Source organism: Astatotilapia calliptera, chromosome 2 (genome assembly GCF_900246225.1).
Source record: "Astatotilapia calliptera chromosome 2, fAstCal1.2, whole genome shotgun sequence".
Classification (NCBI taxonomy): domain Eukaryota; kingdom Metazoa; phylum Chordata; class Actinopteri; order Cichliformes; family Cichlidae; genus Astatotilapia; species Astatotilapia calliptera.
Genome location: NC_039303.1, coordinates 23,787,313 through 23,851,959, shown reverse-complemented (window position 1 = coordinate 23,851,959; position 64,647 = coordinate 23,787,313). Strand labels below are relative to the sequence as shown.

The following is a 64,647-nucleotide window of genomic DNA, read 5'->3' as shown; positions in this document are numbered from 1 at the left end:
TTCAGCACAGAAATCTCTCTGCACGCTGCAACTTTCAAAAATACAGTTAAACAGACAAAAACCAAAAAAACCAAAAGAAAAACGGGCAAAGCATCTATACCACGTTTGGACAATTTGTTAAAATAAAATAGAGGTTTACACTGTTTGATTAAACATTTTAGGTGTGTAGCAGGCTCTCGCGGAAATCAGTTTAGTGTAAACTGCTGAAGAATGTGGTATCCACCTTATTATTAGTAAGGTAGCCACCTTGTTTGTTGGAGTGGCTGGTGTCTAAAAAGATCAAAGCTGGCTGCACTGATGTGTAAGGAAGGATTTCCTGCAGCTGTAGGATCAGACTCATCTGCATGGTGCGGTAGACTCATCCACCCACACACACATATATTCACTCATGGATGCACACACACGCACGCGCGCGCACATACTGTTCCTCCTTTTGCCACGGGGATAAGGGCACACCAATTAGTATGCACCAGCTTATTTACCAGAAAAAAAAGCCCAATGGGAACACAAAGGTTCAGAAGGCTATGGCCGTGCATCCTGCCTGGACAAACATGAAAGTTTCACTGCAGCGAGAATAATTATGCAAGCATGAGTTTTTATCAGATTTTCTTGGTAATGGACATTATAAAAACACAAAAACGCTGACATGGCATTCTTTCTTTGAAGAGGTTAAAAAAAAACAAGTAAATTCTTCCTCGCTGGTCCTGCCACGTCATATGAGTGATGCATCACTCTAACTGAAATATAAGATTTCCAGGAATCTGGAAAAGGGGAAAGCCTTGTTGTCTCATTGGCTGCACGTTATGTACCTGGTTTTCTTGGAATTCAAGAAATGAAACTCTTTCTGCATTTAGATATGAGCCATAAAGTAGTTTAGTATTAATGATTTGATAAGGTTAATCAGACTGTGTTGGTACAAATTTGAGAGAAAATGCTTCAAGACACCTAAAATATTAATATTTTTTTGTTTGTTTTGTCACATTTTTTGTGAACTTCCACACCAGTGTGATGGAAGATGTATGCATCATATGCACCATACGTGGACGGACATGGATTTGCATTGTGTGTTTATGCTTGCTGATTACTCTTTTGGATGTCAGTGTACTTGTTGTTTAAACAAGGCACTGGCTACCAGTGTGCTGTGCTCCGGAGTCCTTGGTGGACTAGACTGGAAAATATATTCTGTTTTAACAACTGTTGTGCAGATATGAAATGCATTTGTTCCAGCGCTGGGAGCTGCTTGTGCTCCCCAGTGTTTACCTGTGTGGTCACACTTCAGTGGTGTTTGTCTATATATTATTATTATATAGAATTTCTATCCTTTTTTGCTTTTCAGCTGTCTCACCACTTTCCTCTTTCCCGGTGGCACCTTATCAGACACATCCTCTACCCACGCTTGTTAATCCTCCAGGCTCTCTGCTCTCTCTTACCTAATTTTTTTTTAAATCTTTAACCTCAAAACCACTAGAGCCCAGAACAGCCCACCAATTGTCTACTGTTATTTTAATGTTCTAGTGTTACTTATTACTATGGAAATTCATCATTAAGAAGCTTATGTTTATGTTTTACTGATGTTCAAATCATAAATGTTTTTGTGATCCTTATTGAGAATAGCCATCCAGCCACAGGCTACTGCTACATCAGACAGTCAAAGTCAAATTCTGCATCTGACAAGCACAAACATAATCAATAACACAATAAAAATGGGATATGGGTGACTCTTCTTCACATATAATAAATTATAGCTTTATAGTACTGAGCTAAAGTCTTGAGTCACCCTTCACTTCTTTATATCTTATTGGAAAATGAGATAGGTGCAGGGATTTATTGAAATGAGTAAAAAAACAGTTCTCCAGTCTTCTTGAATGACATTCAAAGCTCTTGTTTGGATGTCGGCTGCTTTTTGTTCTGTTCTCTGTAAAGTTTACATTTGAGCTCTTGGGAGGCCAATCTATGACTGATAGTGTTCCATTGTTTGTTTTTCTATCTCTTCTTACTGAATTTGAAGTGTTCGTTATCATTTTCATGCTAAAGAATGAAACTGTAGCCAATCGCATTCCTTCATCGACCTCCACAAAATGTACCAAGTACCAAAAAAGCAGAGTTGCTGTGAAAAAAAGTGGCCTCTCTATCTTTGCTGCAGACAACACAGTATTAAAATGTGGCAGCTCTACATTAAGAAATAAATATTAAAGAAAACAAAACAAGTTCATCACAGCACATGGAAACACACACTGAACAGTAAGCTTCAAAAGTTCCTACAATGACCACTAGATGGTCTCTTGGTATTTGGGTAAGTCTTACTACACCTGGTCAGGTTGCTACAGAGTCATTCAAACTCACCTATAACTACGATATGAAGCAACGGTACATAATTAAACATGCATACATACCTGAGTGAAAGTGGACCACAGATAGTTTGTATAACAGTGAATGTCCACAGGCTTTGTCGTAAAAGGGTTTTGAAAAAACTGACATTCATTTTTGATTCATAATTAATAGCAATTAATTAAAATATCTAATCAAAGGGGTGCGGTGAAGATCCTTGTTCTTGTCACTGAGGAAGCCACACTCTTATTTTAGTATTTGGTAACTGAAAAAATGTTATACTTAGCATGCTTAAAACTCATCACCATGATTTTAAAGCTTGCTGTAACGTAAAGGAAGTTTACTCCTTGTCAGCTAAAACACCGATAATATATGGAACAGTAGTGAAGTGACACATCTTGAGAACCTAACAGTTTCACTTCAAGAGGGATGAAAAATATCACCCTGTTAGATCTCAAATGAGCTTATAACAAACTGTCAGCCTGCAGGTACAGTCAGTTAATGATTAAAACAAAGCTTTTGTTTTGACAACTTGGGAAAACTGGGGCCAGAGTTTTTTTTTAAAAAGAGAGAGACTTGATCTTTGTTTCTGACATAAACCTCAAACTCAAGATTTTGACTTGTTGCTTAGTTTTAAAATGTGAAAAATATTTGCTTGGACTTAAATATTATCAGGAAAACCCCTATCTAACCAGATTGGCGTGGTGAAGAACCTTGTTTTTGTCACTGAATTCAGAGGAGTGTGTCATAACACACGGGCTATGAGGGATGCATCAGTCAGATGTTACTAGGCATGCAACGCCAACAGAACATTTCCTGTTATGCAAACAGTAGAACTGACATGTAATCTGCTATAGGTAACCTTCAGCTGCTGTTAGTAACAGGGTTGCTTCATGCTGAAGGCTTTAGGATTAGACCTGATGCTCTTTACAGTAGAACCACAGAAAAATAAGTGACATTATGTGACCTTATAAAGTTAGATGGGAGTATATCAGAAGGAGAAGAAGCTCAGGTGAAACTGTTATACCTGTCTCTCTCTCATTCACACACCTGTTTCTCCTGACTTTCATTCCTCTTTTCTCAAGTGCATACCGAAACCTCTCCAGGCTCTCTTCCACCTGCTCCCTAATTTCACTACAGATCACAATATTGTCTGCAGACATCCCAGTTCAGTGTCTTGTCCACAAACTCTTCAGCTCACCTTCATCTCTCTTCTGATGTGATATTAAAGGATCCACAATGATCTACCAATAATAATACAAGAAATAGAATAGTTGTCATTACAAAGTTGACTCCCTGGTCACTTTATTATGTACATAATATCTGTTATTAAATTAGTTGATACTAGATGTTTGAGGAGAATCATTAAACTTCTATGAGTTGATATGAAGGTAGCAGTAACTAAAAAAAAGAGTGATTACAAAGAAAGTATTCAGAAGACCATCTCTGAAGACCGTACCAGAGGCCAATCCTGTCAGCTAACAGCCGACAGACGACTGAAAAAATGTTGTCTGGTCTTATGACTCCTGATTTTTGCTGAGATATTTGAGTAGCAGATTCAAAATTTGGCATAAAAATGAAAGCATTGATTCATCCTGCGTTGTATTAATGGTGGTGGTCTAAAGGTGTGTGTATTTTTTTTTGGCATGCTTTGGGCCACTTAGTACTAATTGAGGACTGTTTAAACACTACAGCTTAGCTAAGTATTACTGCCACCACATCTATCCTTTTATGACCACGGTGTACCTGTCGTCAGGTGGCTGCTTCCAGCAGGATGATGCACCATGTCACAAACCTCATATTATCTCATTTCATCAATGGGCTCAAAGGTCTCAACAGTCAGATTTTAATCTCGCAGAGCACCTTTGTGGTAGAGTGGATGTTAAGCTGACAAATCTGAGGAAACTATGTGATGCTACCATGTAAATATGACCATAATATGTGAGGAATGATTTCAGCACCTTGTTAAATCTATGTCACAAAGAATTAAAGTAGGCAAAAAGAGGTCTAATCCCGTACTAGCATGATGCAAATAATTAACAGTTTGGTGAGTATACACAACATAATGAGTATCTGCTAAAACTTTTACAGCAATCCAGCTTATAATTGTCAAAAAACAATTACAATGAAAGTCGATAGTCCTGTCCTCAGGAAACATGGATTCAAAATGATTGATAATGCTTCCAATACACTAGTTCTGATATTAAATTTTTGATTAAAAGGGTTAGACTTACTGACCAAAATACTAATACTGCCATCGCTTAAAAAGACACCTGTGTGGATTTTACTTTTAGATACTTGTTAATTTTATCATTATCACTATCATTAACTAGTCCCATCAGATCAACAGTAAAATGCTCACAAATACTATTGGTCAAAAAAATGGGAATACGGGAAAAAAGGTTACACAAGTTACATAAGATGCTGTTCCAGTTTCTTAGATTACTTATTTAGCTTAGCTGATTTGAGATGTATGTATACACTTTATCCCACTCGTATTTCTTCATCTCCCTCCCTCTCAGCAAAGCCCTGTTCATATCGCCATGTTTACTGCATGTTGACATGGAAAATATTTTAGGGGGAAATAGGAATGATTCATATATACACACCGTCTCACTCCTTTCTGTGTTTGTCTTCAAACTTCACTTTTCCCCAAATCGTGTATATAAACCATGTTTAACAAGTGCAGAGCAGTCACTGCTTTATTCTCTGGACTCTGCGACACAGGGATGCAGTACAGGGAAGGAGCTGCTGAAGATTTACACTTTTCTTAGGGACAACTGAAGGAATTTTCCTATGGACTATGGCTCTTGGACCAACCTGCTGAGACTATTTAGACACCTTAAAGTCTCCTGTTCTTTGTGTCATGAGGATCAGTGGCATTTCATTTGTCAACGGTTAATTTTAAAATGTGAAGAATTTTAAACATAAGAGTACTTCATGGACTTGGATCCTGGGATGTAAGACCTCATACAAAGCCAGCTTTTTGAACTGACCTTTGAAAAGCATTAAAAACTAAAAGAGTGCTGAGTGACTTTCAAAACTCGCGTAAACCGATTTCCCTCCTTTCATCACCTGTGGAGTGTGTGGAGGTGTTTACACATAACAGCAAGCTGGTAATACAGTGCTGTGGCCATGGGTATGATGACATTTCTCCAGGCTTGATGTTCTACCGTTTACTAAACAGCTTTGACAGGACATAACTGTTTTAGTAAATACAGAAGGCGCGTGTGGTGTGTCCTTGTGTGTGTTTTGGGTTGCTTTGGTACCACAGCAGTTAGCTTTCTGTTCAGGTAGCAGTTATTCAAGGTGAACTGGTGCATCTGCTCACTTTGGAGGAATAAACATGAGCTCATTCCTGCCAGACCTTATTCTCTATACAGTGAGGTGTGATTTTTCCCCCACCCCTCACACATTTATAATCAGGAGAGTTCAGACAGGAAAGATCTCTCATGCACATCAGCTCTGGTACAATCGTTCTCTGTCTCAGTTTATAATATAAACACTACACACGGGCCATGCGTTCCGTTAGTTTGACAGGTGTGTGGAAGACAGCCACGAGCCAGGCGGCAGGTGGAGATGAGGATTTATAGATTTTAATCGCATCACTCTATTGAGCAATATTTCCACTGCCTAAGGCAAAGAAGGTTCACAGCTCTGTATGATTAATGGATGCTCTACTGGGTATCCCTGAGACACAGAAAAGCTACTGTGCCTCACAATAGATGCAGATTAGTTGTCAATACAAGTGCTTATTGGCTTAATTTTTCACTTTCACTATCATTTTTATAAGGTAAAGACAGAGATTCAAGCACCTCTTAAAAGTTTTTATATCAGTAGACACGCAGTTTTGGACTCAGCAACAGATAAAGACAGGTGAGAAGAACTGCCAGGAGGGAAATAAAGCATAATTGGATGTTATATCACGTAAGACGAATGCATGATCTGTCCACATAAAGACAATGTTCAGTCTAAATCAATAAACAGAGTAACAGGCAGGGGAAGTTCCAAGATACTGAAACATATTGTGTTATGAGTTTCATTAAAAGAAAATTGACTTTGGTTTCAGAGAAGTCTGTAAGTGAAATCCCTCAGGTTTTACCGTTTATTATTTGAAAGGCTCCACCTGGAATTCCAGATTACACGATTTCCAGCCTTGATGTGATAAACAGTTAAGAATTTGCATCGATTTTGTACTGTCTGCCTAAAATGACAGTTTCCTTTGGAGTCTCCGAAACAAAAGTCCTATAATGTTTCTGTTGGCAAAAGTACTCAGGCTTAATCGACTAGGCAAAAAGGACTTTTACCTGCCAGTACAAAGTCTGCACACGATATGGAGTTGGGGGGGGGGGGGGGGGGGGGGGGGGGAATAAACTAATTGGCTGCATGAACCTTTCAATGTGCCAAAGGATTTAGAGATAGAAGTGTGACATGTTGGAACGCATATGCAGCAATACTGACTATACGTTCCTCCTCTTACCTTTATCTCTGACTTCCGTCTCTTTGTCTTTTTCTGAATCTTCATATACTTGGAAATCATATTGCCTCCGAGAAGACTAATTCCCTGAATGAGTTGAAGAGTTTAGGTTTGGCATAAGGGTGGCTATTTTTCAAACAGTTAAATCAGATATCCTAGCAAGTCTGACACAAGTAATAAAACAAGACTTTATGGCCCATCTGAACGCAACTTCTTTAAAATCAGTTATGCAAATTTTGACAGGTTGACCTCGTACACTTTGTCATTTGTGCCAAGATGTTAAATTCCACCTGATCTGTTTCTGAAAGTGTGTCTTTTCCATGTCTTTTCCATCTTCTTCTTCTTGTTCTTCTTGTTTTTGTGTTTAGCGTAAATGAGTGTCATGCTGCCTTTATTTCAGGGTAAATAAAGGCCCGAGGGTGACATTGATCAAAGAGTTTAGATCGTTTTAAATACCAAAAATCAACAAAAGAACAAATTAAAACAACCAAGACGATAGGCATTGCTTTTAATGTTTTTTTATTATTATTATTGTTAGATGGATTTTTCAAATTTTCACAAATCTAGTATACATGTATACTTTAATAAATTCCAAGTGCTTAAATACAAAATGTAAGCTATCTTGTTATATGGCTGTGCTGGTAAGAAATACTTTGTCAAGATATATAAATCCAATTTCTTGGATAGATCTGACTTTACAAAGTTACATTAAAGTTGCAAATTCAGTTTACACAAGTTTTGTAATAAGTACTATTTCTTTATTAGATGTTATATTTTTTTCTCCAAAATGTATACAACACTTAAATATTTACGCATTTTTGTTTTATTTATTGATGTACAAATAAAAAGCTTATTTATTCTTGGCACTTTGATTTAATTCGTTCTCGTTTATTGTTAGGATTGTTCTCATTTGGTATACAGTTTTGACAGTATTAAAATTCATCGGGTAATAACAAATGCAAACTGGATTGAGCTGCTGTGTTCCATTTAGTTGGTAATTCATGCATCAGCATCTTTACAGCTGTTTTACAGTTGGTCCCCTTTCCCCTAATGAAGCTGCTTGCATCCAGTCAGCAGTATGTGTGCACAGATGGTGTGATAGAGAATGACTTTAATGTTTAGAGTAGGGAAGAGGGACAGCATGGGAATGTGGATTTTCACCGTTTAGGAGAATCAGTTAACTATCCATCACACAAAGATCAGGTTACACCGACATGCAGGTTCCACAGTACTGGTCATCGCTTTTCAGACAGGACTATTTTTTTTTGTCACGAAGTGCTTATCATTTTATTTTTGTCTTTTTTTTGGTAAGTGTTTGTGATTGCCTATGGGTAGTTTATTGACTGGGAAAGTGTAATTTATTTATCTTAAAATAAAAAAATGAAAATAAATAAATAATAAGGAAAATGCAGCTGTAACTCAAACCTTTTATTCATATCAAAATGCAACAAATATAGTACACACCATACATTGCAAATCCATTTTACACAATAAAAGTTGTAACGACAAACCAACAGCTCATATGTATAAAATTACACAACACATAAACATATTTACAAACTGCAATTACCGTTAAGACTGTAGGTCAATGAGATGCTTTTGTTTTAGCACTATAAAAAAACATGGTATACATTAACATTTTTACTTGTTTTTTACTTTACAGCAATAACTACAGATGTTTTGTAGACAACAGAATAATTTACCTACTCTAAATATGCTGAGCATTGTAATGGCGATACCATCGGAGAATCATAGATAGCAGTGGAATAGCCTGATGTCAGCACTTCAGATCTAGGATCTGCTAATAATGACTCAGATCAGATAGAAACAAGCTTTAGTTAGAATAAAAGCTGACTGAAGATCTGATAGTGAGTCTGGCTGCGGTTTCAGGGAGTGATAACTATAGTCCGCTGCAGCTGACTAAGCTGTTCCTGTGGGAATTAAAGACTTTTTACGCAACTTTCACACGCTTTGGTGATCTCAACTGTCTCAGTCAGCGCAAACACACTTTGTGTTTGTGTATTTTCTACAACGGACCCTCTCTTAGAAAAAAAAATAACCAGATGGATTTCCCATCAAGAGTCTCTTCAAACACCTTCTCCCCCATCAACGTCTTATTAAACCTCTGTGCCCTCACGATGATAGATGACACCTGTAGAACTCAGTGTAGGGTAAAAATGACTGTTGGAGCCATTGTACTGATTCAGAATGGGGCTAGTGTAACCTAACGAGGAGTGGCTGGGTGAAGAGGAGAGTGCGGGTGGAGCTGGAACTTGTGGTACCCACTCTGAACCACTGGAGTTGGCCGAATAGGTACTAAAGCTTCCTGGCTGTGTGGGTCTATGTGGCCCATCTAAAGGAACGTTCATCTGCAGCGGCCTGCTCAACCCACTACCTCCCACCTCATTTGTTCCCCCATTGGAGACTCCAGACATTTCAGATAAGAAGCTGCTCAGGCACGGCCCGGGAACTGACAGTGAAGGTGAAGGAATCCTGTCCGTTGCGGGCGACATGTTTAGGCTGGGGTTGCTGGAGTGTTTAGGACTGGCCCTCTCACTGTCACCTGATTCTGGAGGCCCTGAACTGCCATCTCCACTGGACAGAGAATCAGACTTTCTCTTTCTTTTGCGGCGGAAGTTTCCATTGTCGAACATCTTTTCACAGTTTGGGTCAAGTGTCCAGTAGTTGCCCTTACCTAAATTATCAAGGAAGAAAATAAGACTTTTAGAATGGAAGAGACGTAAATAGATTCCATTAAAGTAATTCAAAGCACAACCATAACTATGCAAAATGCAAAAATTACATACCTGGGTCATCCTCATCTCTTGGCACTTTTTTGAAGCAGTCATTAAGGGACAGGTTGTGTCTGATAGAGTTCTGCCAGCCCGCTTTGCTCTTGTTGTAGAAAGGGAAATTATCAGCGACGTACTGATAAATTTGACTCAGCGTCAGTCTCTTGTCTGGTGCTCCATGGATAGCCATAGCGATGAGAGCAGAGTAGGAGTAAGGGGGGCGTACCAGCTTCATCAAATCTTCTTGTGAAGGGAGGGAGAACCAGCTCAGTTCCCCTCCTGGACCGCCAGCACCAGGTGGACCCAGGTAAGGCCTCTGCATGCCATAGTGCTGAGGAACAAACGGAGGGCCGGGATTACCTGGCGGGCCGGTGGTAGCCAGGTACGGCGATGTGTTGATCCCAGAGCTGTTAAACCATAGGTAAGGGTTTGAGGAGGAGCTGGTGTAGTCACTTATCTCATAGGTGGTAGGAGTAGTGCGCTGAGGACTTGGCAGTGAAGGAGGAGGGTAGTAACAGTCGCCGTACATGCTGAGTTCAGGGGGCTCCTGGCCGAGGCTCGGAAACTGCGGGCCACATCGAGGAGGAGACTGACTCTGGGCCTCAAATGAAGACATTGTCAAGTTTCTTCTCACTTCTCTGTCTCTTCTTAATTCTTTGCCTTTGATGGGTTTTCTTCTCAAGACTTCTCAGACTCTTTCTCTCCACTCCAAAAGTCCTGCTCTTTCTCTTTACTCTTGTCTTTGTCCTTGCTTGTATGTCAAGATGTCACCTGGCACACTTTTATCTTTTCCTCTGGAAACGCCCCCCTCTATTTTGATTGGCTGTTTTTTCAGGTGAGCTCATTTTTTTTCCTGTTGTCAGCTAGTTGACTACTTGAGTGGAAAAATAATTTTCCACTCATGGTGTTTGTCCACCATTTGTCATATTTTTTGGATATTACAAGGATACTATTAAGTTTAACCTATGGCAGACAATTTTGTTAACACCCTGGTTTATGATTTCTTTTTAATCTTTACAAACATTTCATGTCAAACATATAAAAGTAGACTACTTGAGTAAACGATCTGATTCAAAAATCCTTAAGAAATAGCCTTAAGGAAACAGTATATTGTTCATGAACAAAACAATATATTACATCAATATATATATTGTTACACAACAAACAGGAAAAGTACTCACTTAATACTTGCCTCCAGCAGTAATGAGGAAAATGGACTGTAAGCAGATTCAGTTTATATAACTCTAGGGGGACGAGATTACCTCCTTGAAATAATATAGGCTTCCATTGCTGAATCCAAATGACCATTTATGATAATATAAAGAATACAGTCACCTACACTCTATTCGCATGATAGCAGGTTTTGTTACAATAGGTTTATTCAATTCATGTGTTAAAATAGTGCATTACTGTGTAGGATATTAAAACCTCATCACAGTTCAAAGTGAGCGTTTGTGACATGACAATGCGCATGCTTATTTTTTGCTTTCTTACATTAGCGCGAGACCCTTATTTTCCAAAGCAGCCGACAAACTTTCCTAAGGTAAGTTTATAAGTTTTGAACATTACCTTCAGACCCCGGCGAGAAAACTCAAGTTTACTAGCCTGCCTCGACAAATGTTACAACATCTTAGTTTTAGAAGTCTACTTTGCTAACTTTTTTTCTGCCCTAACATCACTTTGCTAACAGTAACAGGCTCGTTCCTAGCGTTAGCTAACGTTAGCTATTTTCATGCGGAGGTGTTTGTAAAGGGAGACGTGATAAAATAAATAATACGTGTGCAATCAGGATGGCCGATTCGTCCACTCGCTCCGAGCTTCCACGCATCAGCGACGACGACATGCTGGCGATGAACAAGGAATTGGAGAGGATGATTGAAGACGTTGAGAGTATGTCAGGTATGGGACGTTAACGGTATTGTGGCATATTTAGAGAGGTCAATATGAGCTCAGATAGCTTGGGCGTGAAGCTTAGGTAACTAAAATAAATGTCTGAAACATGCGATGTCACTCTCTTCTTATCTGTCTGCCCGCAGCGCACCTGACCTGGATGGCCTATGATATGGTGGCGTTGCGGACTAGTCCGGAGCTGGGAGTCTCTATGCAAAAGCTGAAGGAAGCTTATCTCAAATGTAGAGCTGCTGTTTGCGGAGACCCTGACCAGGAGTCACAGATTGACAAATCTGCTGAGACTGCTGTCACAACACTTTCTCAGATGTGATGCTTATAAGAGTTTTGAGTTCACAAGTAGGCACTAGAATTTACAAGTTTTAACTTTTAAATGTTAACATTGAAATCCCAGCGGATCTGTTTGTTTTTGGTAGCTGGAGGTGGGCATTCATGCCTTGTTTAGTTCTGACTACTTGCACTAAAACAGTATTTTGATGGTTAATTATTCATTTGAATGGACTGTAATGTTTGTTTTCTCACTATTAAACTGCCCTGGTCTGTGTAATTTTTTTAGAAAGATTTTTTAAGTAAATTAATTAAATAAATTAATAAAAATTGAAATAAAAATGTGTTCTGTCATTTTTTTCTTTGTTTTTTGGAGCCCTACCCTAAATGTAAACAGTAAAATATGTGTTTTAGTTTTACTGTTATGGATGACTTTTAGCTGAAATACAACATTGCCATTCATGATTGTCTGTCACATTTGATTTACCTTGTGTATGCTGATAGGTGACTGACTGTTTTTTGTGTGTATGAACTTCATTTTCAGATGGAGAACACAAAGAAGGTTGAAGAAGAAGCTACCTCTAACACCTGCATTGACCTGGTGAACATAATGAGAGAGCTAGATTCCCTTTCAAGCGCCTTGGATCGTCTGGCACGTATGTTTGACTCCCTTACTTGGTACTTCAAAAATGTCAGAAAACAATCATTTTTGCCACTAACGTGAAGTTGCTGATCAATTTGCAAATATGCAAAGCAGATGATGAAACTCCTCTCCCAGATGTGAAATGTGATAACTACAAGGGCATTATGGGCTGGCTCAGCCTTGCTTGTCGGTGTCAGTGGTGCAGATCTGCGTGATACTACATGATGTCTGTCAAACTGTGCTCTGCTGATTGGTAGATAGGAGTAACTGAAGGGTTTTACACGTGGTTGTCCATCAAGCTCTTTGATGTGAGGCATGCAGCTACCTTTTTTTTTTTTTTTTTGCCACGGGGGACAGCTTTGTGCAACAACTGTCAGATCAGTGTGACTTTCTTATCTGCTCACTTAAATATCTAAAAGCCTGGACCCAAATATATATATCTATATATATATATATATATATATATATATATATGTTTAATCTAAAATTATGTTTTGATATAGTACATTTTTGCAATGAATTAAGTTATCCCCAACAACAAATCATACGAGGTGTACTCAAGTTAATGTAAAAGTGTTTTAGGTATAATATTTTTGGACGCTTAAGTGGAAAACATTATTTCACTTCTAAATAAATGCAAAGGCTCGATTAATGTTCATTATATATTTCTTTAATTGTAAAATAGTCACACCAATAGTTGTTATCTTTTTACCAAGCTTATTGTTGATGGTCTTGTAGCCCATAACAGCCTTGTACAAATCTACAGTGTTGTCCCTGATGTCCTCTGACAGTTCTTTGGTCTCTATTTTGGTGGAAGAAATTAATTCTGTAGACAGGTGTGCTTAATATACATAATGAGTTGAGCTCAGGAGTATCTATAATTGTTTGACTGATTAAGTGTCACATGGGGACAACCTGAGTTCTGGCTGATTGTATGGGATTATATACATATCTCACTCAGTTTTTGGTCTATATCTTTTGACTTATTTGAGCTGCCCTGCTAAGTCCTGATGTACTAAATAAAGGACAAATGTGTCCATCAGCACATCTCTCAGATTCAACTAATTTGGCTTGCATTACATTGCTATGTAAATCTAGGACACAAAAACATATGTTGTTGTCAGTCACACTGAATTAGTAGTGCTGTTTGAAATAGCAAGACAAACGAGAAAGCAACCTAATATGTCAGTACATGTTTTGTGTTTCGGTTTTAAATTCAGACTGTGTGGTTTTAAAGTGTAATAATATTTGATAGATCTGACACAGCTGTGAAACAAGATATTTGCTTTCTGCCGGCAGTGCGAACCAATCAGAGACAATGTGATCTGATCGTTTGTGTTGGCCACCCTGACAAGTTGGCGTCTCTAAAAATCCAAGAGGCAGTTAAGCAGCAGTCCTCAGAGGTGTGAATAAAGGAGGTAATGCTGTGCTCCTTTGTGAACAAACCATGACCCATGTAAGAAAAAAAAATCTCTCTTTGTGTTTACTAAAAATACAAGTGAGAGCAGCACAAAGATGAATTGCATAACAATGACCTTTGAGAGTGAAAATTGTGACATTTGCTTTACATGTTCTTAAAAAGATTTTGAATAGGCCACGCATGCATGCATGCACACAGATTAGCATATATGAGCACAGAGAAAGGTGCTAACACGCACATTAAAACTGTTGTCAGTGCTGGTCAATGTCCCGTAGGGTGCAGCAGACAACTCTGGGGGTGCTCTTCATGACTCTGGTCTGTGGCATCAATGAGCTGCAGCGGGGTGTGTGTGTGATGGTTAATCAGCTCCTTCACCCCAGGGAAACTCTGAAGCACAAACAGCACACACAAAAAATGACGGGGACCTAATGATGCAGTGCAGCACAACTTAGCATCACACATTCCCCGAGGCGTGCCGCAAGATGTGAATAGTTTACTTTAAGCGAGCATGTTGATTTTTTTTTTTGTAACATTACGCTGTCATTGCTTCCAGTTTACCTTGGTGTTTTTGAGGCCACTGCCGAGAGTGTAGCCATTGCCTTGGTGACGGATCTTAATGTTGTAAACCTTGTCTTGATACAGCAGCATCAGGGTGAAGGGGTGCTCGACTGAGCCGTTAGAGCTGTCCCTCACCACAAAGGCACCATCCTTAAAGATACATACATGTAAATACACAAACCCATACATTCACATTATGCATCCAGTAACATTTCAGATGTGTGTGTGTGTGTGTGTGTGTGTGTGTGTGTGTGTGTGTGTGTGTGTGTGTGTGTGTGTGTGTGTGTGTGTGTGTTTTTCTGTCTGCTTTAGAATGAGAAGGTGCAACATCTGACCTTGTTGACCTCCCGAAGAGCAGCCTCAGCTTGGTGTCTTGTCAACTTTCCTCCATACCAACTCGAATCCAAGCCCTGAGCGCACCATGATAGAACAGTCAGTGTAAGTGTAGCGCTATCACAGACAGTTCCAGTTAGACTAGTTAATAAAAGGCAGTGTATAAGATATAAGCATCTCTGTTGTTCTTTCTCTTTGTACAGCATTGTGATCTGCTGTTTCCTTTCTGAAAGTGCTCATGATCTATAAATAAAACCTTAATTGGACCATTGGGTTTTCTCACATTTGTATAAATAACTTAACGCACTTTTTTTTTTTTAATACCTTTTTTAGTCTTGGTGTCGAATTGTATTCTTCTGTAGATTGTGTCACTCCTGAAGGTTCTGGAATTAATTTACTTGGCCTGAAAGAGGAGAGATTCAACACACACAATTATTAAATAGTTGCATTGAATTAAAGTGAACGTCTTTTTATGCTCATAAATTGTTCAGGCTGTTCTACCTATTGGACACATCAGTAGGCACAGGCACCTTTGGATGATGAGGTTTGCTGATAGTATCTTTTACAGCACTGCCCTCTTGTGGACATTGTTGATGGTGTGAAATAGAAATGATAAACATTGTAACAACAGTGTAACACTTTTGTAACCTGCTATAACTATTCCAGCATGTTGTAGGTTGCATACTTATTTTTGGAATGTCTTTTTGGGATGATCCAGGCTTCTTGCTCCGGTCTAAGTGCACACTTGCAGGAACTTATAAATAAAAAAAAAAAAGGAAATCTTTCAATGAAATGGGCGTACAACACTCATCATAACTGGTAAATTCAGCTTTTTGATTCAACACATTTTTGTTACCTGCTGGTTTTAACGGTCTTTGGAGGATGTGATCCCCCCTTGGGGTTGATGGCAGTGGAGGTTTGAAGGTTCTTTGAGAGAATGGTGGCTCAGGAAGAGGTTCTGTGCACATGTTATCATACATTCAGGACACATTAATGCCAGTTCTGGTTTCAAAGCATACTAGGTAAAGGAGGAGCAGGAGAATTAGCTACTTCCAAAAAATAGAATAAATAAATAGTCAAACCTTAGAAGAAATTGTACAGTGTAGGTAGGCATAACATGCTGCATAAAATTCTCATCACAGAAACCTGTAGCAGAGCTACATTTTCAGTGCTACAGCCTCAAAAAAAGCTGCATAATAATGTTAGCAAACCGCAAATTTGAAGTCATTCCTCTTTTTACCAGTGAGTCACACTAGTCAAAGCAAATGTCACTGATTGGTGCCACAGTCTTGAGTCAGCCTGGGGGTAAAGTGTCTATTTTGTTTGGCTTGAAATTAGTCTTTGTTTTTGTCAGTCTTGTCTCAGACTAATCTCTGAGCAAAAATAGGGCTGCTCTACCCATACAGACAGGTCTAATATAGTCTAGTATCTCTGTGAAAGTGTCCCCAATTCATATAGGCACTGAGATGCTTACATATATAACTGCATTTCTTTATACAGTATTATTCTGAATTGCTCTCCTTTACCTCTTTGACAGTCTGGAGGTTTTGGCCCTCGGGGGGGTCTTGGAGGCTTCGCTAGGTCTCCAGCAGCAGGCTGCTTGTACTTTGCTTCACTTGTCTTGTCCTGTCCTGGTTGTTGCTCAACTACACTGCAGTTGTAATTCTCTGCTTCGTGTTCTGGACCCTCATAGATTGGATCATCGCTCTCATTGTCCTTACCGCAGCCCGGACATGTGATACAAGCAGAGCGCATGAGTGCAACTCATGACAAAAGCAACTTTTTAAAAAAATTTCACATGACGTATTAGGTGCGTAATTAAGCTGTTAGGTGCATACGTACAATTGCTTGTTAAAACAAATATCAACTTGGTAATCACGTTTACGGCAGTGCATTTAGGCATGCAAACATCTTGAAAGCCACCTGCTGAATGTGGCATGATTGTTATCGCCTTGTCTGAATATTTCAGAAACTGATGAACCCCTGGGTTTTTCCCTCACATAGATAGAGGATTTACAGAAAATGGTCAGAAAAAGAGAAAATATGCAGTAAGTGGAATGTCCGAGTTCAAAATGGTAACTAACTCAGCAGTAATTCGATACAACCAAGTTATGCAAAAGAGCATCCCTGAACACACAACACATTGAAGCAGATGGGCTGCAGGAGAAGAAGACGACTCCTGTCAACTAAGAACAGGAAACTGAGGCAACAGTTCACACATGGTCATCAAAGTCAGGCAGTAGAAGATTTGAAAAACATCTAGTCGAGTTTGGCTGCTGCACCACGTCACAAAGCTCAGATCCTCTCAAACTCAACGATTAGAATCAGAACCAACAACTGCAAAATGCCATCGTGTAAACATGGACTAAAATCTCTGAGGAATGTTTCCAGCACTTTGATGCACTCTGTGCCACAAATATTAAGTGATTCTGAAAGCAAAAGGGGGTCCAACAAGCAAGCAAGGGGTGCCTAATGAAGTGGCTAGTGTATTTACTTACGAACTCATCAGATTCCCAAACGTCTACTTCTTGTACAAATACTGTAGTGAAATAAATTGTAAAAAGAGGACAGTGAAGCCTTACGAAAGATGGTAGCACAATGTTACAGACACGGTTAAACTGACCTTTATCTTGTTTCGGATACTTCAGCGGTTTTGATCTGGACAAAAAAATAAAACAGACAGGTTTTTTTTTATGTTCGGTGAGCAACTGTTTTAGAGTCAGCTGAAGATATAAATAGTGTATGTAGTTTACGCTCTTACTTGTGACTAGTAGCCTTCTTGCGCTCTTCTTTGTTAATTTCAGTTTGTATCTTAGTAATTACTCTATAAAGGTGCAGCACAGAGACAAGTAAAATATTATCAAAGATGGTAAGTATCATTATATTATTTATTAATTTAGGGTCCAAAACACTTAATACAAAAAAACATGCAACCAATCAATATAATGAACCTTTTCATGTTTTCAGAGATATTAATTGTTGGGTAATTTGTCAGTGTAAGAAATACACTTTCAGTTAGACTCACGGGACAAAGAGGCAGGGGAACACTTGCAGATCACACTCTGTCATATTCTACATGACATGGATTTGGAGATCATGAAAGTCAGATTTATTGTGATTTCAGAATAATAAAAAAAGAAATGTTACACACACACACACACACACACGCTTACCATAAACTGTGCTCCATCTATGCTGCTCTTTGTCACTACTCTGTCACAGCCTGGCAGTTTAAGCTGAGAGGAGAGTGAAGCTTTGAGCACATTTAAACCATGCAAGTTTTCTTGTTTGTTTGTTGTTTCCTTAAATTAGCGTGAAATGCTACTTTTTAGATAAGGTGTTACCAACTAAAACAAGGCATGAATGAAAAAGCAGGAAATATATCTTTTTCTTGGTTAAAAAGTGAGCTTTTGTTCTTGCAAATTATGCAGTCGCGCTTATCAGATGTTCATAAATAATGTTAATCAAGAGACTACAGTACTTGGAAGGTATAAACATCTCTACTTTCACCTTCAAACTAGTTTTAATACTCACCTTCCGCATGTAGTCCGCTAGAGTTTGGGCATTCCATCCCATCACCTCTGCTTTTGAGGGAACGTTAGAAAAATTCATTCTTGTCTGTTGTGAATGATAACTTACACTTGATAACACAGTGACTTTACTTGCCAGCCATCATCTTACTCATCACTGTGAAATGATCGGTCTAAAATTACCCCTGCTTAAGCACACTTTAAGAATGCGTGTGTTTTTTTTTTATACTCTCTCACCTATTGTGTAAGAGAGTAAAAGGCTTCTGTGGTCAGAAAGCTATGAATAGAGCATGCATGCACTGCAAATGGTCGATCTGTAAACACAGAGGCTGTTGATTTCATTTCTAACACATGGTTAAGTCTGCTCAAAGTTGATTGTCAATTTTTAATGGACAGCAGACAGCAGACTATATATATATATAGTCTATATATATATATATATATATATATATATATATATATATATATATATATATATATATATATATATACACACACACACACACACACTTTTATTACCATTCTACCTTTTAGTCTTATTGTTGGTTGTGTTCGGTCTTTTTTCCCACCTGCAGCTTGTGTGAGACCTCTTGGTATCTCACACCCTGGTGATAGAGGAGGGCAGCAATGAGAAGGGGTGATCAATCACGCTCTGACCCCCCTGAGCCACTCTGGGAGAATACACAAGTTCCCCTGGGGGGTCCTTGTGGCAGAACCCCCTACCTCTGTTTTCTTCTTTTATCCTGAATTGGAAACATACCCCTGTGACATGTAACTGCCACCAAATGTGGTATAAATAATAAAAAGTGATGGGTCAATGTAAGTTCTTCCTTAAAAAAAATATTCCTTTACTGAGTCTAAAATGTTTGAAATGCTAAAATCATAAAACTCCTGAAAGATAAATAAATGCAGTTTAGTGGGTGAAAAAAATGTCAAATGCAGGGTCTGCTCAGGGGCATCTCACTTGTAGAGTAAATCCAAGCACAGCTGAGCATCATATGGGAACAATATGGCACCAGTAATGTATTCACTGGAGAGTAGAGATAAAGCGTGAGGGCCTCCAGTGGGGCAAAACCTTCATTAACGCACAGCAGGACAGCATGGGAAATACGGGACATCCCTAGAGGGGAAACAGACAAATGGGAAGTGTGGGAGGGAGCGTTTCAGGTCGGTGAGAGTGTTATTTGTTTGCTTCTGCAGCCAGGAATTTAACTTGATGTTATGCTTCTTTGATCCTTGGTTGTGTTAGAACCCAATTTTGTCCCCAAACAGTACATACGCTAACAGTAGTCTGTTTATTTGTAGAGTTGTGTAACTATTTGCCACAGTGTTTGTGTTTAGATTTAATATGACATGCCTAATTTCACATTGCAAACATGGTTGAAAACTGAAAAAGTGGAATGCATTCGCTGTTTTGCCCCAGGTCTCGGGGCTTTATGATGTAGAGACACCAGATAGTCTGATAATTCATGTCAGAATTTCTCACTTATCTCTGTGTTTTTATTGGTGCAACAGTAACTGTTCTGTAAAGATAAGTGAAACAGACCTGTCACCAGACCCATAACTGTTAACATTCCCTCCCCCTACGCCTTCCCCTCCAGCCATGGGCCCCCTGAAGAAGGTAATATCCATGCCATCAGTCATTTAGTGGAATCAGTGGCAGATTTATGACACATCCAGCTGAGAGGCAAGGTTTTGGAGATACAGGGGGTACAGGAGAGAAAAACTGACATGCCAGCAGAGATAGATCTAATACTAATACCTAATTACTTGCAGATGATAAGATTAGAAATCATCTTGCTTTTCAGGGGAAAAAAGTGAGTCATGCTTTTATATAAGTGTCTGATTGCATATACAAGATTCATGTAACAGCGAATAAACACCAGGCTTTAGCTTTAATGTGTTGAGACACATTTGCATTCCATTTGGAATGTGACAAAGACTAGCGTGGGCAATGGTGTCGCCGATTACCAACCAAACACTGTAACTTGAATGGTGGAAGCGCTTCCCTAATTTGTCTTTCAAAGGCTCTTTGCTCTTTGAATAAAAATCAATCCACATTGACATCAAAGTGGTGGCGGATAAACGCTGGATCGACACCTCGGTGTAGCGTAAGCTGCACGATGTTATCCCTGTAATCCCCCTTTTAAAATGCATGCAGTTGATTCTTATTATGTGCGTGCGCGGTGTCAGAAACTGTGGTGGCCCTCTTCTAGAGAAAAACTGAAATTGTAGATACAAATATTTAGAAGGTTTTTTTTTTTTACATTTTTATTTTAATTACAGCATTCTTAATAAATAGACACTAGGATATCATACACGAAAGAGGGGGGAAAGTGCAAACAGACAAATCCATAAACGCAGTCGTTTTCATTTGGGTCCACGATCTCTTCGTTTTCCATCCCCACCGTCCTTCCTGCCGCACACGTGTTTGACTGTAACGTGGGCGCAGTCCTCGCAGTGCACCTTACAGCACCAGTGGAATTTGCAGTTACAGCTACTCATCACCTCCGTGCGCTTTTCTTCCACTCCCAGGCCGCATTCGTGACACAGCCTGCGGCAGCTCCTTCTTTCCCCTTGCGTCAAGCCCTGTCCGTGCAGCAGACACTCCCTGCCCTCCGTGCCGTGCGCCCCCAAGCTGGCGTTCTTCCTGCAGTAGTCTGGAGAGTCCTGTAGGTAGATGAGCTCTGACTGTGCGATGCTGCCGAGCGCGTCCATGATGGCACCTTGGATATCCGCGCTGTTACCGGCGTTCATGCGCTTTTGGTCGATGTCCAGCTTTTCAGCGTGAATGTACTTGATCCTCAAGTAATTGCCCACGGCTCTGAAATCGGACAGCTGTGTCCAGCAGGTTTTGACACTGCAGCTCTCAGACATTCCGTGGCATCTGCAGATACGCGTCATTGTGTCTTTCACGGCCTGTTGGAAACAAGGTTCTGTTAACGGCTGCTGATGCCTTAGCGCTGAGTGATGAAGGGTTAGTAAAGAAGTGCGTGTCGTTTGAAAACAACTCACCAATCGGCCAGCCGCGTTGTTGTGGAGGTTGACAGCAGCCCTAGAGTCCTGACCCGTCTCTTCCGCATCCACGTACTCTTTGGAAATCCTCTCTCCAAACTCCACGTTAGCACTGCAGCCACCCCACAACCATCCGCGACCGCCTGCACGACACAGTTTTGAATACTTAAAGATCATTAATTAAGAACTTGCATGTTGACAAATGGCGCTGTAACTCGTACGTTGACTCACCAAGCTTCCCGTTCTTTGAACCATCGCAGCCACAGTTTTCGAGTTCGCCAAGACTGCAGTTCCTGGTCAGAGTGTACATGACCCCTGCTGAACTGATAGCATGAACGAAAGCCGTTTCTCTGGTGGCTGAATGAGAGGAAACATACAAGGTCTACTGCCACAGCCTCTTATAGGAGAATACATAACCAGCATTGACTAATAACGTGTAGAATGTTGCATTGTTTTTATTATAACTCTGTGATAATCAAGGCCACACTACAAAGGTACAAAGAAAAATAAAGTGGTATAAAGGTCAACATGTCCAAAGGTCACCAACTAAATCAGCATCAAAAACATGAAAAATAGATCCACATCCATGGGTGTGCGTGTGCATATTCAAGCACGGGTAAAAGAGTATTTTAAAGGCAGGTCTGGCCAGGGGCGTAGCAGAGATTGCAACAAGTCTAACAATAGTTCTGTAAAGATATTTTAATTGATTTAATTGCTTTAATTAACACATAAAAAGCATAGAAACACTGGAAATTACTTTTTGCCAGGAAAATCTGGGAAAACCAATCATTTGGTTGGAAATGCCGAATAAAACTTGAGGCTCAATAGAAAAACAATAACTACCTCGTTTCAGTCCTTTAAGCTGGGTTGCGCTGTCGGGGCAGTTCCATCTATCCCAGGCAAACTGGCGTTTGCACTCCTGGACGCCAGTCTGTGTGCCCACCTGCACGCTCTTTGCGTAGGTGAGATAGTCCTGCAGAAGAGGCAGTGACAGTCTGTCCTTTATTTTGTTTTTATTACATTTGAAATGTGGAAAAAAATGTTGCCACAATAAAAGCAATCAAATATATATGTATATATACCTTTGACCCCGTCATCAGAAAATTGCTTGCGACCCTGAGAACAATAATAATAATGATAATAATAATAATAATAATAAAAGTCATATAATTCTGTCTTCTGTTCACTTATTTTAAAGCATGCATGCAACTAGTGTATACATGTCTTACCAAGCGTATCCAGGATTGATTCTACACGAAACAAACAGCAGCCAAAAAATTGATTGCGCCATCTTCACCTATCCCGTTGTCGTTATCCTGCTTATAGAGATGTAGGTATTTTGACCCCGTGTGCTGCAGCTTTGTCCTTTACTTGACTGAGGACCAAATAAGTCTTCTTCTTTGTCTTGAGACCCGAGAAAGCTGATTGGGTGACTGGTTCAGGAGACGCCTATTCGCACTTCAAAGGTTGGCATTAGGAAGTAATTTATTTACCTACCAAAGACTGTATGACACCAAGGCACCCGCATATAAGACTAAAAGACTCAGAATTTTACCACCGACAAACTGGGAGGCAGTTACGTGTATTGTATAAAAATATTTATTATTTTAAATAATTATTAGGTAGACTTTTAAATATTAAACCAATTTCAGTAGTCACACGTGATAAACAGCGAACAAACATCCTCGGAACTCCCAAGTTCCCAACACTGCTACTGTTGCTCCAATGCTTGGAGATTTTGGTCCACAAGACAAAATTTGACCTATACACACTCCATTCAAAACTAAAGGGGGGAAAGGTGCTTTAAAGGACTTTAGCTAAAAAATTTAAATAACATTCATGTGATGCAGAATAATTTCTCATGTAGTTCGTAAATATAAAACTGGTTAATATGATGAAAATCATATTTATCGAATAATGTGAAGAGTTCAAATTTTGCAAGAGATCCCAGTCATTGTTGATGCGCACTGTTCCTGCCTTTTTTGTTCTTTTTCCTCCCACTTTTGTGCGCGCAAAAGTATTTGGCTACAACTCGCTTGCATTTTTCACACTTAACTGTGCAACACCAGTGAAATTTGCAGTTGCAGCTGGTGAAAACCTCTGTGCGCTTCTTCACCACTTTTAGGCCGCATTCATTGCACAATCTGCGGCAGCTATTTTTCTCCCACTCGGACATGTTCTTGTCCTCCTTAAAGCACTCCCGTCCCTCTGTACCGTGGAGTCCGAGGGTCTGGTTCTTGACGCAGTAATTTGGAGAACTCTCCAGGTAAATGAGTTCCCTTGTAGCGACGCTCAAAAAAGTGTGCGTGACTGCGTCTCGGTTGTCCGCGCTGTTCCCTGCTCTCGCCGCTTTCTTGTCCATTTCCAGTTCCTTTGCATGTTTGTACTTCATCTTCAAGTAGTTGCCCACTTCTCTGAAATCGGCCATCTGCATCCAGCAGGTTTGGATGGTGCAGCTTCCAGATACTCCGTGACATTTGCAGGCTTTCCTCATGGTTGCTTTGATTGCCTGTCGAGAGCACAAACGTTTTACCAAAAAATAAACAGAAAGCCAAATAAAAACAACGATCTCGTTTTTCATTTATTACGCTGTGTCAGAACACTATTGACATAAAAAAAAACCGTCAATAATATTAAGATCAAATCTTACCAGTCTGCCTGCCTTGTTGTTATGCAAGTTGACCGCTGCGCGCGAGTCATGCCCATCTTCCAGCGCGTCCACAAACTGTTTGGAGATCTTCTCCCCAAAAGCAACATTGTCACTGCATCCTCCCCAAATCCACCCTACACCGCCTGAGACAAAATAGCACATGACGTTATTTCGCTGTAGGAATACAAGCCAATTTAGAAATCGCTTACTGTAACCGCGGATAGAATGCTCATGGAATACATGTTTACCCGGCTGTCCAATTTTGGAGTCATCGCAGCCGCAGTTGTCAAAGTCCCCAGCCGTACAGTTCTTGGTGAGCGTGTACATCACTCCGGCAGCGCTGATGGCATGGACGAAAGAAGTTTCCCTTGTGGCTAAAATAAATAACAAACAAAGAAATCCGGATTTTTTTACTTGGATATCCAGTTTGGCACGAATAATGCGTAACTGATGAGTTCTAGTTTTGTGCGTGAAAAGCACTTTACGCACAGGCGCTTCAAGATTGCTCTCAAAAAAAGCGCACGACCTCACTAATTTTAGTTGCCATAGATTTGATTCAAAAAGAGTTCTTACCACTCCGCATGCCGTTGTGTGGGGACAAAGAAAGCGTGTTCTCTGGACAGTTCCACTTCTCCAAAGCGAATTGGCGTTTACACTCTTGTATCCCACTCTGTGCGCCCACTCGCACGCTGCTGGCATAGGTCAGATAGGCCTTGGATGAGAAAGGAAAGGAAGTTATGAATATTAATGTTAGTGCTAATTACATAGAATTTGGCTGGAAGGAACAGCTTTTACGCAACACTCATTCTTAAAATCTTAAATGGTATTACCTTAGGTCCAGTCATCAAGAAATTATTCATGGTCCTGTAGAGGGGAAAAAAGATAGCTATGTTAAACCTGTAAGTTATTTTACCAATTGCAAACCCATAGAAACTATAGCATTTAAAACTTTCTTTACGAGAGAAAAAAAGGACATACCAAGCAGATGACAGCTGAAAAAGACAACACAGGAACAGAACCAAGACTGCAGAGAAATTCAGTGGTTGCATAGCGTGTGTATTCCAAGCAGAGGCTAGTGTGACGTATTCCAGATGTGAGCGCCAAGAAAAGAAGGAGGCGACTGAAGTTTGTCGCCCTACTCGGCGCTCATGATATTTATATGGTCGTGCCCCCTTTGACAGACAGATTTGTCCAGCAAGTAACATTTTACTGTGAAATGCGTCAACGACATTGGCTGGGGCTTCCCATGGACAAATAGGAATTGTCGGTGCATAAGTGCACTTCAAAGAAGCAACGCACACGAATTCACCTGTTGTTCCCAGGCTCTGATGCTAATTATAAAAACAAAGTATATGCATGGATTTAAAGTATATGTATGTGTGTCAGTATATGTGAATCCATATGAGCACTACGTATAGAATAATTAAAACCATCTTCTAATAATCCCCCGGATTTGGAGACATTTAAGAATAAAATTATTATTTTTGACTAATAGAAGATCATTATTCACACAAAAAGTAATCTCTGTATGGGTTCATTGTGGTGATTATTGTTCATCTTTATGTGCACACAAATCGAAGATAGCTTAGCTAAAAGATAATATAAATAAAATCACTTGAAACATTCGGGAGATGGCACCAGTATCCCATGGGGACACTGGGTACTACAAAGCCTTACAGCTTTTCAGGAGTGACAGTATATAGTCATGTAAATACCGCCTCACACATCGGCGAAATTGGCACCGTTGTGATAATAGGATAATAGATGTTTCCCTGGGAAACAACTTGGTGCGAAAACAGTCTGGGATTTACACGAGTAAAGACACATAAGACACGTAAGGGCTATGACAATTAAAATGTAGCATTGCAAGGTCATTTTATTTCATAATATGTTTAGTTTGACTTTTGATAAAATATTAAAAAACTGTAAGTTATATGCAGGTTTAAGCATTGGATGATCCTTTCAGGCTGATCACGTTTAATCCCGCTGATTCGCTTTCTGGCTTTAGCCCACATAATCATGTCCCTCATCAAGGAATCATCACCACCAGTTTCTGTCTTTTCATACTTTTACTTGCGACTTGGACAGCGGACTTGTCAGATCCCCTTTAAGCCACTCAAAATCCCTTAAAACAATAATTCACTCAGCCTGCACAAAAAGCGGAGAGGTGTAGATAATCCCCACTAATTAGATATCAGCTAAGGTCGTGACTGAAACCTACAGCTCCCCTCCCCACCCCACCCCCGGTCTGACTTACTCTCAAAAAGTTGAGAATAGTAGAGAACAGCTTAAGCCAATAGAGAACCTTTAACGATATTAATGGATTTACTGATAGAAACAATCAATCTGGGCGTGTCTACATGACGACATAAGTATCGAAACTCTCAGGACTACAGATCAGGACAAAACACCGGGCTTATTGGGTGACATTTTAAACGAATGTTGCAAGGAGCACATAGAAAATTTCTTTTTTTTTTTTTTTTACCCACCACCTTACACACTTTGGGAGTGAGAACGTGTTGCACACACGTACCCTTTTAAGTAATTGACAGTGGTGAAGTGAATATGCATTAGTAAAACTGAGCTAAAATAAATTTCGGACACAGGAGACCAGTGAGAGTTGGTGAATGGCTTGCAGTGTGAAGTACGAGAAGTGGGTCTATCAGAACTCGGGAGGTGAGAAGTTTGACAGGCGGAGGCAGGGTGACAGGAGCAACACCCGCAGGCGGAGATTTGGGGTTATAAATCACTGATATTGAGTTTAGGGTGGGTTTACTGGTCATTTTTGGTGTCACCGTAATGTTTACTGAATAATTCTGAACATCAATTTAGAAGTCAAAACATAGCTGTAACCAGTGCCTTTTACAGGAATATGGGGAATGAAATTATTTTTCACACCATACTCAGGTTCACGTTTTTTTTCTTCCAACGCAGGTGATGCAATCAAATTTAACAATACAAATCATTACGTGCTATTGTAACGGTCCCCACCCCCATAGAGCTATTTCTGTCAACTGCTCCATTTAACTTTAATATTTAAAATGACACAATCATTTCAACAGGACAAAATGCTGTCAGTTAAAACAATACACCACGACTGTGGATACATTAACCGTCAGCTTTGTTGACTGACTTCTTCTCCAATTTTAGTTGATTCACCGAGCTCAGCAGCAGACGTCAGGCGTTTAAGAGTCTATAAATATGTGAAAAGGCTGGTGTCTTTTATAGAATCATGGTTTGGAAGTCCTAACTTGTGGATGGTGGTCAGGTTAGGGATGATCTTTGGACACAGGAGTATGGCTGTACCGCTATATTAATGCGTCACACTCCTGCGTGTATCATTAAGTGCAAGGGCAACAAAACTTCATAGCAGGGTTTTCTAAGTGAGGCATGTCCCATACAGCAGTCCAAGAGCATAACTGCAATTCAACAAAGTTGAAATGGAAGCTGCAGATCTCACCATAGCAGGGAATTCTGACGTTGATTATCAGACCCGTGTTTAACATTGCTTAGAAATGTTTGTAGGTTTTTTTTCTGTCTCCTGTAAAAATCTTACACTCTCAATTCTCTTCATTTTGCATTTATTTAGTTAGTGGTAGTTTTCACACTGAAACCGCAGCGCTTGATTAGATCATCCTTCTGTACACTGTCACAAATCTAAGCGTGAACATCAGCTTTCTGATTTTTTAGACCATGTGGACATACATTTTTATCTTCACGTGGTCAAAAAAATTATTTTTTAGTTTGTTAGTGACTATTTCTTCAAATGTAGTGCAGTTTGTATTTTTTTATTTCACATTTTTGATACTTCTCTACCAAACTAACAATTAATTATATTCTATTCTAGAGCCAAGATTGACAGATTGTATTGGTTTAGTAACACCATAAAACCTAACGCTGTTCTATTTATTACATGAGCCTGCACCCCTGAATAGTTAGCGCTTGTTTTCTTAAAAAAAGGCTAAATGAATTATTGTTATGATTATTATAATTGTTTGTTATTGAAGACAGATTATTTTGTCTATCAGTCAAGTAATAGCAAATAAGACAGGGTAGCCTGAAATGTTAGCCACTGTGATAAATAAATTGGAATAATTTCCAATTCGGAATTATTCTGAACAGTTACTCAATTACTATATTTCTATTTTCAATATTGCTTTGTGTTTGTGTGTGATTAATTTATTATTTAATTTAGTAGTTCATGTTTAACATTACAAGAGTCAGCATAAGGGCATAAAAAGACAACACAGCTGCTTGAGGCCTCCACACCACCAGGGGGAGTCTCAAGCTCATTTAATGTCACACAAAACTAGCGGGTAAATGTATGTGTATATATATATATATATATTTTTTTTTTCATCCGTGGAATATAAATTTTGAACATATAAAACAAAAACAAAAATGAACCTTTAAGTAAGGTGAGCTTGGTTTATATTGTATGTGAATCAAAGGCATTATGGTTGGCAGCCTACCTTTAGCTTACTAGTCAGTTATAACAGCCCAGAGAACATGTGTGGTCTTTGTGTTTGGATTATGTTCCTAAATAACGATCATTTTAACATAATGAAAAAATTCTATTAGCTAGTTCTTCGGTGTAAGATAATTGTTATTGCTCAGTAACTAACAGGTGAAAATGTATGTCCTTAATATTTGACTACCATTGTCCCATTATGAAACAGGCCTTTTGTTCTATAGACCAGCCTTATTTTGGAGTCTTTGCTGTTATAATCCAGCATTGTTACACCTCAGTTAGCTCCGTGTTTTAATTTTTAAGACCTGCTTCTACTGCTTGATTAAAATATTTCCTCAGAAGCTTTGCTGAAACATTTCGGAACATAGAAAACAACATCTGCCTATGGTGCTTTCCAGTGCACTATAAGCCACGATAAGGGTTGTGTTAGGCGTACAAAGCACAAAAAATCAAGCATGGACCACATATTGTTAACGCTGGCGCTTCTGAGGTGGGGGATGGCTTCAGAATCAAATTGTGCTTAAGGCCCCATAAAACCTTGGGCTGATTAGCCACTAGCACTATATTTTCTGATCCCAAACCTTATGCTGGTTTATTGTAATCACATTAACATTAGCACTCTAACATACATTAGTAGGTAAAACATACACCAGCATTATATTACATTTTTTTCTATATTTTAATGTGTGAGTCATTTGCTTTATTTCTTTGCCTCATAAATACAGTGTGTGTCTGTGTTTGTGATTGTCTTGATTTGCACATCTGTAAAAACGAGACATCAAGATGCACAGGACTGACTGGTTCCATGTCTTCATTTTTATTTCATAAATAAAAGTAAAAAGTTGATTAAGAAAACATCCCACATGATTTAACTTCAATTACTCCCTTGTCCATAACCAGCTCCCCACCAGCCCTATAGCCTGGATGCCTGCCTGTCTCTCTGTGCTACATCACTACACCACTTCCCAGTTTGGCAACATTGGAGACATGTTAGCTATACGCTAACAGCACAAGACAGGCACCCAGGCTGGAGTTTTAATATTGGTTACAGAGGCTCCCTTGTGAGGATGCCATATACCCTTAACAGCACCCTGGGGAGCTTAAGAGCACCCATTTCTGAAGACAATGAAAGAGATTCAAATACTGTAATAATCAAAAGAAAGTGCTTTTTGTTGCCGCATCTCAGCTTCTTTTCTTCGTGTGCTTGAGTCAAGGTGTGGCATCGCCTTTCCTCTCTTGCTCAATGGCTAGAAAAGAAGAGAGAAACACAACCGTTGGTAGGCTCTTGTTCAGTAAACGTGTGTGAGGATGTTGCTTTTTGATTTTGCTGTGTATAAAATGTGTGATGACATTGCAGCTGTTTGCTTCAGAGCTCCCGCCGGCTGACAATGCGGTCTCTCGATAGCACAGGAAGTGATGATGAGGAGCTACTGACAGTAACAAATGATTGCAGACGACGAAGCCTTTGTGGCTTCAACAGTGATCAGAAACACACGGCGCACAACGAGCACTCACTCTCTTTGGTGGGCAGAGGGTTTTTCTCTTTTGTCTCCGTCTTCTTCAGCTTCGTCTTGTCGAAACGAGCGATCTCGGTCATGTCAGGCTTGTCAGACATTTTGGCTGGCAAAGGTGAGAAAGATACCTGAGCACACACATTTGACCTTTCCTGTCGAGCCTTAAATTGATAATGCAGCATAATGTGATCAAAATCATTGTAGCAATCTGAAAGTTCATCGTAGGAGCCATTAAATCTGTGAAAGCTTTGTCTAGCCTTTAGAATAAACTCTGCAATGACTGTACATAAAGGGAGTGGCTACTACATGTGCTGCTCAGACTACATCCACATGGATGAACATGGGTGGTGGCTGCCTCCCACACGGCTTCACATTGGCTTCTCCAAAACGTAGATGTAGTCAACATGTGCTTGCTTTCACCCAGCTGTATTTTCTTTCCTTTGTCCCTGATTTTACCTCTCTAAGGCTAAAGTCTTTGTTCTCTCCCTCTGCATCATCTCTCTCTCTTTCTCTCTCTCTCACCCTACTGCATCCACCCCTGCAGCCTTGTGGATATAGGCAATGCTCCACAGGCTCCACTGCAGTTTTATTCCTAGGCTAGCCTCAGGTCTGACTAATCTGCCTTTCACAGTCTAGCCCAGTCATGCCTGTCTGAACTGCTGCTTTGTCAGAGTCTTCTGTGCAAATATGACAAGCCCACAAGCCTGCAGCAAGTCATTTACAAACCAAGCAACGGCAATCTCCTCACTAGTGTGAATTTGAATGGGGCCTAGGAAAATCACTTTGACAAAGAAATAGATATGCTTGGCACACATCCAGAATGTTTATGGCGCACTGAGTCATTTCTTTATCGCGACATGTATATACACTAAGCTTAGCATTAATATTAATATTAGCAGTGATATTCTCACCCTTTCCGATTCATTGTTAAATCCAATTATCCAAACAATTTGTAATATTGTATCTTTATCTCTATGACCATCAGTGTCCTCAACATCCCTTTTCCCACATTTTTTCTGCTGCCATTGCCCATCTAGCCACACCCAATCCTTTGTCTGAGTCCTGGTAAAAAATCAGAACCAAAGAGAAACACAGAAATGAAGAGCATACTAAGAGATGAATCATTCTTACCGACGTTCCACGAAGCAGTGGGCTAAAATCCACCGGTGGAGAGAGTAGGGAGGGACAGCGATAGCGAGATGGAGAGAAGAGAGGGGCACGGAAGCTGAGTGATTCTGCCGGTGTGTGCACGCCTGCCTGCATCCAGGGTGTGGGTATAAGAGAGAGGGAGGGGAAGAGAGAGAGAGGTGGTGGTGGTGGTGAGAGAATGACTGAGAGCTTGGTCAGCCTCCCTTCATGTCATCAATATTAATGTTCTCAAGGGGAAAAGACTAAAAGGAAAGCAAACACTAACAAGAAACAGCTGTTTTGTGTAGATCATCTAAACATAAAATGATTAATTATTCATCTAATACAAAGAGTTTGTTATAGATTGCCTTAAACCCTGTTTTGCTGAGTAAGCCGGAGACACAATGCACGAAATGCTAAAAAGAGGAGTCGAGCACCTTCTATTACTAAACACGACGACATTTAATGGATGTGTATAGTGTATTTCACTGAAAAATGATATATTTTATCACTGTACTTATTTGTTTGTTTCATTTGTCACTATAGTAAATAATAAGTATAGCATTATATCAAAGTTCACTAAGTAATAGCAGTTTATTTTTACTGAGACATGCCATGGACTAATGCCACATTCCACAAAGTATCACAGGGTGTCGTTGCTGTTCATGGTCTAAGCATCTGCAGTGGTGAATAAATAAACTGTCATACATCTTGTGCATGTTCTCTCAGTGTCTGTGTAATAGTGTGAGGAAAGTACATATTAGCATTAGCAGTTACATATAACTTTGATATACTTCTCCCCAAAAACCACCAAAACCACCAAAACAGGAAGTAAGGTAACAGGAAAGAGATTGCATACAGTTATTAAAACACCCAGTACTTATAACAGTAACACCTAGTATTTCCTGTTTTAGAAAGATGTGAAACTGTACCATGGAACTGTATACACTAATGTACTAATGTAATGTACACTAATGTATACACTTTTAATAACTTATAGTGACAGTATATCAGCAGCACTTAATTAAAAACAAACAAACTAAAACAAAACAATAGAAATGTATATTTGCATTTGTCAAAATAGAGGTCACTACTCTTGACAATAGCCTGTTTATATCACATCCTCTCTATATATTCAAATATTTAATATAAATTCATGTGAAACTAGAAAAAAATACAGATTAAATGAAAGCAATTAAAATGTCCACAAAACTCAGTGTAGCCATGGTGAAATATGCTTTTTTAGTGACTATTCTTTTGGATCATGCTAATCACTTTGTTTTAATTGAATGCTTGAAATAAATGGTAAATGGCCTGTATATGTATAGTGCTTTACTCAGTCCCTAAGGACCCCAAAGCGCTTTACACTACATTCGGTCATCCACCCATTCACACACACATTCACAAGTGATCAATAAAAGTGATCAATAAAAGAAGATATAGAATAAAATATAGAATTTAAAAGAACTTGCATAGCACAAAACTTCTTATTTTCTATTTACTATTTCTTTATTTCTAATTTCTTCATTTTTTATATAGAGACAAGAATGTAACATGAGAAGATTCTTTATATCAGGGGTCTCGAACTCCAGGCCTCGAGGGCCGGTGTCCTGCAGGTTTTAGATCTCACCCTGGGTCAACATAACTGAATCAAATGATCAGTTCATTACCAGGCCTCTGGAGAGCTTCAAAACATGTTGAGGAGGTAATTTATCCAATTAAGTCAGTGTTGGATCAAGGACACATCTAAAACCTGCAGCACACCGGCCCTCAAGGTCTGGAGTTCGAGACCCCTGCTTTATATAATAATTTACTGTGGGAAGCACCAACAACAATGTGATGGCCAAACCCATGGCCACACTCTAAAAGTCTAAGTAACTCTTTTGTATTCTTTGTTTCTTCATTTAAAACAACACACTTTAATTTGCAGTAGTTTATTGATTGGTTTGGATACATTTGTTCTATTTGTAAGCACGCATATTTAGTTTACTCATGTATTCATACCAGTTCATTACTTTGTTTGGTTTGTGACTAATATTTGTTTCTTTTACCTGTTTCTCACCTTTCATGATCCCTGGGAGTTGCCAGACAAAAAGTGGTAGCTAGGGTTTAAAGCAGTTAAATAGAAAGAGGGATGATTGGACTGCACCACCACTTCCTGCTGAAGGGGGAGAATGTGTATTTTCTTTAATTAAAAAAGCTTTTGTACTTAACTAAATATTTGAGTTTAGGGTTTAGTGGGTTTTGATTTTCTTATTTGGTGTTTAGTTTATTAAAAAGCTAGACTGTGCTGCATAGTTTTTGTGGTTTTGATTGTGTTTTGTTTAGTTACCCCTGTTGTGTCATAGTGGTCTGACCCAGCTACTGCCCCTGTGTGTCATTTCCTTTGGTTTGTTGAGTTTGGAGTTCTTTGCCTGAGTTTAATTTTGTTCCTTTGACCTCTTTTATTAGCTCATCATTTATTACTTTTGTAAAATAATTTTTTGGGTTAAATAAATGAAAACCCTTTTTTCTAATAATTCCTGTGACTCCTGCTAATTCAACTCGGTCCATCATAAACAACAACAACAACAACAACAACAATGATAGTAATAATTATAATAGAAATCTTATTTCCCAAAGCATTATTACTTATGTAATTAATATGATTAATTTAGTTAATGATATATAAAAAAAGGAAACTCTGCTTTTCTTTAATACAATTTACATCTTTTATCAACATTATTGCATCAAAGTCGATATACCATCATGTGACTCTGGTGTCACAGAAATTTCAAGTAAACATTTTATGTGTTGTACTTACATAATAAACCCAAACTGCATGATTTTGACCCCAATATGAAATAACTGAAATAAACACACAACCAGCCAGCCAGGAGATCTAATCTCTCTGGAATGTCTTGGGTCTACCCTGGGGCCTCCTTACCTCCTCCTCCTTCTAAGGCATACCAAAAACACTTCATCTAGGAGATGCCCAGAAGCCATTCTGGTCAGATGCCTCAACCACGTCCAACTGGCTACTTTGGATGTGGATTCATAGTGGCTCTACTCTGTGTCCCTCCCAAATCCCCAAGCGTCTTATCCTATCTACAACAGACAACCCAGACATGCTTCAGAGGAAGCTTGTTTCTGTTTGTATCCATAATCTCATTCTTTCAACTATCCAGAGCTTGTGATCATAGGTGAGCGTCAGAACATAGATCAAACTGTAAATCAAGCTTCATATCCACATTACCGAAGATGCCACACCAATCCATCTGTCAAACCTCCCCTCAAACATACATAAGATCCTGAAATACTGAAACTCGTCACGGACACTCCACCTTTTTCCACATGAGAACCATGCAATCAGACTTGGAGGTGCTAATTCCCATTCCATCTGCTTCACACTCAAATGCAAAGTGTTCCAATGCAAGCTGGAGGCCATCTCTTGATGAGGTCAACAGAACCACATCATCTGCAAAAAAGACGCAATGACACCACTGAGCCTTCCATCCCCCCACATCTTGGCTGGGCCTAGAAATTTTGCCCAAAAATATAATGACAACAATCAAAGGGAGCCCTTTCTTCCCAATCTGACTTATTGCAGAAACGATTACAAGCATCTAAAACTAATCAGACTCAACAGGCAGTTATGGCACACAGTTTTCCCCATACTATACTGACATGTTACAGGAGGAGCAAGCAGTTGGTAACTCCCTTTCTGTGATTTGGGAAGTTAAACGTTAAAAACCATTGCTGCGTAGATTTTCCAGCTGAGCATTGAACAGTCAACGGGTGGAGTTTTCCTCACTCCCGAGAAGGTCATCGCTGCTTTGATTGGGGCTTTTAATGTAGCAGTATCCCAGTATTGTATCAACTCTTGTTTTCATGTGTGGCAGACCAGGTTATGGCCCATCTCTCGGGTACACTAGATCCAGCAACTTCTCCAACGTTCTGATAACTTCCCGTATGTGAAGTTCCCCATCCAGAAGGTGAAGTCACGGTTGGCACAGTTGAAGTGTTTGTTCCTTAAAATGACTGACCCCTGGATACTGTGCATTACTCCAATTTAGAACCCATGGCAAATATATTAACTAAATATTAACTAAATACTGTAAATAGTTCCATTTATTAAAATTGCAAAGGTGGAATTAAGTGCTTTTGAGCAAGCTACCCTGGAGCACCAAATTGGTAGTTACACACTGAAAAAAAACCCAAGAAAGCAGACATAGAAAAAAAGGTCTATCATTAGGAAAAGTGTGGCCAACTAAGTTATGAAAATTTGGGATTGATAGGACACAAAAAATTAAATAAAAACACCTATGATGAAAAAAATATGCACCTTTATTCTGCATGCATGTATTAATGTCAATAAACTGGTTCTTCTTGAATTTTTGTAGTGCTAGGCTAAAAACAATATTCTACTATCCTTTAAACTAAGAGGATTAACGGGGAAATCATTAATCATTTATTACTCATTAGCAGCTGTATGTGGGTGGTTTTATTTTCCACCTAACTCACTTGGTGCTCAAACAGCTCTTGATTACATCGTACACTAATAAAGTTGTGATGTGAGGAGCTCATGGTCCTTTCCTGACATCATGAAGCCCGCTACTCATTCCTCTCTAATCTTCCCAGAGGTACGGTTACAGTCTGCCGATGGCAGCTGCTGAGGAAACCCATCTCAAAAAAGAACAGCTCATCTCCAATCAGCATAGATGATGAGTCAACATGACCTGGAATGGAATCAAGTGACTGGATATGAAATGACATCATTCATAAATTTTAATTCTTTTATCCCCAATAAATTCTATCTACGATTTCCTTTCTTTTTTGTGCACATCTCTCCCTCTTGCTATATATTTTATGAAAAAAAATGAAAATAGATTGTTTGTACAATTGTTTGTACAATTTTAACACGGTTGAAGTCAGTATTTGGTATTACCACCTTTAGTCTTCAATAAAGCCTGAACGTTCCCAGGCAACTTAGCTGCCTGTAGTAGTCAGTGGTCTTGGAGGACAATCTATGAGTGAACGTGTTCAATGGTTTGTTTTTGAATCCAGATATATTTTTACTGCAGTGGTCATTTTTTTTGCATCATTATCATGCTGCAAAAATAAAGCATTTCACACTTTCAAGATGGTACTGCATGGTGGATCAAAATCTGACAGTGTTTTTCTGCATCATAATTCCATAAATTTTCAAAAGATCCCAAACATCACTGGCTGAATCGCAGTCCCAAGCCATGACAGAGCCTCCACTGTGTTTTATAGATGCGTGTGTACATCTCTCCTGACCTCCTCTGCACATATTGATGATTATTTAAACTAAAAGTTATACCTTTGTATTCCTCACTTCATAGCATCTGGTGCCACAGATTTTCTGTCTTTGGGAATTTCCTTGTTAGTGCAAAATTCTATTTTATAAGGAAAAATGGCTCAAAACTTTTGCACAATATGGCATGAGTGGTACTTCATTTACTGATAACATGTCGCCAGTCATGTTCACTTTTGCTACATTGTGCTATAAATTCCCTGCACCAACATATAGTACGATACATAAGCACATAAGCACTTAGCCCTTTCAGTCTGAGCCCAACCCTTGAAATGATGCGGTGATTTAAGCAAAATGACCTCTGGTAAGCACTGTGTTAATGTGTGACATCACATTACTGGATGACTTTGGGCTTTACTGGATTACATCAACGTTATATTAAGATCACTGTCTCTAAAGTGGTCTCTGAGGAAACTACAGCACCACCTACTGGCTGAAGTCTTGAGGTTCTTCATTTAGCCCAATCCATTGTGCACACAGAATTGAAAAAAAAAATTACAACAAAATTAATCATATCTTGCAACCTGGTTATATTGAGACTCAACTCAAACCTTGCTGAAACCTACATACAGTCTCTAAATAATCCACACTATCCTATGTGAATGCCTTCTGGAGCTCATTATATTTCAATGCTCTTCAAGTCACACACTGATTCAGCCTTTCAAGCATATCTTTCTAATAAGCTGTTTGTTTCCTTGTAATGTTGTGAAGGGGGAAGACGATTTCTGACCTTCTCTAATTTGTCCAGGCCCTCAAAATTAACCTTTTTGCTTGAAATGTTATATCTGAGGGTGGGAGAGGAGACACGCTCTGACAAAGGTCAGCCTTAGAAGCCAACTGACTTGTCAGAAAAATCTGACATCCTACTTCCCGTTGATGAGTGGTAATAGACCAGTACACCTTTTGTGGGTTCAAATCTGTGTTTGTGCTACAGTGTTTAAATCAATGATACCAGTAGAGAAGAGCACATACTGAGATCCCATAGGCAAAAAATGGCAGAACCATACATAATTCTATAGATGAATAGATAAATGATATGTAAGAACTACTCTTTTATTTTTTATTTTCTCTCTCTCTCTCACTCTCTTTTTTTTTTTTAACATCCAGAAAGGCCTGTTCTGACACATTAAAACAATTATTTTCTTTGTACTAAACACAGGATGGCAGCACAGGACTATTTAAAATTTGTTGGCTTAAAATTAAAGTGAAGTTAACAGCCTATGAGGGACCACCAGGGTGCAGTCATCCCTCAGCACTAACCAACAGCTGGTAACAGCTTAAATTGTACTGTCACCGACTATGTATGTATGTGTGTGTGTGTGTATATATATATATATATATATATTCCCTCTCCCACTTATTCCATACTTGTTTCTTAAAAGCAAGAGTCTGAAGCCAGTTAGCTCAATGGTTTCAGTATGACACTATAAGATGACAGGAAATTAGTAAAAAATGGAGCCTCTAGTAATTATTGTCAATTCTGCAGAGAAGCTTCAAGTACAGCAACATTTACAGTAATGGCAAATAACTAACAACAGTTCTGTGACTAAATTGCTCTCAGGCTGTTCATTTACAGCGGCTTCTTAAATTCCTGTTGAAGGTTAATCACTGTCAGACAGTTAATATAAGAATACTAATTAAATAAGGTTAACAGGTTGGGAATTGTTAAAAACTAGTATTAATTGGTTGGGGAGGGCAGAGGTGGGTAATTAAGTTTACACTACATTTTATGTAGTTTACACTACATGGAATAAAATACTATGCATTCATTAATATTTGCTGTACAGAGTGTGTTTGGAGGCATGATTTCTCATTTTGGTCACAGTTTGTGAATGTTTGCAGAGTATGCTCATCTGTCTTTGCTTGTGGGTAGAAGAGAAAGTAAAGGTAAATATGAAGCTCGTCAGTGGCTAATGGATACAAAAGATAGGTGACACTTAATAATTTGTGCTGTCAAATTTGTCTTCATAACTTTAGCTTTGATTAATTAATTAGTTTGAACACTGTACATAAAAGAACTTTAATGGCACAAATCTTTGATGATAATGAAGGTATCGTCCAACCCTTCTTATTACTCAGTCACTTTTAGATGACTTAACATAACACCGTTGTTGGAAGAGGACAAAGAAAAACCATAATGTAATTAGCACCTTAGCATTAGCATAATCAGTATTTGAACATTTTTTTAACAGCATCCGCTGTTTAATTGTACAAACCTTTTTCCTCACCTGTTAGCTTAGTACAGAGAGAGAACAGTGCACACAAAACCATATACAACATGTTAAGCTTGTGTCAAAAAATGAGCTTTAGCACTGTTGGTTAGGTTTATATTTAGTCAGGCATGAAAACATGGTGGTTGCATAAGGCTGAACCACAGACAATATAAATGACAAGATGTAACTTCAGGCTTCTGAGAAAATGAAGCCAAACTGCAAACATGCATTCTTTTTAAAGAGAAGGGTAATGAATGTGGCTGAAAAAAGACTTTCAGACCTGGAGAGAACTGCTAACCATGTGACATTAACTGGACTGCCACTTTAGACATATGACAATGTAGAGTAAAGTGGATAAGGCCTCAATAAAACAGGCATAGAATTTGGTCAGCAACCACCTGGTGCAAGAGAAAAATGTGTATTCCCCAAGTGACTGGCAAAAATATTCATGTAATGGCTTTTTCAGTGTTCTTTCCCACTTCCCTTTTCTGGTAGGCAGTGGGGAGGTAGGGCATACAGCCCAATCTGGCGGAGAGGTGTGGGAAGCCAGATCGGGCGCCCCCCTTCCGGCTCTCCTCTCTGCTCTCGCCTATCTTGTACGTTTTGTCTTACTTCTCTATATCACCTTTTCTATCCCTTTGAAGAAGTTAGGCTCTGTAAGTGCTAAAGAGGTAAGTATTATTTCTCCGTTGCAGCAAATAGATAGGAGAAAATAAACTGTAGGAAACTAAAGAGAAGAAAGAAGATTTGAAATAACAATTTAACACAAACCAGTGACACACTCCAGGGCCTGATCAACCCTGGCAGGGCCTCTTTGGATGAGGGTGTCTAGATAATGGCCGAAACACCCAATGAATCCAAGGTCCACTACTGATGATGTGTCCCAAATCTTAATATGATAATCTAGATCAGATCTCTTATCCCCTCAAAAAAATGGCAGATTAGCTTGGGTAAAAGACTGAAAGTTAAGGCACACAACAATGTGTGCTGGTGGTAAAGTTTCTGGGCTGCTAAATTTTCCTGTAGTTCATAAAAAACACACTGACATATCTGCAAACACTTGCCAATATTCTTCAAGCAGTGGCGAAACTGTGAAAAGTGTAACACAAACTGGAAATGGAGTAAATGTTAAGCCTTTTAAAACATGTTCACTGCAGCACTGCCTCAGTGCTGCAGTGAACATGTTTTGTGGCACAACTACTGCAAACCACAGTTTTTTGTTTTGCCCTTTTTCAGATTTTGCTAGCATTCTGCTTATAGTTCGTGAGTGCTTGCAGTCAAGTTGGCACAATGACTGCAGTGTGTTGACAGCATCAGTCATAAAGAGAATTCTGGTGTAGCACCCGATTTGCAGTTTCAGCTAGTGACAGCTAGCAATGTCCAAAAACCACTCGCTAACCAATTGAGATACACATTTCTCAACAATACATCAACAGGGTTTGTACTGTGGTATGAATGTGAATTTGTGTCACGCTATTCCACTCTTGCTCTCACACTCTCACACACTCATTTCCCTTGCAATTTTTCTCTCCTTGCAGTCTGGTGGACAGAGAAATGCCTCTGAACACACATTAAACGTTACAGGCATCGACACAGACATTTGTATGCACACATATCGACACTTGCACACAGCTTAAGTTATTTTTCATCATCTGGCCTGATGGAAGATGATTTTAAGTGCTGGAAATAGATTGGGCAATTTATTTAGCTCCCCCCTGAACAAAAGCAAGGCGACATTGTTATTCAACAAGAAGAACTCTGGCTGAAGTGTAATTACTAACCACATTCAAACAAATTAAATCCTGCCCAGAGCTTTTTTATCAGCCTTAAACCAACAGAATGAAGGGACTCTAATGCAAATATGCAAAGGCCTCTCAAAATAATCTCTTTACTTTGTCAGCCATTCTGAGAGCACTGATTTGTCTGTCAAACAAGTCTGATTACTCCGTATTCAAAGAGGAATTAGGTGTTAAACAAAATGGAGCTGGTAAGCAGCTGAAACTCTGCATGCTTTTTTTTCCTGAAGACTTGTTGGATTTGTGGGATGGGTTAGGACAGAGCAGGATCAGTAAGACCTGATAAGCGCTCTGGCTCAGCTCATGATCTACACGACTAATGATGCAGTGTTTGACTGGTGCCCTGTGTTCCATTGCTGGGCCAATGAGCTGAGAGTATCTCGGTGTGGAGGAGTTATCTCACCTAGCCAGCTGGAGGACAGTGACAGAGATGAAAAGAGAGGGAAAAAACAGTCGAGATAGAGCGAGAGATGAAGGAGAGAGAGAGTGGGGGAATGAGATAGATGGAAGATTCGAGCACTGTTCTAAAAAACATGTTTGTAATGCACCTTATCAGGTAACTCTAAGGAATGACTATCTGAATTTGTTGCCTGTAATAGTGTCTGTGTGTGTTCATAGTTTTGTTAGTGTTGTGGGGTTTATGCGCATCCATTACATCACTCTTCCTGAAATATCTTCTTTTAGGGTGAGCTAAGGCCTTGTTTGCAAGCACATCAAAGTAAATATCCTCTATGCATCTTCTCTCTTTCAACATCTCTCCCCCTCATCTCCTCCTCAACTTTCTTCCAGGGATAAATGCGATGTGTTAAGCATTCACACAACTGAAGGGCTTGAATAGATTAAGCAAATGATCAATCCTTTCAGTCCACCCGCCTGTAAATTAAATGACTGGCACAACCAACGAATTTGCTCATTTGTGAGAACTAAACGTGAGAAGGGTATTGAACGCAATCCCTGGCCCTGCAGGAAAACAAAACTGAGCGTTGTTCATTTCTGACAATTAAAATAACAATTAGCTGCTAAATGATGGTGCAGTGGTGCTCTTTTTAAATCCCTGTATCAGAGTGTTTTTAGTTTTGAGTTATATCAGCAAAGAACAAAAGGTATGAAAATGACTGTAAGCATCTGCAGCATGTACCTGACCTCGGGGTGCACATTCACTGATCTCTTGAAAGGTTGTGCTATCGTCTATGATGACACTGCGTCCCGGACACCTCGCTCTCTAAATGCTTAAAATTCAGGTGTGGAAAGTGTAAAGAGGTAATATTTGATGCATCGCTGAATAAATCTTTCCGAGTAAGAAAAAACCCACAAAAAACAAAGAAAAGAAAATAACACAATAAAGTAGACAGGAACTATTATTTTACTTAATAATTTCCATCCATCCTTTCACTTCTGCTTATCCTTTTCAGGGTCACGGGGGGAGCTGGAACCTATCCCAGCTGTCTTAGGGCAAGAGGCGGGGTACACCCTGGACAGGTTGCCAGTCTATCGCAGGGTGAACAAATAGACAAGAGAAAACCAATTGCACTGCATTCCTACCTATGGGCAATTTAGTGTTTCCAATTAACCTATCCCCACCATCTGCATGACTGTGGGAACCCATGGAGAACGTGCAAACTCCACACAGAAAGACCTGGGCCTGATGGTGGACTTGAACTTAGGACCTTTTTGCTGTGAGGCAACAGTGCCAACTGTTGAGGGCGACCGTGACTCAGGGGGTTGGGAAGCGTATCTGTAACTGGAAGGTCGCCGGTTCGATCCTCGTGCTCTCTGTCCTGGTCGTTATGTCCTTGGGCAAGACACTTTACCCTACCGCCTACTGGTGTTGGCCAGAGGGGCCGATGGCGCGATATGGCAGCCTCGCTTCTGTCAGTCTGCCCCAGGGCAGCTGTGGCTACAACCGTAGCTTGCCTCTACCAGTGTGTGAATGTGAGAGTGAATGAATAGTGGCATTGTAAAGCGCTTTGGGTGCCTTGAAAAGCGCTATATAAATCCAATCCATTATTATTAACAACCGTGCGACTGTGCTGCCTTAATCATTTCAAATCTGTTATTTTTTACATGGCATCTGACAATTTTTAGGTCTGCAGTCTGTCCTGTTATACAGTCTCTACTTCCTGTTATCGGTCAACCAATGTCAGTAAATGACCAAAGAGTGGCTGGTTGGTGTGTTTCTTAGAGATCTGTCTCTGCTTTTGATCTCCTACAGTGAACAAGATTTTCTGCCAGTTTGTGTTCACACTTCCCGGCCATAACATTTTATTTTTGTGACTGCACGATTGTGCTTCCAATCCATCTTTGATTTGTTCAGTTTTCCAGATAAGCACATAGTTGAATAATTTTCTATGACTCTTCTTCTAAAGGAGCTTGAAAATCTGCATTGTGTTAAAGAGGACTCGGATGTTTTTTTTAATGTATATATTTTTATGATATATAGTTAAACTAATTTTAATTGCTGGAATCATTTGCTTACAAATGCTCTTAGATAGATATAGGCCTCTATTGGATTCTTGTCTCATGCAGCAGTCACATAGATGTAGATGTTGCATATCCAAAAATCTGTTAACAAATACATAATAAACACAAATGATAGAGGGCATGCATATGAACAGAAGGAGAGATGAACATACAGTACAAATACAAATTCAACAATACTGAGAACACTATAACTTAATAAATGCAGCAAATGATAAAAGCAAAACACATAAAAAATATCAACAAGGACCATGTTAGTAACCATGGAGAAGTGATAAACTGTCACTGATAAAAAGATGAAGCAGCTTAACATTCAATATAAAGTTAAAATAGTGTGTAGGATGAGGGGAGGTGTTTATTTATTTATTTTTCTTGGCTGAGAATATGAAAAATCTCCACAGAAGCAGTCTTGTCCACTTTCCTAAACCCTCTTAAAGTACTAATTTGCCCTCATATTGTATCTCTTTTGGTGAGATTAGAGGGAAATGGTGTGAAATAATATATCTATACCATTTGAGTTCACTATAAGGATTGTAGTGTATCTGCTCCCTTATTCCTTGTTGACATGTTAAACAATCTTATAGAAATTTACCATATAAACTGCCTAAGGTGCCAGCATTATCAACATCTATATAGATGTTGGGAATTATTTTTGTAACGCCTTAATTCTTAGAAATAATAAACACGATAAACCAAAAGTTAGGTATTAATGTTTGATTAATTATTTCTTTGTTGTAGCAACAATTCCTGGCAATTAATCTTATAGCGTTGGAAAGCCTGTTTGTTTCCCCTTAAATGGCGCCATATTTATACGGAAAATACATTTGTGGATTGAGCAGCAATGTTGAGTATGTGGGCCAAATGTAGTCAATGAAAGTATGACAATGATCACCCCAACTAAGTGGGGTCTAATAGGGACTACCTCCAGAATTTGGGAGTGGAGAGGATTCAGCAGTCTCCCTACAATCCTGACCTCAACACTACTGCACACTTTTAGGATCAACACAAATGCTGGTTGAAGAACTAGATGCCATCCCACAGCATTGTGTGACCAAGCTGGTGACCAGCATGAGGAGGAAGTGCCAGGCTGTATTGGTTGTGTATGGTTCTTCCACATGCTATTGAGGCACCAGTTTGTTAGCGGAATAAGCTGTTTGACACTAGCAGGGAAGACCAGGAAAGTTTTTAATGGGAACAACCCACATACACAACTCTGCTGCTAAACCACAAATGCATTTTCCTTACAAATGTGGCACCATTTAAAGAAAACAAACAGGCTTTCCAACATATATAAGTCAGGGGTGGTTGTGACTAAGGAGGTAGAGCAGGTCATCTACTAATCAGAAAGTTGGTGGTCTGCATGTCAAATATTCTTGGGCCCAAGTTGCTCTCCAGTGCATCCATCAGAGTACAAATGTGTTTGAATGTTAGAAAGAAAGCATTGCTGCATAGAAATGGTGCTTGTATGAATGTGAATGGGTAAATGATACATGCTGTATAAGTTAGTCTGGTAGAGTAGAAAAGCGCTATAAGATTCAGTTCATTTACCATAAGATTTATTACCAAGGAGCAAGAAAGGGCAGGTTTATGTTACTTTATAAAAGTTATAGTTTCTATTTTATTATTATCATTTGCGACCTGTTGTTAAGCAAAGTAAGAATTATAAAAATGTATATACCCAAAGTAGTAATAATAACAATTTCTAAACTCATAACCATGCAAAATATTATTTGCCATTTTTATACCATTTCAACTTGATGGTCTCTTTTAAACCAGGACTTTAAATTTAGAGAAATTTAAAAATATACCCAAATGCTTTTGTGAGAAAAAATAAAAAAGTCTTTCACTCATACCGAATTATTCTTTGAAGTATATCTGTGAGAATTTTTGTGACATTTAAAAATGCTAAAGTTCTTTGGGATAGAACTTGAGAAGAACTCTCAAATGGTCCCTTTGCGAGTTTCCTAAGTTCAACAGTCAGGCTAAAATGACACAATATAGACTAAATGTTTCGGTTTGGGGTGTAATCGAGGTACATTTCAGAAGAATATCTTTACTCACTTTTTAAGCAAGCTCCTTCTCTAACAGCACTCAGAGCATTTTGATTTTGGTTTCTCTAAAATCAAACAAGATGTATTTTGGGTTCTTCTGCTTAACCATACCTTCCTCTGTCAACAGCTAATGATGATGCTGTCTTTTGTGACCTTATACAGTAAGAGGGCTTTTAGTGGCTAACCGTAATTTTCAAATAAACGCTATGTGGGCTGGCTGAGTCACTATGGCTTTTCAAAGAGAGGATTATTTATTAAAGGAGCATCTAGCTATTTATAACAGGTTGCACACAAATCTTCTGGTGACCAAGAAACCGCGACATTAGTTGATCTCACTTATGGCGCCTTTTTTGGAGGCACAAAAAAGGAGGAGAAACTGAAGACCCAACAATAACATCCAAACCAAAGAAAATGTTCCTTTTTTATCTATTACTTTATACATAGACTGCAGAAGAAAACAATGCAAAAGTTCCCTAAAACTGTCCCACGTAGACAGGGATCTGTTTGACTTAGCTATGATGAATTGTAATGGCTCCGTCATCACCGTCAGCCTGTGTTTCTGAGACGAGAGATCAATATCGAGGTTGGGTTGCTGCCGGATGTGAAGTGGCAAGGTCTGCATGCAGACATAGTATTGGTAAAGACAAGTAAGAGATTGTCAGAAGAGAAAAAAAACTCCCTCATCTTTTATTATTTAGGATGAACAGTTTAGCAACAAATCATGGGGACACACACACACGTGCACATATATGCTGTTTTTGTGGTAAAAAGACATATACACACACATGTATCCTCTCTTCTTCTCTTTTGTCCTTGTTCAGGACAAAAGGTACTGAGGGGTACTGTAGATCACTGAGGTGACAGTCGAGTCTTGTTACCTTGACAATCAGGAGCTCAATAAACGATTTGTGTGTGCCTGTGTGTCTGTGAGCATGTGTGTGCTTCAGAAATCCAGAAAACCTTACTAACCACCTCTCCTAAATAGATGAGAAGTGCATTTTTTTAAAAGAAAGAAAAAGCATCCATCTTTCAGGAAAATCTGAATAACTCGTATGATTTTAATAGGTGAAAGTGAGCTGTGAAAATAAACTGAAGGTATTTCTTCGAGAATACAGGAAGTAGGGTATGAAAAAACAGAAGAGATGCTGCCTTTTTATTTTGCACTTTTCTGCAGCAAAGGCAACAAAACAAAGCTGGTTTTGTTTTGCGATTGCAGCTCCATGTTGGGTGGATACGAGGTGACATCTGTTCAGGAATCCCTGCTCACGCACCTGAAAGGCTTTTGCGCACTTCTGAAATAGAGAGATTAATAAATGTACCTGTGACTGCTTAAAAAAAAAAAGAGCACGCACATACACGTGCACACATCCGGTGGTGTGAATGTGTGTGTGCGCGCGTGTGGAGGAACATCATCGTCTGCACAATATGCTGTATGTTATCTTCACACAGCCACCTGTTTATAAGAAGGGAGTCAACAAACATCATCTGAATTCCAATAAGGCTCAACCTCAGAGTGCACACACTTCATCATCATGAAGCTAGCACTGTTCACTGTAATCTAAATCCCTTATTTGAAAGCTGTGCGTGTGTGAGACGGGAGGATGGTGGCAGGGAGGGAGATTAAAAGTGACAGCTTTCAATGGTCTAAGGGCCCCGTGAGCAGAGTGGGGTTAAGATAGTGGCTCTATGGTACCAGCAAGAGATTGATCGCAGGGTTAATTAGCAAGAAGCACACTCATCGTGAAACTGACAGGTAAACCAGAGGTTTGAAGGCGCATCTTAAAAACACACTGTGAAGGATTTTCTCATTAGTCCTCCACTTGTGGTCATACTTTGTCTGCAGTTTAAAAAAAAGGGGGAGGGAGGAAAATCCTAATTTCTCATGACATGACAACAAAGTGTGTTATTCTGGCTTGATGCCCAAGTTTAAACAAGCTCTTACTTAAGAACAAAAAAATAGGAGGAAACTCTTGTGCAGCACTTGAAGAAGTCGAGCATTCTCATCACGTGCCGCTCCCATTTTCAGCAAGGAAATAAGACTTTTTAAACTGGAAACGTGTCGAGAATTAAAGCTGCTAATCCCGAGGATTAATACAATTGAGTTTGCCGGATTGTGGTAATGCCCTGTTTCCTAAGCCTTGCCCATTAGGCACCTGCAGCTGTCACAGTCGGATGGCTTCACAGGAAATTGCCTGGTTTTAGGATGGTGAAAGTGTGCCAGGGCATTTGAACTGAAACACAGAAAACCGCTCGCACACACGCGCACCGCACAAAGGCAGGAAGGGAGATTTTGTCTGTCTTGTTCTTTGGCTTCGTGCGCCCAATTACCTAGCTTCAGCATGTGTTTGTCCATGTGTGTGAATGCGTCAGTGCGTGTCTGCAGGCAGGTGCGTCAGCAGACCCTGACAGTCAGATTTCATGCACTGCAGGCTTTGCCGCAAACAGACATACTCTGTCTCGGAGTAGAAGAGATGATTGGGCTCACGGCTTCTCCGGGAAGCTTTCTAAAACATGATAATCTCGAGGAGCCAATTGTGAACGAGCCACCGTACCTCCTCACCTCGCCTCCTTAAAGCAGCTTGAAACAAAGTTGCACAAATTGAACCGCTTGTCAGTTAATGAGGTGAGAGGGAAACATACTGGAAACATATAACAGGTGGATGCTCAGAAGACCCCGGAAACAACATTTCTTGATGAAATCCATTTCCGTGAATGAGAATTGGCTGTTAGTTCAACTCCAAGTTTTTATAAAACCCTATTTATCATCTGTGTTCTCGAATTTAAATTTGCGACCTGAGATGAGGGATGATTTCAGATGTTTTTGTGATAATGTTACTGCAAGATTTTATTGTATTCTATCCAGGTTATTTTCCTGCTGTGACATCAAATTCAAAATAACAGCAATCAAAGTTACAGGCATAATGTATAGTTTTGAAAAGGACATGAATGATAATTTGTGTCTCGCAGCTACAAACTATATTCACAGGATCCTACAAGAGTAGCATAAAACATGAAAAATCTCAGTCACACACGGGAAAAAAAATTCATACTCTAAGTGAATTTAAAGGGAGCTCTCCGGGCTTTGATTTATAGTTCAGCAGAGGATTTTTTCCATGTCTCTACTTCACCAGGAGAAACAGTGGCTGAGTCTTTCCCATTCTTTCTTTCAGTCTGTGATAGGTGCAGTGGAAAGGCCTTAACTGTTTCAGTACGTCTCTTTTGTGAAGTAGCTTGTGGATGTTGCTTCCAACAGAGATATGTGATCCATGTTTGCAGTGAAAAAAAATGCAGTGCATTATATAATACAACTTGCTTCATATTTTACTCACTATATTGGATTAATTCTCTGCTATCATTTAAAACATATCATTTAACTGCACTCTAAGGGCAAGCCTATAATAAAACTTGTATTTATGTTGTTTTGTTACAACAAAACGTGTTTTGCACAGCTGTCTCTATGCAGCTCTCTCTATACCCTTTTAATTTGATATATTAATCAATATGGTTTCTTTACATTTTTTTTCACGGTCAAATTTGACCTTTGCCACAAACAATGAAAGTCAAGTTCAAATGCTTAGTCAGCCTAGGTACACATGTTCTCTAAGGTTGTGAAATTTTAGGATAATGCATAAAAACTTGTGCATAATATAAAGTTTTTACTGATTTTCAAATTTTGTGTAACCTTGACCTTAACCCAATTTTCATTAAGATAAAATCAGAACTTAGACATTCACATTATTCACACTCTCATTACACATACATATAGGATCTTGGGGGTGGGCACAATCACGGAGTCCAAATCACCATCAGGGTGTATACCTCACCCCTGACGTCGTTGCCCACCTCTCAATTTTAAATACACTTAGTCATTGAGGGCTAGCAGGAGGGACTATGCGCTTACCTGCTGCTCCTTGGCAGGTAGCTCCATGCCCTCCTGGGTTTTAATTGCACCTTAGAACACATATGCATCAACACTACAATGAGCGGGTGGAGGGAGGTTTGGAGTCTTCTCCCACCCCCATTCTCTGCGGCCTGCTGGAGCGGGAGGGCTAGTAGGAGGAGTTGGCCGTCCGACTGCGGTCTGGGGTGTGGGGCCTCCCTGCTGCTGCGGAGTCGGGGTGGTCTGCCTCTCCCCACCGCAGGGAAAAGGGTAACACCACCTGGGTCTGGGTGCAATTCCCCCCTCCAGGGGCAAGGGTACCTAGACCCGGTTTGTAGAGTACGCTTGGGGAGTGTGATTGTGTGTACAGCGTCTCTTTATGTCTGTCTCCACGTTGGTTGAGTGTGGAGTGAGTGCATATGAGAGCATGAGGGTGGGAATGGATGTTTGTGTCTGTGTGTGCCTGTATGTCTGTGTCTATATGTCAGGTTGGGTATCAGACGCCACCTCTCTGGGGACACCTCAGGCCCTCCAAGGTTTGGAGGCCTATCTCCACCCACCACCACTTCCCCTGCCGGTGGCGGACTCCCTCAGGTGTCGGTGTGTTGGTGGTTCTTTGTGTCTGGGGGTGGGCGTCCGGGTACACACCGGCTCACTCCTTGGCGGCCGCTTGTCGGGGCCTGGGGCCTGGGGCTCGCTCGGGCCCCTTTGGAGGTGGGGTGCCCCCGGCCTCTCGGCCTGGGGCTCGGTCACTCAGGCGCAGCTGGGGGCCGGCGGAGCTCACGGGCGCGTCACTGCAACTCCCCCTGACTTCTGCTCCGCGGCTGCTGGGCGAGCCCTCATCTGGGACTCTCCTCAGCTCTTACTGGAACAGTGGCGCGGCTGCCCCTCTGTTGGTCTTCCATGGTCTCTTGTGTTCTGGGGGCCTCTGGATGTCTGGAGTTTTGATCTCCTCCATACCCGCTTCACACCCTGGAGGACGGGGCTGTGGCTCCCCACACTCCCTAGCAGATCATTACATGGAGAAACCTTTGGAATGCAAGCATGCTGATCCACACAGGTATGCACACATGGGTATTCACAGACGCGGACTAAAGCTTTCTTGGCTGCTGCCTCAAAGCACACTGTGCGCTGTCTATCTTGCGTGCTGCACAATATCGTTTATTATTTAGTAAATATTGATATCTATGACTAGCTAGTTTATTGTGATGGTGCTTTGTTTTCTCTATTATTATGTTCCTCTTTGTTGTTTGCTGTCTCCTCTGTTTTTTTTTTTTGTTTTTTTTTTTTTTTTTTCTCCATACAGGTGACCCAGGAGTTCTTTTTTTTTTTTTCTCTCTCTTCCCCCCCCTTCTCACCGTCTCTTCTCCCCTTTGGTTTTCTTTCTTTCTCTCCCCCTCTTTCTCTCATTCATTCCCCCTGTCCTATTTATTAAAAAAAAAAAAAAAAAAAAAAAAAAATGACAAAGGATGAACTGAAGCTCTGCCATCACGTAATGTCGCATACTGCTGTTTCTGATGTCATTTAAAAAAATAAAAATAAAAATAAAAATAAAAATAAAAAAAAAGATTTGGTCTGCAGCAGTAGTGAGTCACTCACCTTCACATGCACATGTTCAGTACAAGCACACTACACAGACCACAGATAAGCACATAAACATAATACAAAATATAAAGTTGTGTTAAGATGTTAAGACTAACTTATATTTACTATTTTTAATAGTTATTTTGCAAAATTCATGTTTTTAAAGTCTTCCTCAGATTTCCACTTTCTTTTGCAATTCTCAGGAATCTGGAACATTAATTTTTTTATTATTATTAATCCTTTATTTATCCAGGTAAAAAATCTCATTGAGATTAAAAATCTCATTTCCAAGAGAGACCTGGCATCATAGCAACAAAAGTCACATACCACATAGGTATATAACATTTAAAACAAATACAATTTAAAGGGAAGACAGAGAAGCTTCAGATCTGCAGGATGTAATGGCTAGCAGACGGAGACTATTCTCTGGTTGAACAAGAAGTCTGACTGCATAGAGGCCTCTGGTATTCCCTCATTCACTAATTTGATGTAATAATGAATACAACATCATGTTCATTTTGTAGACTTAAAAAGGAAATTAAAGCAGGTTTCTCTTTAGTTTAAGTTTTGCTAGCTTCCGATTGGCAAGCTGCTGCTGTGTGAGATTGCAGTTTCCTTTTGGTTTATCAGTCAAATGCAGAATGTGGGGTCTAAAGTCCTTACTTAAATTAAACACATTCAGCTCAGGAATGAAATCACTCCTAGGTCTGACATTTGACTTTGAGCTAAAAGGTACCAGGCATATGTCCACCTTTTATATACAGTCTATGGCTGTGACAAACTGGTCTGGTAGTGAATGGACAGCTCCCCCTTGTGGAACTTTTGTAACATGTACTGTATAGGAGTTGCATCCCAGTTCCTCTTGGTGTGAAGTAGAGGTGTTATGTTTTATAGCACCAGCCTAATAGCAGCGTGCTTTAAAAATTCACCCCTCCATCCATCCATTCTTTTCCACTTCTCCTCATCCGGGTTGTTGGGGGGGGGGGTCTGGAGCCTTTCCCACCTACCAAGGCAAAAGGCGATGTACCCCCTTGGCAAATCACCAGTCTGTCTGCTTTTAAAAGTGCATAAATAAATAAAAGATATAACATAATCTTTAAATCTATAGACATAATCTTTATACTTTTCTTGCTATGAGGTATAAATCACAGCTTTGAGTGTTGGGCAATGCTGTCTACCGATCTAATACTGGCAGTAGATAATTATAAAGCTGGGAACTAGAGTCATTCATGACCAGTGTTGGGTAGGTTACTTTTAAAATGTATTCCATTACAGATTACAGAATACATGCCCCAAAATGTATTCTGTAACGTATTCCGTTACGTTACTCAATGACAGTAACGTATTCTGAATACTTTGGATTACTTAATAGATTATCATGCTGTTTACAACTACGTGAATGTCCTATTGCTGTGATTTATTACTGTTACTGAAGGTCCGCGGCTCCGAACCGTAGTAAAGGGACCTGTGGCTAATACGGTGGGTTCCCTGTCGGGCTCGTAGCCGAAAACTAGCTTTACTTTGTTGTGTGGGTCAACTTTGCTTGCGAGAGACAGAGAGAGGCGTTGAAAGGCTGCTCCAACGGAACTTATTGTTTTGGAGGAAAACACGATAACGGTGTACAGTCGAGTCTTTATAGCTTACTTACAACTGGGCTCGTCAGGCACTCTTCTTGGCTGTGGTTATTATTATATTTGCATGCTTCCAGCTCCCGTTTTTGCTCGATGACAGCTCGTACTTTTCCTTTTTCTCGCTCCCTCGCTCACAGACACATAACGGGTATGGCAGTCCATTCTCACTGCAGCACCCGACTACACTGCCTATGATGCTACATTCTTCAGAGCTATACCTGTAGCATTCTGCCTATTAGCTTAGCACAACAACAACAAAAAGGCGCTCTCTCACCCAGGAAACACACAGAGAGAGAGCGTCACCCTGTAACCATGACAACTGTAACGCTGCCGCCTGGAACAACAGAACGTAGCTGTCAAACAAAACCCATTCCAATACCATGTTTATTCAAAGAACTAGCTCTTTGATTTATTTCCCCCCCTATATGTTTCTTTATCCCACCATGTTTGAGACCTTATGTTTACTTCATGAGTCAGTATTTCAGTCAATATCGTGTCGATATACAATGTTAGTACCAGATCAGCACGTCTCTATTATTCACCCATCTTGTCTTCATCTATCAGTAAATCGTACACCGGGCTATATTAGGCACCAGCAAGGGCAGAGCGTCACCTACCCACATATACAAATGTATCAGTGCCGCGGCAAGGGTGATAAAAAACCCCACCAAATTAAATACTCCATGCCTACTTAAAGCAAACAAGTAGCAGAGGAGGAGAGCATCATCCTGGAACACTGAATTATCTCTTCTTTCCACATCAGTCACATACAGGATGCCATGCACGTATGTGCTTTCACACATGCACTTTGCATTTTAACCCAAAGACCGCATAAATAATCCAGCACATGGCGTTGTCTTCTTTTGTGTTTCCTCCATGATTTCCTTCTGTGCTATGCTTCTCTGCCGTGACAAATAGCCAGTCACTTCATTATATCTATGCCTCTACTGACCCCATTCTCATTTGTCCAGCACTTCCTCTTCGCACACACCCAATGTCACATACATGTTCAGGGCCCTCAGGAAACAAAAGTAGTAATTAGTATGCTGATACATGAGCCAGTGGTGTCGCCGTAACTATTTCAACAGCTATTTCTACCTCTCGCTCTGTGGTGAAGCACTGAAGAAGCCTCAGATGTGTGTGCGTGTGCGTGGGTGGGTGTATAAGCGTGTATGTGTGTGTGTAGTGGTGTGTGTCTTATAATGAGGCTGAAGTAACACAGCGGTACATACTGTTCTTGTCACAGTGTAAGGTATACCGTTGATGACAGAAGCTCTCACTATGTGGTCTAGCGCTGACTCACAACACCCCCCCCCCCCCCCCCCCACCGGTCTGTCTTTCTGTCTGTCTCTTTATACGTCTGCGGGGTTGTGCAGTTACATAAGGATTCACACAGATTCCTGGGATATGTTCGTTTGTGCAAAGGAGCGAGGGAGTGTTACCATGACGATGGCATTAGAAACCAACCTTACATCAAACAGTGTGTGTATATTTGTATCTTCCTGTTGTGTTTTTTTTCTTTCAGAGTTGTGTGTGTGTGTCGGTGTGCTCCTGCATTTGCTTCTATTAGAGCTAAACTGAAAAAATAAGGGCCTCTTGGTGCACAGAAAGTGAAGAAGAAGAGGGTAGGATGACGATGATGGCATAGATGGAAAGGACAGGAGGAAGAGCAAAAATGAGGATGCAGGGGAAGCTAATTAGTGGGGGGGGGATGCAGATTGTGGACCCAGATGTTGCTAAATGATCCTTTGATAACCCCCCCCCCCCCCCCCACTTCACACCGCCAACCCTCCTCAACTCTTCCTCTCTCTTTCACGCCTTTGAATATGTCATTTTGCAAATCCTGTGATCAGCCTCTGCACCTTTGCCAAATCTATGAGTAAGCTGTGTGGGCTTGTGCATGTGCATGCATGTGACTATTAGAGTGTGTTTGCCTGAGAATGTGCCTGAGTGTGTGCGCATATATTTGCCCCGACCTTCTCGGGTCAGATTAGTGATGTTTTCTCTGTAGCCAGTGCTATGGAGTGCAAATCCATGCTTGACCCACAGCAAGGGTCGCCACACCTTTCCCTTGGGTCACCCATATTGCCTTTTTCTCTCTCGGATCTCAGAATAATGATAGGATGGGATATTACATTTTCAGTTTTCTTTTTGCAGCACTTCGGCATTGATATTAAAATCATACTAGCCTGCAGTCTTTCAATATCTGAGCAAGGTGTTAATGGATATGCATTTGTACTTTGATTTTTATCAACAAAGTGGACATGCTTTATTTTTTATTACTTTCCTAAGTCTTTCTAGAACCATGCTACAACATAGTGCTTATTCACTGTTAATTAAATTATCAAGAGCTCTGTTAGAGAGCCGGATGGTCCTGCAAAAACATTTCACATGGCTTTTGCCCTAGTGCAATTATCACTTTTAGCAACCCACGGCAAAGGTCAGTTGAATTCATGAAAGCATATATTTCTTGGTTGCTAACCTTAGCAGAAATACACAGTCGACCTCATCATTTTCAAAGATAATATATAGGGATTTTTATCTCTGTTGTTGATGACCTCATTAACTATAACAAGACAAATCCTCCTTACATGCGGTCACTTTGTCAAGTGTTATTGTAGGCTGTAATGTTATCTTACTAAAAAAATATATTGTATTAAAAAAAACTTGATGCTCAAAAAATTAGACTAGTTAATGCCCGAAAATACACTGCTCAGAAAAATTAAAGAGCACATCAGATCTCATTGGAAAAAAATCATACTGGATTTCTATGCTGATAAGGGCTCGGAAATGTGTTATGAAAAGATGCCATACTCTTTGATAAAAATGAAAATGACCAACTTAGAGGGCTGAATTCAAAGACAGCCTGAAAATCAAAGTGGAAAAAATGATGCAGCAGGCTAGTCTTTTTGGCCAATATTTCATCACAGCAACTAAAAATGTGTACTCAGTAATTTGTATGGCCTCCACGTCAGCAGATGATTGTAATGGGGATGCTCTTAATGACAGGATGAATGGTGTCCAAGGTCTGGACCAGGGCATCACTGAGCTCCTGGACAGTCTGAAGTGTAGCCTGGATGAACTAAAACAAAATGTCCCAGAGATGTTCTATTGGAGTAAGGTCAGGTGAGTGTGGGAGCCAGTCGATGGTATCAGTTCCGACATACTCCATGAACTGCTTGCAGACAATTGTTGCATGAGGTCGGACATTGTCATCCATCAGGAGGAACCCAGGACCCACTGCACCAGCACGGGATCTGACAGTAGATCTGAGGATTTCATCCTGATACCTAATAGCAGTCAGGGTAGTGTTGCCTAGCCTGTAGTGGTCTGTGTGTCCCTCCATGGTTATGCCTCCCTAGACCTTCACTGACCCACCACCAAAGTGATCATGCTGAACGATGTTACAGGCAGTAACATTGGCTTCTCCAGACGCTTTCACGTCTGTCACATATGCTCACAGTGAACCTTTTCTTATCTGTGAAAAGCACGGGTTGCCAGTGGTGAATCTGACAATTCTGGTATTCTATGATATATTCTACACTACTACTGGTCTAGCCAAATGCAAAACTAGTGAAAAAAGAGGAAAGCGGGAAGAAATGTCTGCGGCCTCCACCTGTAAAACCATTCCTGTTTTAGAGCATAGTCTAATTGTTGCCCCTCTAGTCCACCTGTTGTTAATTTTATGAACCTCAAAGCAGCTGAAACTGATTAACAACCCCTCTGCTACATAAATGACCAGATCAGTATCCCATAAGTTTAACTGACTTGATGCTATACTCTGATTAAAACGTATTCTTTTCCTTTTTTTGAGCAGTGTATCTTTCTTAAAACACATCTTATATCTTATGTTTTTCAGGTAGACCTTCAGTATTATGCATCTTACAGTCTAGAGATATGCATGGTGATAAATAGAATATATTGAATGTCCCAAAAAGCCTATTACAAAACTTGGCAAAGGGGTTCATCATAGGTCACTCAGTTTACACTAGTGAACTGACACTGATGTCACACAAGTGATGTCACGCAATCCGGTTGTTCAGTGATGACACGACGAATCCTACTTCCGGGTCTAAAGTAGTCTGCGTTTAATATGGCTTTTGTGTTGTTAACATGTTTAATGTTATGTATTTTCTTCTATTTGATCTCAAAAAGCTCCTAAAACAGTCAGTGATCACTGTTGATCTCCCTCGGCTTTTATTACCGCTAATCATTTATTTAAGCTCAGTTTTTAAAACCTTAGGATGTAACTACAGCCCAGCCCATGCAGCAGATTATGAATGACTAACCTCGTATTGTGGATGGATTATCTCAGTTGTTCTCCTGGCTGAAGTTTGGTCCTTTTACAGCATCCTGCCATGCGATTACATTTGTTCCTGACCACCGAGAACACTCACGTTAACTTTTATCGAGTGGAAAAAAAGTTAGCTTGTTTATATTATGCTAACATAGCTGTATCGCTAGCGGTCACGTAGCACATCATTATATACAGTGGGGCAAAAAAGTATTTAGTCAGCCACCGATTGTGCAAGTTCCCCCACTTAAAATGATGACAGAGGTCAGTAATTTGCACCAGAGGTACACTTCAACTGTGAGAGACAGAATGTGAAAAAAAAAATCCATGAATCCACATGGTAGGATTTGTAAAGAATTTATTCGTAAATCAGGGTGGAAAATAAGTATTTGGTCAATAACAAAAATACAACTCAATACTTTGTAACATAACCTTTGTTGGCAATAACAGAGGTCAAACGTTTACTATAGGTCTTTACCAGGTTTGCACACACAGTAGCTGGTATTTTGGCCCATTCCTCCATGCAGATCTTCTTGAGAGCAGTGATGTTTTGGGGCTGTCGCCGAGCAACACGGACTTTCAACTCCCGCCACAGATTTTCTATGGGGTTGAGGTCTGGAGACTGGCTAGGCCACTCCAGGACTTTCAAATGCTTCTTGCTTCTACACTCCTTTGTTGCCCGGGCGGTGTGTTTTGGATCATTGTCATGTTGGAAGACCCAGCCTCGTTTCATCTTCAAAGTTCTCACTGATGGAAGGAGGTTTTGGCTGAAAATCTCACGATACATGGCCCCATTCATTCTGTCCTTAACACGGATCAGTCGTCCTGTCCCCTTGGCAGAAAAACAGCCCCATAGCATGATGTTTCCACCCCCATGCTTCACAGTAGGTATGGTGTTCTTGGGATGCAACTCAGTATTCTTCTTCCTCCAAACACGACGAGTTGAGTTTATACCAAAAAGTTCTACTTTGGTTTCATCTGACCACATGACATTCTCCCAATCCTCTGCTGTATCATCCATGTGCTCTCTGGCAAACTTCAGACGGGCCTGGACATCATGGATGCCTGGATGTTAAAATCAATTGTTACACCTGGTAGAGCAGAACACTGATCATTTTATTAAAGATGAAAGACTTTAGACAGTTTTTCAACTCTCAGTAATGCCATAGTGATCGTTTGATATATGGACCTGCAGCGGAGTTTAGGTCCAGACACCGCTAGTGACGTCAGACTGAACAACCGGATAATCATATTTGTTCTGTTTGGGGTTCAGTTAGTCCTGACCTGTACCTGATGCTACAAGTGGAAAAGTGATTGTTTTCCCCATTTTCCCACAGTATAATTTTATACATCATATAAAAAAATGTTATAAAAAGTTACAGATAAATAACGAAACGCTTATGTTTACATTTTGAAGGTTGGTCTCTAATCAAGTCTCTTAATCTACATATATGCATTTTTAGGTGTATGAGGAAAAAGAGAGTAAAGGCAATCTGAATTTTCTCTTTTTTGTAATTGTAATCGTTTTAATTTTTGTATGTGCACCAAACAAGATAGGGAGTGAGGCAGGGTGGCAGGCAGGGTGGCAATCTATCTTTTTACTACGTAAATACTTGCTTTCTCACAATTTTTAACTATGCTTGCAATTATTTAATCCTGGCACTGGGCCTAATTACCACACAGGGTTCGTAGAGCCCACATTCACACAAATGGAGTTGCACATTTTTGCAAAGTCTCACCATGGCGGGGAAGTCAGAGGAGCATTGTTCTCTTGTCCAGCTGTTATAATAATGTTCATTCGAGTTATGCCATGTTACACTCATTTGTATGTCTACTTAATTAGAGCAGAAGTTGCTGTAATTATGATCTGTGCACACCGAGTGCAGTAAGCGCCGAGTAGCTTTGTCATATTCCTGTAACATAAGAGCTCTTGTTTGGAGTTTTGCTCGACTCCTGCCGGGCTCCGTCCTGATCTCATCAACCAACTGCTGTTTGCCTGAGTTTTATAAATCTGAGAGCCGAATGTTTATTTTCTATTTCGGCCTAAATTGGTGTTACAACAAACATTTGCCACTGGAGTGAAACGCGGGTATCATTGACCAAAAAGTAGCCTTGTTATTCTGTCGCTATACCCTCCGACACATCTTATTCACATCTCCACCACCACCACCAGACTGGACCTATCAATGATAAAGCAAAAATCAAGCCTAATCACCTGTGCTTTTATCCTGAAAATGACAGAAAAACATCAAAATGGCTTAATATGTGAAAGGAAATTAACAACTGGAAAACATTATTAGAACACATGGACAGTGGGTATCATTTGAAATAAACAACAGGGATACAGATACACAATTTGAGGCTTACAGCCCAGATCAAGCAATGTTTACCTTTTTTTATAGCCCACCCAAGTAAACAGGATAGTTACGATCAATGCTATCACTGCAGTACACACAGCTGCATGTTTTTGAATTCATCCTGAAGCTCAAATCCTTTTAACCAAATTTAAAGTCTTCCCTGATAAGACATACAAGACCGGGCTATCTCTGTGGTATTACTCAGCTATCTCTCACTGTAGTCTATCAACTGTGAGGTTTTCTCAGTTCAGAGAACTGCTTCCTCCTATTTCACGTTCTTTGCCAACAGAGAGAGCGAGGGAGAATCTTGCATCTTTATTGCAGTGCAAAAGAGCTTTGAGAAACCTCTATATGGATTATCAAAAAGAAAATTGCACATGTAGGACAAAATATCAACTGTGAGTTATGAATATAATAAGAAAAAAAACAAACAAACACTATCCCCCAATTTGACAGAATATCACATGTGCTTGTGCTGTGTTTCATAAAAAACAATCACAAGCGACCAAGCTGAGGCCAGAGTAAGAGAAGAGCGTCACAACAGATGAAAAGTGAAAGAGTGATAAACCCCCCCCCCCCACACACACACACACACACAAAAAGAAGAAGAGTGAGAAAGGGAGTATGTGTGTGGTCTCAAAGTGCTCAACCTGTCATTCAAGCTTTAGGGGTTTATCTTTGGGAGCAAGGGCACCTGGCTTAGCTGGCTTTGCTGTGGGGACGGCAGATATCGGCACGCACACTCGCTGAAGATGTGACAGCAGGTATCCACTGGGGTGAGAGATATGACACCGTGTCATTATGTGCGATGCATAAAACATTCGCAGCAATAAGCTCCTCTTTTCACGTTCTCCCCTCTTTTGTTCTCTTCCAACATGCCAACAGATGCGCACACATAAATGGAAGCAGTGGGCTGTGAGGCGAGATAGAATAGAACAGGAACGTATGTACGCCTCGACCGGTTATCTACCCTCAGTCAATGCACCACACGATGACTCCCCCGGGGGCTTGAAATTACAATCATGCTCAAGGGAAGGGAGACTATTTTGGATGAGTGGCACCCCCGACTCCAACCTTGCACTGACATACCCTTCTGTACAAGTACACAACGTGGACAGAGAGAACATGGGAAAAAATAAATGACTCACAGAGATGTACATGCACCCTTATGTTTTCAGCTATCTGGATAAAACAGAGCATCAATAAGAGAACATCCCACAGCAACAGTTCTCACAAGGGTTCAGAGTATGATGTGGCAACAATATATAACAGTAGCAGAGCCTATAGCAAACACAAAAGACAACCTGTCACAAATCTGCAGCACTTAATGCACAATGATGTAAAGCACATTAGCACATTAGTGAAGCCCCTACTTGAGTCATACTGTCTGAATAACTGCTATTAGTCCTGCATTAAAAAGGGATGATAATTAATACTTGGAATTAATATGTTGACATTCCAAGAGAATCGACACTCGTGCTCTGCTTAGCACAGCAGTCTTTTGTTCTGCATGCCCTGTACTGATCAGCAGCATGTGATAAAGGTTATTAAAAATGTGGTTAAAACTTCTCTGTCACCTTTTTTTGCTGAATCTGCTCTTACTCCTCCACACGCCTCCTCCAAACCCCTTCAACCGACTGACGTCAGGTAGCCCAGGGTATTAAAACAACTCTGCCAGTGTGTCAATCTGGAATTCATCAGTACCAGTAGCGTAATTAGAGACCATGCAGGTAATATATATATTATAACAAATTTATACTGTGGTGTTGACGCTGATTGAGTTTGTTTGAGTTAAAGGAGTGGAGTTAGCTCATGTTCTCGGATGTCTCAAAATAGGTTTTGGTAACAGAAATCCAACTTTGAAATCTTTCACAACGGAGATAATGGCACTTTTTAAAATCATCCTAATCCTGAACATAACCCGCAAGCATTACGGGGAAGAAATGCGGTGATAAGGCTGTCTCATCTCTTCCTGAGCTGAACTCAGCTGAGGCCAATGGCTGGCCAGACGATGTTTCGCCAGAAGACATTTCCTATTTCCCAAATGTAATTTTCCTTTTGATGCCAGAACAGTGATCACAGTTGAATATGAGCAAGGACAAAGAGCAGTATATTACAAAATGCAGTGCGCGTGCCGTTTCATATTCTGGCCTTATTTTACCTCTATTTTACCATGCCAGCCTACGCACAAATTAGTGTAAACTGATGTCCTGTCTTAACGCAGGGACAGGGGTATTATTTTAGACAAGCCAAGAAAAACACATCATGCTACTAAAATGTTATTGGTCTGCATCCCACAATTAGTAAACTATGTCACAAACAGTAGCCGTCAAGCACGCTGGCAAGAGCAGGAGTGGTTCCAGAGGAGGTTGCTCCGCTCTCTGGAACAGCAAGGTGCTGACCTTCTCTCAGCAGGGTGACAACAAACAACGTCCTGACAACATGTGTACTCTGACAAGGTGACTGCATGGAAACCATCTGGAACTCGATGGGAATTGGTTCTGTCTAAAGTGACCACTTACCTTAAGAAGACTTGTGTTACTGTCTGACGAGTGACGTTTCCTAATTCTATAGATATCTGGCAAAAACCAAGCAGCGACACTGGCATCTTTTTTTTTTTTTTATGTGTAATGAGAGTGTGAGTAATGTGAATGTCTAAGTTGTGGGATAAAATTGAGGCAGAGGCAGCCAGAAGGGGACCGGGGGGGGGGGGGGGGGGGGGTTGCCTCCTCTGCACCCTGGTGACATACCCCTACTCCAAGGCCCTGCATGTGTGGGTGGTTGTGGTGGAGCGGAAAGAGGGAGGGGAGGCAGCTGGAGATGGGGAGGGAAGGAAGGGAGGGGCAAGTGACCCCTCCATGGGGCCAGCTCCCCCGCTGACCCCAGTAGGCACCCCCATACTCCGCGACCTGCCAGGGAAAGGGGGCCCAGGCCCATGCAGACCGGGGCCCAGTGCAGCAGCGCCTCCCGGCCCCACAGAGCCCGGGACAGTCCACCCAACCCCACCACAGAGAAAACTGCACCCACCCCACCATCCACTCATCTTCCAGACTACATAAGACAATAGACGCCCAGGCTGAGATCTTCCTCCACCTCTCCTGTATCTCCCCCTCCTGCAGAGAGAGTTCCTGAAGAGAGGAACGCTCCTGCAAGATGTGACAATCTCCCCCACCAGTTGAAGTGCCCCCCAGGTGGCTCGACGCACCGGCGGCACCCTGCGCCAGGGCCGGGCCCCCATGCACCCACCCGCCCACAGCCCCGGCAACACACCAACCAGGACCCAAGCCCCCGAGGCCCGGCCAGGGCCCCAGCCCAGAGACGGAGCGCCCCCAGAACCTCACGCCCATAAAGGACCCACCCAGGGGCAGCCAGGCTACCAGGTCAGTAAGCCACGTCCGTCAGCACAGACCCTCCCCTAGCCCCGCTGCACGCAGCCACGAGGAAACAGTCACCTGAGAGCCAACAGAACCCCTAACCGGACATGACCGCTACCCCGGGTTGAGCCCCCCAAGGAAGATGCCTCCAGGGAACCCCCCGACGCCCTAAGCCTGTCCCTACCCCCACACCAATCACAACAGTGAAGGCGGGACCAAACTATGACCCCCCCCACACTGGCATCATTGAAACCTGAGCTAACAAACCATGACTAGTTTTACTTGGATGAATAATCAGTGTTCATTTTCTTTTTTCATCAGTACTCATTTTCTTTTTTATTTCTTTATTATGACAGGACAGAGTGAGAGCAGACAGAAAAAGTGAGACAGGGGAAAGACACATAGCAAAAAGGCTCAGGATAGAATCAAACCTAGGCCTCTGTAATAGCCTTGTGGTATATGGGTCTCCCGTTTAACCCTAGCACCTGTTTCTGTGAGGAACCTCAGTCGCCATTTAATATCAGGTATTGTACTGTCTGGTGCAATAATCAAAGTTTCTGTTTTGGCTGGGTTCAGCTGTAAGCAATTATTGTTCAGCTATTGTTTAATGTTGGTTAAACAGTAGAACTGTTGGAAGGATATTTCTTATCTAGACAAAGCTCAAGTCTCAACTTCAGCTCCATGGTTTAGGGTACAGACATAAAAGAGGAACCAATATTCAGGATCTATCCGGTCTTTAAGTCTGATGTCATTAGCCGTGTCTGGGCCCAAACTACGCTGCAGGTCCCAAAGTCAAACAAACACCGCGGGATCGCTGAGAGCTGAAGAACTGTCTAAATTCTTTCATCTGTAATAAAATGATCAGCGTTGCTGCTCTACCAGGTGTAACAATTAAGTTTAACATCCAGGCATCCATGAAAACAGAATTTATTAAATTTAACAGAGTTAAAAGTTAGCAGGAAGTTAGCTAGTCAGTTTCCATCTAAATATAATATACCATGTTCTGACTGAGGGATTTCTGAAACAAATTAAAACATACAGCTCTGCTATCTCTTCCAACATAAATAAAGACAGGAAACTAAACAGCAGTGACGCTTGTAGGGTTACCAAAGTTGGGCTAGCTGGTTAATGATGTGCTACGTGATCGCTAGCGACACAGCTATGTTAGCATAACATTAACACAGTGAATCTGAAGGAAGAACGCAAACGTTTTTCCACTCGATGAAAAACTTCAGTCAGGAGAACAACTGAGATAATCCATCCACAATACGAGGTTAGTCATTAATATACTGCTGTATGGGCTGGGCTGTAGTTACAAATTCAAATTCAAATTTTATTTGTCACATACACAGTCATACACCGTACGATATGCAGTGAAATGCTTACACAACTGCTCGTGACCTAAAGAAAAAAAAGAAAAGGCTATGAATAAGATAGGAAATAAATATGAAAATTAAAAAGGGTAAATTTAACTAGGAAGGAATAAAAATAAAATAAAGATAAAATATAAATATTAAAGTTAAAAATGAAATAACTGTACAACACAAATTAGAATGAAGGGTGAGTTTAACTGGGAAAGAATAAGATAAAATATATAAGTTAAAGTTGAAAATAAAATAACTGTACAACAAAATACACAATACACAGTATAGAAATATATAAGAATGCATGAAGAAATATAAATATATATATACAATAACAGCAGCTGTACAAGTATTAATGGAAATGAAGAAATATAATGTCCAGTGTTGTGCAATCCACATTTGTAAGTGTCTTGTACAGTACAAATATGCTTAAAGTGATTTAAGTGATGAAGTGAAAACAATGTCCAGAATGTTCAGTGTGTGTGTAAGAACTATATGTGTGGGTCAGTACTGTGTGGTGGTGTGATTGAGAGACCGTATCGCCTGCGGGAAGAAGCTCCTCCTCAGTCTCTCTGTGTTGGTCTTCAGGGAGCGGAATCACTTTCCTGACCTCAACAGAGAGAACAGTCTGTTGTTGGGATGGCTGAGGTCCTTCACGATCTTCCTGGCCTTGGTCCAGCACCGCCTGCTGTAGATTGAGTGCAGGTCAGGGAGCTCGGAGCGGATGGTGCGCTCAGCTGATCGCACAACCCTCTGTAGAGTTCGTCTGTCCTGCATGGTGCTGTTCCCGAACCAGGTTAAGATGTTTCCTGTCAGGATGCTCTCTATGGTGCACGAGTAAAAGTTCCTGAGCACCTTGGAGGGCAGTTGGAAGTCTCTCAAGCGTCTGAGGTGGTAGAGACGCTGTCGGGCCTTCTTCACCACGGTGTTGATGTGACAGGACCATGACAGGTCCTGCGTGATGTGAACTCTGAGGTATTTGAAGCTGTCCACTCTCTCCACTGGGTATTCGTTGATGACGGGGGTCTGGTAGTTCTTCTCCTGCTTAGTGCTGAAGTCCACTATCAGCTCCTTTGTCTTACTGATGTTTAGAAGGAGGTTGTTCCTCCGGCACCAGTTCTCCAGATTCCTAATCTCCTTCAGGTAGCCCGTCTCGTTGTTATCAGAGATCAGGCCCACCACGACGGTGTCGTCAGCAAACTTGATGATGGTGGTGGAGCTGGTAGTGGCCACACAGTCATATGTGTACAAAGAGTACAGCAGGGGGCTCAGAA

At 40.5% G+C, this 64,647-nt stretch overlaps 6 protein-coding genes across 6 annotated transcripts; 1 reads left to right on the top strand and 5 right to left on the bottom strand.

Annotated features, from left to right (window-relative positions):
- Positions 1-8,382: 8,382 nt before the first annotated feature.
- foxi3b (forkhead box I3b) lies at positions 8,383-10,620 on the bottom strand. The gene is made up of 2 exons (XM_026179926.1): positions 9,613-10,620; positions 8,383-9,500 (listed from the first exon to the last, which is right to left on the bottom strand). The coding sequence occupies exons 1-2, from the start codon at positions 10,211-10,213 to the stop codon at positions 8,923-8,925; spliced, it is 1,179 nt and encodes a 392-aa protein (XP_026035711.1). The 5' UTR covers positions 10,214-10,620; the 3' UTR covers positions 8,383-8,922.
- A 196-nt stretch (positions 10,621-10,816) lies between these two features.
- syce3 (synaptonemal complex central element protein 3) lies at positions 10,817-12,043 on the top strand. The gene is made up of 3 exons (XM_026188923.1): positions 10,817-11,140; positions 11,387-11,496; positions 11,634-12,043. The coding sequence occupies exons 2-3, from the start codon at positions 11,388-11,390 to the stop codon at positions 11,816-11,818; spliced, it is 294 nt and encodes a 97-aa protein (XP_026044708.1). The 5' UTR covers positions 10,817-11,140; position 11,387; the 3' UTR covers positions 11,819-12,043.
- Positions 12,044-13,868: 1,825 nt separating this feature from the next.
- lcp2b (lymphocyte cytosolic protein 2b) lies at positions 13,869-18,472 on the bottom strand. Its single transcript, XM_026188935.1, has 14 exons — positions 18,261-18,472; positions 17,900-17,962; positions 17,752-17,798; positions 17,488-17,550; positions 17,350-17,384; positions 17,225-17,265; positions 16,253-16,442; positions 15,583-15,684; positions 15,412-15,480; positions 15,228-15,303; positions 15,051-15,129; positions 14,729-14,803; positions 14,394-14,543; positions 13,869-14,222 (listed from the first exon to the last, which is right to left on the bottom strand). Exons 1-14 carry the CDS (start codon positions 18,336-18,338, stop codon positions 14,097-14,099), a joined length of 1,194 nt encoding a protein of 397 aa, XP_026044720.1. The 5' UTR covers positions 18,339-18,472; the 3' UTR covers positions 13,869-14,096.
- Positions 18,473-20,517: 2,045 nt separating this feature from the next.
- LOC113034382 (protein Wnt-8-like) lies at positions 20,518-22,489 on the bottom strand. The gene is made up of 5 exons (XM_026188899.1): positions 22,354-22,489; positions 22,115-22,244; positions 21,503-21,628; positions 21,272-21,414; positions 20,518-21,175 (listed from the first exon to the last, which is right to left on the bottom strand). Exons 1-5 carry the CDS (start codon positions 22,435-22,437, stop codon positions 20,627-20,629), a joined length of 1,032 nt encoding a protein of 343 aa, XP_026044684.1. The 5' UTR covers positions 22,438-22,489; the 3' UTR covers positions 20,518-20,626.
- LOC113034377 (protein Wnt-8a-like) lies at positions 22,482-29,122 on the bottom strand. The gene is made up of 5 exons (XM_026188886.1): positions 24,752-29,122; positions 24,495-24,633; positions 24,170-24,295; positions 23,922-24,064; positions 22,482-23,780 (listed from the first exon to the last, which is right to left on the bottom strand). Exons 1-5 carry the CDS (start codon positions 25,124-25,126, stop codon positions 23,223-23,225), a joined length of 1,341 nt encoding a protein of 446 aa, XP_026044671.1. The 5' UTR covers positions 25,127-29,122; the 3' UTR covers positions 22,482-23,222.
- A 71-nt stretch (positions 29,123-29,193) lies between these two features.
- Positions 29,194-31,186, bottom strand: tmsb2 (thymosin beta 2). The gene is made up of 3 exons (XM_026188912.1): positions 31,038-31,186; positions 29,908-30,012; positions 29,194-29,639 (listed from the first exon to the last, which is right to left on the bottom strand). The coding sequence occupies exons 2-3, from the start codon at positions 30,005-30,007 to the stop codon at positions 29,602-29,604; spliced, it is 138 nt and encodes a 45-aa protein (XP_026044697.1). The 5' UTR covers positions 30,008-30,012; positions 31,038-31,186; the 3' UTR covers positions 29,194-29,601.
- Between the last annotated feature and the right edge of the window lie 33,461 nt (positions 31,187-64,647).

Excerpts from the sequence above, each read along its gene's own strand:
- foxi3b (XM_026179926.1), bottom strand. The coding sequence starts at position 10,213 with ATGTCTTCATTTGAGGCCCAGAGTCAGTCTCCTCCTCGATGTGGCCCG. Across the intron at positions 9,501-9,612 it reads AAGAGATGAGGATGACCCAG|GTAAGGGCAACTACTGGACA; the intron begins GTATGTAATTTT and ends TTGATAATTTAG.
- syce3 (XM_026188923.1), top strand. The coding sequence starts at position 11,388 with ATGGCCGATTCGTCCACTCGCTCCGAGCTTCCACGCATCAGCGACGAC. Across the intron at positions 11,497-11,633 it reads AGACGTTGAGAGTATGTCAG|CGCACCTGACCTGGATGGCC; the intron begins GTATGGGACGTT and ends GTCTGCCCGCAG.
- LOC113034382 (XM_026188899.1), bottom strand. The coding sequence starts at position 22,437 with ATGACTTTTATTATTATTATTATTATTATCATTATTATTATTGTTCTC. Across the intron at positions 22,245-22,353 it reads TTCTGATGACGGGGTCAAAG|GACTATCTCACCTACGCAAA; the intron begins GTATATATACAT and ends CCTCTTCTGCAG. Across the intron at positions 21,176-21,271 it reads ACAACGCGGCTGGCCGATTG|GCCGTGAAAGACACAATGAC; the intron begins GTGAGTTGTTTT and ends TGTTTCCAACAG.
- LOC113034377 (XM_026188886.1), bottom strand. The coding sequence starts at position 25,126 with ATGTTACTTGCTGGACAAATCTGTCTGTCAAAGGGGGCACGACCATAT. Across the intron at positions 24,634-24,751 it reads TCTTGATGACTGGACCTAAG|GCCTATCTGACCTATGCCAG; the intron begins GTAATACCATTT and ends TTCTCATCCAAG. Across the intron at positions 24,065-24,169 it reads CTCCAAAATTGGACAGCCGG|GCGGTGTAGGGTGGATTTGG; the intron begins GTAAACATGTAT and ends ATTTTGTCTCAG.
- lcp2b (XM_026188935.1), bottom strand. The coding sequence starts at position 18,338 with ATGAATTTTTCTAACGTTCCCTCAAAAGCAGAGGTGATGGGATGGAAT. Across the intron at positions 17,799-17,899 it reads TAGATGGAGCACAGTTTATG|AATATGACAGAGTGTGATCT; the intron begins GTAAGCGTGTGT and ends CATGTCATGTAG. Across the intron at positions 16,443-17,224 it reads TTTGGGAATCTGATGAGTTC|GACAATGAGAGCGATGATCC; the intron begins GTAAGTAAATAC and ends GGCTGCGGTAAG.
- tmsb2 (XM_026188912.1), bottom strand. The coding sequence starts at position 30,007 with ATGTCTGACAAGCCTGACATGACCGAGATCGCTCGTTTCGACAAGACG. Across the intron at positions 29,640-29,907 it reads CCCTCTGCCCACCAAAGAGA|CCATTGAGCAAGAGAGGAAA; the intron begins GTGAGTGCTCGT and ends CTTCTTTTCTAG.